The sequence below is a fragment of the Otolemur garnettii genome, unplaced genomic scaffold (genome assembly GCF_000181295.1).
Source record: "Otolemur garnettii isolate 467f Iridium unplaced genomic scaffold, OtoGar3 scaffold00255, whole genome shotgun sequence".
Taxonomy (NCBI): domain Eukaryota; kingdom Metazoa; phylum Chordata; class Mammalia; order Primates; family Galagidae; genus Otolemur; species Otolemur garnettii.
Genome location: NW_003852650.1, coordinates 420,963 through 492,497, shown reverse-complemented (window position 1 = coordinate 492,497; position 71,535 = coordinate 420,963). Strand labels below are relative to the sequence as shown.

The 71,535-nt window shown below is 37.2% G+C and overlaps 1 protein-coding gene and 1 pseudogene across 5 annotated transcripts; both read left to right on the top strand.

Moving 5' to 3' along the window:
• LOC100964333 overlaps positions 1–2,298 on the top strand; it is a 16,862-nt pseudogene extending 14,564 nt beyond the window's left edge.
• Positions 2,299–19,637: 17,339 nt separating this feature from the next.
• Positions 19,638–58,599, top strand: YTHDF3 (YTH N6-methyladenosine RNA binding protein 3). 5 transcript variants are annotated; one of them, XM_023508537.1, is made up of 6 exons: positions 19,965–19,984; positions 20,440–20,464; positions 23,739–23,884; positions 26,947–27,032; positions 36,281–37,879; positions 55,516–58,599. In XM_023508537.1, exons 3-6 carry the CDS (start codon positions 23,827–23,829, stop codon positions 55,537–55,539), a joined length of 1,767 nt encoding a protein of 588 aa, XP_023364305.1. In that variant the 5' UTR covers positions 19,965–19,984; positions 20,440–20,464; positions 23,739–23,826; the 3' UTR covers positions 55,540–58,599. The 5 variants fall into 5 exon arrangements, with proteins under 5 accessions (XP_023364307.1, XP_012668740.1, XP_023364305.1 ...); XM_023508539.1 differs by lacking the exons at positions 19,965–19,984; positions 23,739–23,884 and adding an exon at positions 19,638–19,864; XM_012813286.2 differs by lacking the exon at positions 23,739–23,884 and having other exon boundaries at positions 19,638–19,984.
• The last annotated feature ends 12,936 nt before the right edge of the window (positions 58,600–71,535 follow it).

Below are 71,535 nucleotides of genomic sequence, written 5' to 3'. Positions count from 1 at the left end.
ATATATATATATATATATATGTATATATATACAAAACACAGTGGAAAGTCTTAAGAATTGGCTAATCAGGTGGAAGAAAGCACATCAGAGCTGGAGGATAACACCTTTGAATTAAACAAGTCAATTAAGGGGAAAGAACAGAGAAATATTGGAATGAAAAAAGTCTACAGGATATTTTAGATTATTGAAAGAGACTTAATATAAGATAATTGATGCCTAATAATCATAGGCATCCTTGAGGGTGAAGAAGAAAATACACAATGGCCAGACAGCCTATTTAAGGGAATAGTCAATAAAAATTTGCCAGTTCTTACTAGAAATCTGGGTATTGAGGTGCAAGAAGTGCAACAAACTCCTCAGAGATTCCTCACCAAGAGGCAATCACCATGACATACAGTCATCAGACTGGCCGAAATTAAAATAAAACAGGAACTCCTATGAATTGTAAGGTGAAAGCATCAGGTAACTTACAAAGGAAAAATCCATTAGATCAGACTAACTGCAGACTTCTCAACTGAGACTTTATAAGCCAGAAGGAACTGGGCACCATTCTAAGTCTTCTCAAACAGAATAATGGCCATCCTTGAGTTTTGTATCCTGCAAAAATAAGTTTCTTGCATAGGAAGAAATAAAGATATTCTAAGACAAGCAAACACTGAGAGAATTTGTCAAGACCAGACTTCCCCTGAAGGAAGTACTCAGGTCTGCATTTTACATGGATCAGCACAATAGATAACCACCAATGTAAAGTCATCCAAAAGCTAAAGGTCAGAACCCAGATACCACAATGGCTCAGGAGGTAAAACAAAGGAATAAAGTTCTACTCATCAGTATAAAAAGAAATATACCACCTTTATCAATTCTTTCAATGAATGTGAATGGCTTGACTTCCTCACCAAAAAGATATAGGCTGGCTGAGTGGATAAAAAAGACAAGTTAAGTGTCTGCCATTTTCAGGAAACACATCTAACCCACAAGGACTCGTTCAGACTCAAGATGAAGTGATCAAAAACAATAGTGCATACAAATGGAAAACAAAAGAAAGTTGCTGTAGTCATTTTCAGATAAGCTAACATGACGTCAAATCAATACAATAAAGATAGACAAAAATGGTCCCTATGAAATGGTGAAGGGAATGATTCAACAAGAAGACATAACAATCCTAAATACTTGTGTACTTAATACAGGTGCGCTTGGATTCATAAAGCAGACCCTAGTCATTCTTATCTAAACAAAATGACAAACAGCAGAATCACAATTGGTGAGGATTTCAAAACCCCACTGATAGAACAGGACAGATCCTTCAAGCAAAAAATAAGGAAAGAAATGATGGACTTAAATAGAACTCTAAAAAAATGGGCTTAATGTTTACAGAACATCGTATCTCCAAACCATTGAATAATGTTCCTGGTATTAACTCATGGAACATTCTCTAAGACTTATCACATCCTAGGCCACAAAACTTACCTCAACAAAATTTAAAGAGGAAATTATATCATGTATCCTCTCAGACCTCAAAGAAATAAAATTAGAAATCAATCTTTATGTCAAGATAAATGCTCATCTCTACATAAAGGCATGGAAACTAAGCAACCTACTATTGAATGATATTTGGAACAAAAATGAAATTAAGATCAAAATCAAAATATTTTTTGAATTAAATGACAAAGGGGACATGAGTTATAAAAATTTGTGGTACTCAGCAAAGGCAGTCATAAGAGGAAAACTTATTGCCAGTAAAGGCCTACATCCAAAAGACAGAAAGATCACAAATCAACAATGTAATGAATCATGTCAAGGAATTGGAAAAGAAAGATCAAACCAATCCCAAACTCAGCAGAAGAAAAGAATTTCTAGGGTCAGAGAAGAACTGCATGAAACCGATAACAAAAGAATTATATAAATCTTTCTACCATCTTGGAGCCTGTGGAGGTCTGCTGGGAACAGGACTCAAAAAAGGCAAATGTGTCCGGAAGGCTGTGGTCCAAGACCGTTTTTGCTGACTCCAAGCAGGGTCTCCAGAACCAAAGAGATCACACAGCTCTTCTTAAAACTGACAGTGTTTATGTCCAAGATGAAGCCAAATTCGATTTGAGCAAGAGATGTGTTCATGTATACAAAGCAAAGAACAACACAGTGACTCCTGGTAGCAAAATGAACAAAACCAGAGTAATCTTGGGAAAGGTAATTTGGGCCCACAAAAACAGTGGCATGGTTTCTGCCAAATTCCAAAGCAATCTTCCTGTTAAGGTCATTAGACACAGACTATGTGTGATGTTGTACCTCTCAAGGATTTAAACTATTGAAGAATAAATAAATAAAAGTGGATTTGTGCACTTGTATTTTTACTAAATGGTATTTAAAAAAGAATTATACAGAAGATTAATGAAACAAAAAGTTGATTCTTGGCAAAAATGAACAAAATCAACAGGCCTCTCAACTGTTAAACCAGATTAACCAGAAACAAGAAAGAAAGAATCCTAATAAGGTCAATAAGAAATGAAAAAGGAGAAATCACAATTGAGATCACAGAAATACAAAATGCCATCTCTGAATACTATAAAACTGTGTGTACACATAAACTTGATAATGTGGAAGAAATTCTTGGCAACATGCAAACTTCCTAGGCTCAACCAGGAAGAAATTGAACTTCTGAGCACACCAATATCAAGTAGCAAATTAAAAAACCTTGCCCCCAAGAAAAGTTTCAGACCAGGTGGTTTCACAGACAAATTTTACTGGACCTACAAAAAAGAACTGGTACCTATACTAAAAAAATATATTTCGTAACATTAAGAATGAAGGCATCCTCCTCAATTCATTCTGTGAAGCCAACATTGTCTTGATGTCAAAGCTAGGAAAGGACACAACAGAAAACGAGAACTACAGACAAATATCCTTTATGAATACAGATGCAAAAATTCTCAGTAAAATCCTAGCAAACCAAATTCATTTGTATATTAAAAAAAATCAACATATGAAAATCTAGAAATGTAATACACCACATACACAGAAACAAAACCAGACACTATATGATCTTGTCAACAGATGCAGAAAAAGCATTTGACAAAATTCAGCACCCTTTTATGATAAGAACTCTCAAAAAAATAGTCATAGACAGAACATGCCTCCATATTATAAAAACCATAGATAACATGCCAACATCATACCAAATGGGGAAAAATTAAAGCATTACCACTTAGTACTGGAACTAGACAAGGTTGCCCACTGTTACCACTTCTGTTCACCATATTGCTGGAAGTCCTGACCAGAGCAATCAGCTAATAGAAGGAAACCCAGGGTATCCAAATAAGGGCAGAAGAAGGCAAATTATCACTCTTTGCCGATGATATGATCTTACATCTAGAAAATTCCAAAGACTCTGCCAAGAGGCTTCTGAAATTGATAAATTCATCATAGTCTCAAGTTACAACATCAATATACACAAAAATCAGTAGCATTCCTATACAATAACAACAGTCAAGCTGAGAATCCAATCAAAGACTTAATACATTTCACAATAGCAGCAAAGAAAATAAAATATCTAGGAATATATTTAATCAAGGAAGTGAAAGGCCTCTATAGGGAGAACGACAAAAGACTAAGAAAGGAAATTGTGGAGGATGTAAACAAATGAAAAAATATATCTTGCTCTGGATTGGCAAAATCAACATTGTTAAAATGTCTGCTGGACCCAGTGGCTCACACCTGTAATTACGGCACTCAGGGAGGCCGAAATGAGTGCATTGCCTGACCCCAGAAGTTCAAGACCGACCAGAGCAACAGTGAGACACTGTCTTTACTAAAAATAGAAAAACTGAGTGTTGTGATGGGTGTCTATAATCCCAGCTACTCAGGAGGCTGAGGCAAGAGGATTACTTGAGCCCAAGAATTTGAGGTTGCTGTGAACTATGACACCATGGCACTCTGCCTAGGGCAACAGAGTGAGACTCTGTCTGGAAAAAAAAAAATGTCTTTGCTACCCAAAGTGATTTACAGATTCAATGCAACATCACTTTTTGAAGATGTAGAAAAAATAATTCTACAGTTTGTATGGAACCATAAAAGAGTCCAAACAGCCAAAGCAACCTTAAACAAACAACAGCAACAAAAAGGCAAACCAGGAGGCAGCACATTACCAGACTTCAAGATATTCTACAGCCTATATAGTAACCAAAACAGCATGGTACTGGCACAAGAACAGAGATCAGAATAGAGAACCCAGATATAAAACCATCCCCATAGTGCCATGTGATCTTTGACAAAGCGGAAAAAAACATACAATGGGGGGGATCCCCATTCAATAAATGGTGCTGGGTTGTAGGCTGGCATGGTGGCTCACACCTTTAGTTCTAGCACTCTGGAAGACTGAGGTGGGAATTCAAGACCAGCCTAAGCAAGAATGAGATCCTTTCTCTCCTGAAAAACTAGAAAAATTTAGCCATGTGTTGTGGCAGGCACCTGTAGTCACAGATACTTGTGAGGCTGAGATAAGAGGATTACTTGAACCTAGGAGTTTGAGGTTGCTCTGAACTCATGGCTGACACCATGGCACTCTAGCCTGAATAATAGAGTGAGACTCTGTCTTGGAAAAAAAATGGTGCTGGGAACTATATAACCACATATAGAAGACTGAAACAGGATCCTCACCTCTCACCACTCACAAAAATTAATTCACAATGGATAAGAGACTTAATCCTAAGGTGTGAAACTATAAGCATTCTAGAAAAGAGATTGGAAAAACTGTTATTGATATCCTCCTAGGCAGAGAATTTATGAGAAAGACCCCAAACACAAGCACAGCAACAACAAAAATAAATGGGACCTGATTAAATTAACTAACTGCACAGCTAAGGAAGCAATAAATAGAGTGATAGGTGACCTACAGAATGAGAGAAAAGATTTGCATGCCATGCATCCCATGAAGAGCTAATATGGAGAATCTACAAAAACTCGTGCAAATCAGCAAGAATACAAAAAAAAAAAAAAAACACTTGAAAAATAGGAAAAAACATGAACAGAAGCTTTTCAGCAGAAGATAAACTAATGGCCAACAGACATATGAAAAATGCTTAACATCTCTAATCGCCAGGGAAATGAAAATCAAACCACAATAAAATAGGGCCTAACTCTAGTAAAAATGGCTTTTAAACAAAAGTTCCAACACAGCAGATGCTGGCGTGTGTGGATGCAGACAGACAGAAAGGAGCATTTATATGCTGTTGGTAGGACTGCAAACTAGCATAACCTCTGTGGCAAGTAGTGTGGAGATACCTCGAAAAATTAAAAGCAGACCTACCTTTTGATCCAGTAATCCCACGACTAGGTATTTACCCAAAGAAAAAAAAAACATATTCTATAAAAAAGATACTTGCACTTGAATGTTTATAAACAGCATGATTTACAACTGTAAAGATGTGGAGACAACCCCACTGCTCATCAATACGTGAGTGGATTAACAAATGTGGCATATGTGTACCACTGGAGTATTTCTCAGCTATTAAAAAACGGTGAACTAACACCTTTTGTAACAACCTGAGTAGAACGCCAGGGCCTGTGGTACCTATGACACGGGGTCCTCTACCAAGGTCAACAAAGTGAGACTCTGTCTTTAAATAAATAAATACCCTTAACTTGTTAGATGTCAGTGAGTTCAGGCTTAAATGTTAGCTGCCCATTCTACTTGCTTGGCACCATGTAGTAAAAGTTTTCTTTCTCCCACTGAAAATCTTGGCATCAGTGTCTGGCTTTGCTGCACTGTGTGAGTGGACCCAAGTTTGGTTTAGTAACTAATGGGGAGTGAGATGAAGAAAAAGTCCTGAGTGAGTATCTCATCTGTGGAACATCAGCCTCGGGCCATAGTCCCTCTTGGACCCCATCCAACAGCTACCTGAGACGTTTTTCAGATCCATGCATTTAGCTGATGGCCAAGTGTCACTGACCTGCAGCTCTTCCATCTTACATCATTAGAAAAGCAACTTAGCCCAGACGACATCCCAGGTAAATGCAGATTCATGGACCCAGTATCATCCTTTTGCATCACTGGTTCCTGTTTGGCGGGGTGCAGGGCTCTGCCCCAGCAGAGCATCTGGTTTGGTGGGGGATTCTCTCAAGCTGAAGGGACTATGGCCTTGAGAAACCACATTTGATTTACTTGAAATTTTGTTTCTGGTGTTGAAATTCTGATTTGAGAGTTCTCATGTCTGTCTTTGTCTCGTTACATCTGTGTGGGGAACTCTAAAAGAATCACTAACACATTCAGTGAGCCTGACTCAGGGGTAACTGATCTACTCATTTTGTTTGCTTTGCCAGGTTAAAGCTTGGGTAATGAGCAGAGTAACCAGCATTTGTGTCCACGTTATGTATATACAATTATGTATATATAATTGTGTCTTGGCTGATATAGGAAATGCTAATTCAATTCCTTCTTGCATCCCATTGGGTGTTTTCTGAAGACCTGGACAGCTTTTGCCTCTGAACTCATAAAAAGAAAGAAAATGGTTTTCTTTTATAATCAGTGAGCAGAGGGATCAAAGCTCTGCTCTTCTGGAAGCCGTAGTGGAGGGAATCTAGGAACCTAACAAACCAGCAAAAGAATAAGACATCCTTACAAGGCTCCTGGGCTCTCCCTCCCTGTATATCTCAGTTGAGCCAATGGTAAAAATCACTGTTCCTCTGCAAGGTTCGATTAATAAGAAAAAAGGATTAGTCTTGGGGTAGAGCAACTCTGGTATACTTTTGGTGCTTTGTGATATGAATATTCATATTGTTCTCTTTTATCCTATAAATGATCTTTTCCTTTATCTTTGTCTATCTGTGTTCTGGCATAAAGAGGGGTACAGATTGAGGTTTTTGCCTTTCTAGTTTTATGTCCTTGAAAGCTTGACTTGTGACTAAGTGGGAGTGTTCTACTGGGCTCCCCCACTGGGGGGAGGGGTGTGTGATTCTTGGGTCACATCAGGTGGCCAGTCTAAAAATGTCTGAAAAAAATGTAAAAATATAAAATGTCTGGAAACCTGGGAGTTTTTATTCCAAATGTGTCAGGCTCTCAGGGGTTTGTCATAAGAAGTTCCATTCATAAAAAGGGCTTTGTCATTTTGTCAGGTTGATAGTGAGAAATCTGGCTCTCCCAGTGAGAAAAGGCAAGGGCGGGGACCCCAGGCCACCATCTCACCTGACCTTTGGAGGAGGGAACCCCAGAACATAGCATGCCACCTGCAAAAGGATGTGGAAGTCTCTAGCCCAAGGGCCTAGCAACAGGTGAGTTAGAATCTTAAATGTTATCTGGAAGAGCCTTAAGGCTAATTACCAGTGTGATTAGCCTAAGTATACATACACTGGGCTTTCAGAAAGGCTCATGGAGGTTCACATGCTCCATAAGACACAAGGATTCCAAGGTGACCTCTGAACCAGACAGTATAAAATAGAACTGTTGGCCATAACCCAGGCATCTATGCCTCTCTGCCTTTTTGTCTTGGCAATGGAGGCCCATTCGCTCTCTCTGGCAAACGTATCTTGTTCTGTAAACTTTCTTACTCTGTACACCTACCTTTCTCTTCCTCAATAAACTTAGTTTTGCACTTGCCTTATCTTGGAGTGTCTGGTCATTCTTTGACCAAGAGCACCCCAAGAACTGAGGATGTAGACAACTGCTTAAAATCCTGAATATTAGGGTTCCTGCAGTAGCCTTGAAGCCCAACAGTTTCAACCATTGGCTGGTTAATGCTGCTGCGACAAGTCTGTTGCTGTTTTAGCTAATTTTGGGGAGTGTGCAGGCAGCTTTGGGATTGCTTCCTTTCTGAAAAGGCTATTAAAGTGGGTCACTATCAGTGACTAAAAAATAGATCCTTTAAATTAGACTCCTATATTAAAAAAGTAGATTTTAGAAATCTCTCCTTGTGACCAATTGCCTTATTTGTATTGATTAAAAGAAATTTAAAAAGAGACACATAGGGCCACACCTATGGTTCAGTGGGTAGGGCGCTGGCCACATATACCAAGAGTGGCAGGTTTGAACCCAACCCAGCCAGCTAAAAATCAGCAATGACAACTGCAACAACAACAGAAAAATCTGGGCATTATGGTGGGTGCCTGTAGTCCCAGCTACTCAGAAGGCTGAGGCAAGAGAATCACTCAAGCCCAAAAGTTGGAGGCTGCTGTGAGCTGTGACGTGATGGCACTCTACTGAGGGTGACAAAGTGACACTCTGTCTCAAAAAAAAGAGAGACACATAATAGAATCATAGCTAGTCTTAAAAATTCACTTGACAAAATTAAAAAGCAAAAAATCTGACCTGAAGCAAAGTAAAAATCCTTTGTATACTCAAACCACATCACTCTGCCACTACAGTGCAGTGAAGCCATCATAGCTCACTGTAACCTCAAACTCTTGGGCTCAAGCCATCCTCCTGCCTCAGCCTCCCGAGTACAGGGACTCCTGAGCTCAAGTGATCCTTCCTCAGCCTTCCAAAGTACTAGGATTACAGATGTGAGCCACCAAGCTCTGCTCTGAGGGTGGCATTTAAGACAATTGCTTTTCTTTTGGAAAGAAATTTACTTGGTCAGAGAATAAAACTCTAAAGAGATTATTTCTCTGCTCTTGGGGAGCAGGGGCAAGACATGGTTAGAGAAACCTTGATTTTAAGGCCTTTTGATAGGCCACAGTGCCAGTTTCTGGGGTATCACTTTTGGAGCCCCAACAAAACTGTACAATATACAAACCCTTGAGACTGTCTATTTTTCACTCAGCATAATTTCTTAGAGATTTATTCAGATGGATCCATGTGTTAAAATTTCTTTCCTTGGTGTTACTGAGTAGTATTCCAGGTGTGGCTATAATAGTTTGTTTAACCATTTACCCCTTGAAGGATATCTGGATTGTTTTCGGTTTGGGATTATTGTGGAAAAAATATCTATGAACACTCATGCACAGGTTTTTACTTGAACATGAAAATCCTTAGTTTTATTTATTACTTCTATTACATATTACCAAAAATTTAGTGGCTAAAAACAACACAAATTTATTATCCTACAGTTATGGAGATCACAAGTCTTCTTTCCTTCTAGAGGCTTTTTAAAAAAAAATCCAATCCTTGTCTTTTCTTCCCATAGGTTGCTGACATTCCTTGGCTTGTGGCTGCATTAATCTGGCCACTGTTTCCAATATCACAGTATCTCTGACTCTCGCCCTCCTGCTTTCCTCCCATAAAGATCCTTGGGCCAGCTTGGATTATGCAGTATAATCTCCCCTCTTAATTTAATCACATCTGCAAAAAAGGCCTTATGCCATGGAAAGTAACATATTCCTAAATTTGGATTAGGGAATTAGGGAATTAAGAGTTAGGAATTAAGACATGGACTTCATCATTGGTCTAATATTGAGTTTAGCCCATTGGGCTACAATGAGTTTTCAGTTTTCTGGAATAAATGCCCCAAAGTATAACTACTGGGTCATACAGTGATTGTATGTTTGGTATTATGTGAAGTTGTCAAGCCATTTTCTCATAGTGACTGCACCAGTTTACAATCCCATCAGCACCGTGTGAGTGCTAGAGTTTCTCTGCAACCTCACCAGCATTTGGAGCTGTTACTATTTTACTTTAGCCATCCTCATTGATAAGGAATGATATCTCATCATGGTTTAATTTGTATTTCTCTAATAGTTAAAGATTTTGAACATATTTTCATGTTTTTATTTACTATCTGTATAATCTTTTTGGTGAAATATCTGTTTGTGTCTTCCTATCTGTATTATTTTCAATAGAAGTAAACAGAAGTTCTTCAGAAACACTTTTACCAGGGTAATAACAGAATTGGGAGATTATTTCAGTAGAGTGACCTGTACTTTTGAGAAAATTTTAGTGGGCATCAGAATCACCAGTAGGTCTAGTTTAAACAAATTGTTGATACCCAGCCTGAATTTCTGATTAATAACTATGGGATGATAGAGGTGGGACACAACTATTAAGAAGGACTTGGCTCGATGCCTGTGGCTCAAGTGGCTAAAGCACCAGCCATATATACCTAAGGTGGTGGGTTCGAATTCAGCCTGGGCCCGCCAAACAACAATGATGGCTGTAACCAAAAAAATAGCCGGGCATTGTGGCGGGCACCTGTGGTCCCAGCTACTTGGGAGGTGGAGGCAGGAGACTTGCTTGAGCCCAGAAGTTGGAGGTTGCTGTAAGTGATGTCATAGCACTCTACCCAGGGGATAAGCTTAAGGCTTTGTCTCAAAAAAAAAAAAAAAAAAAAAAAAGAGGGACTTTACCTAACAAATTCAGTATAAACTGGTCCTTTAAAACCTATGGCATAAGGCCCTGTTAGAATCTGCACTTCTAACAGACTTCCTGGTGATGCTGACGTTCCCACCCCAGGATGTGTTCTGCTGCCTTATTCCTGTTGTTGTAAATTTCCCTGCACTAAACGTGACAATGAATGAGAAAGTTGTACTCAAAAGTGAAGTGATGAAAAAGAAAAAAAAAGAATGGGGACATGCCAGAAGATACAACCTGAGCTCCCAAATGCCAAAGGCACAATAATTTGAGCAACAAAATAAATAATGACAGTAATGGATTATAATGCAAAGAATAAAATTAATATCCGTAAGTCCGTAGTGATATATATCAATGCAGAAGAAGGGAAAAATCTCCCTTACATGTGAATTCCAAATAATGCATGTAGGTATTCTCCCATCCAAGAGGTGGAGCTCTGATTCCCTTTCCCTTGAGTATGGGCTGGATTGAATGACTTTCCTCCCAATATGAGGGAGTTTGGAAAGGGAAACATACCAACTTGGCATGGAGAAACCTGCTAGACACCAATTTAACCACATGGACCAAGAAGAACATGGATATGTCTTATTGATGGCATGTATGACACGTGATATAATGAGAAAGGCACCTTGCCTTGTGGCATTGAAGGAAATTAAAAATATATTACCCCCAATATATATTTCTATGACATATTTTGAGATGGTTTCCATGAGTCTCATACATGGAAATAACATTGCAAGGCTGTCTTTTTGGGGGGAGGGAGCATAGATTTGTATCTGTCGAGAATGCAGCCAGGGCTATCCTTTCCTGGTCTAGAAAAGATTGGCTGAGAGTCTGACACCTGTAAAGGTCTGAAAAAAGAAAAGAGCATTTGTCATCTTCTCTCTGTGAGGGCTGCTTCCTGTCAGGTTTCATTTATAGAACACAGCTACCTTTGTTAGCTGGTCTGGCCTCTTCCTCTCTCTCTTCCAAAACCTGTTTTTTCTGTTTTCAAGCCTCCATTCTTCAAAAAAAGTCTGTACTCATTGAAGAGTAGAGTCTTGATTCTGAGGGTTGACATGTATACATAGTCAATGAAAAAGAACCCAAACTCTGTAAAATAACTTAAAGAGGCTTATTCTGAGCCAAGTAAATACAATCGTGGTTTGGAGAACCACACCCATGAAGCCTTGAGCTAGTGCTCTTACTGGGGTTGGGTTACAGTTTGGTTTTATATATTTCAGTGAAACAGGAATTGGGTATAAATTCATAAGTCAATACATGTGTTATAGCCCAGCCAGGTTCATTGCCAGCTGCTCAAGAAGAAGGCAACAGACTGAGACAGCAGGTGCTACAGCAAAGGGTTTACTGTCACAGGTGCTGTGCAAGGAGATGGGAGAAATTTCTCAAATCCATCTTCCTGAAAATTTGGGAGAAAGGGTTTTTAAAGACAGTTTGGTGGGCAAAAGCCTAGCAAATGGGTCTGCTAATTGGCTAGGCTTGGGGTGGAACCACATGGGTGTAGAAATTGTCTTCCTGGGTGAGTCAGTTCTTGGGTGGGGGGATTCACAGGACCAGTTGAATCAGTTCCTGGTAATGGGCTGCTGGTCTGGGTGGGTCAGCTGTTCCAGTGGAATGTGGAACCTGGAAGATATTGCAGAAACTATCAGGTTGGTGTAAAAGTAATTGCAGTTTTTGCATTGTTGAAATTTGCCATTTGATACTGGAACACATTCTTAAATAAATGTGGTTATGTTACACATCATTTTAATGTGCATCTTTCACTTTATGTGTCTGCTAATAACATATTACTTGCTATTTATTTTATATTTATTTTGGCCTATGGAAATGATGTCAGATAAAAGGGGAAATTGAGTGATTTTCTTATTCAAGTTCTAAAAGGGTGGTAAAGCAGTGCAATATCATGTTTGGCCCGAGGACTGCTAACAAACACGCAGTGCAGTGGCAGTTCAAGAAGTTTTGCAAAGGAGATGAGATCCTTGAAGAAGCGGAGTGCAGTGGCAGACACTGAAAGTTGACAATGACCAATGGAGAGCATTCATCAAGGCTGATCCTCGGACAACCACGTGAGAAGTTGCTGAAGAACTCCACATCTACCATTCTATGGTCAATTGGCATTTGGAGCAAATTGGAAAGGTGAAAAAGCTTGATACATGGGTGCCCCATCAGCCAAGCAAAAATCAGAGCAATTGTTGTTTTCAAGTGCCATCTTCTCATTTTATGTAACATGAAAGCTTTTCTTTATTGAATTGTGATGTGGTGAAAAGTGGATTCTATACGACAACTGGTGATGGCAAATTCGGTGGTAGGACTAACAGGAACCTCCAACACAGTTACCAAAGCCAAACTTGCACCAAAAAAAGGTCACGGTCACTGATGGTCTGCTGCTGCTCTGATCCACTACAGTGAAAGCATTACATCCGAGAAGTCTGCTTAGCAAATCCATGAGATGCGCTGAAAACTGCAAGGCCTCCAGTCAGCGTCATCAACAGAAAGGGCCTCATTCTTCTCCCCGAGATTGCCTGGCCACAGGTTGCACAAGCAACATTTCAAAAGTTGAACAAATTAGGCTGTGAAGTTTTACCTCATTCACCATATTCACCTGACCTCTCGCCAACCAATTACTACTTCTTCAGGCATCTCAACAATTTTTGGAGGGAAAACACTTCCACAACCAGCAGGATGCAGAAAATATTCTCCAAGAGTTTGTCAAATGCCAAAGCATGGATTTTCACACTACAGGAAGAAACAAACTTATTTCTCGTTGGCAACAATGTGTTGATTGTAATGGGTCTTATTTTGATTAATAAAGATGTATTTAAGCCTACTTATGATGGTTTAAATTTCATGGTCCCAAACTGTGCTTACGTTTGCACCATCCTAACATGTTTAGGTTTTAAAAAGGTGATGTCATCTAAGGAGAAACTTAAGAACCTTTATGACAGCCGCTAGAGTAGCAGTTGGAGAGGTGCAAACAGTGTGGCGGCCGCTGATTATTATTAAGCAAACAAAGGGACATTGGCTGATTACTGTTGTTATTTTTAGCTGGTCCTGTGCTTTGCAGAGTTTTGAGCCTTGTACCCCTTTATTGATTTGTAAAGGGCAGTTTTAAATGGAACGTGTATATCGATTTGGTCTAAAAAGTCTGGACATCGGAAAGCAGGGCATTACAAGTTATAGGTGGGTTTAAAGATTCTTTGGTTTGTAACAGGTTAAAGAAATGAAGCTTTGTCTAAAGCTCTGAAATGTGTTAAGATAAAGAAATCTATTAATCAAAGAGATGCCATGTACCTGTAGGTGTGATTTAAGCTTTGTCTTGTACCACCTATAGACTTAGGCCTGTAAATGAGCTACAAAGGACAGCTCCAAGCAAGGAGACCGGCAGGTGGAGGCACGTCTCACCTCCCTTCCATGGCCAGCAACTCAGCTTTAGAGTATCGCTTGGATCCCCTTGGCCAAGAGGGAGTCCATTCGCTTAGATTTTATTTTCCTTCACAACATTAAATAAATCTGTGCCTTCTTTCTCCTATTAATCAATGTGCCTCTGCCTCATGACATTGATTTTTCAGTGAACCTTGGCAGCGCAAGAGCCTTTACTCCCTACAGTTATGGCGTTTGCTCACCAAAACCCATAACACCAGTCTAGTTGTGAGAAAACATCCAACAAACTCACAATGAGAGACACTTCGCCAAATATCTGTCCACTATTCTTCACAAGCATAAAGGTCACGCAAGACAAGACCAAGAAACCTTCATAAACTGGAGGGTAGGTAACATGACACTGAAATGTAATATGATATTCTAGAACAGAAAAAAATGTTAGTGAGGAAACTGAGGAAATCTTCATAGTCTATAGCTAATAGTACTGTATTGTTGCCAAAAACATTGCACGTGTACCAATGTCAATGACAGTGTAAGACTGAACTTTAGGGTAAGCTGAGCATAGGCAATATAGAACCTCTCTGAAATATCTTTGCAACATTTCTGCAAACATAAAACTATTTCAAATAAAATAGCTTTAAAAAAATAACATGAACTTTAACCCTAGAGTTTCTGATTCAGTGAATATGAGCTGGGTCCTGAGCATCTTCCCTTGTGGTAAGTTCCTAGTTGCTGCTATTGGTCTCAGGGAAACACTTTGAGAAACATTGTTTTAGGGAAACCTTAAGGTTACTTGATGTTTTCTGCTGCCTTTTTCTTGTCACTATAAATTTCCCTGTAGCAAATATAAGAATGAATGAAAAAGTTCTTGGCTTTTCTGTCTCAAGGAAGGTTTATTTATTTATGAGCTTTTCTTTAGTGTCCTTTTCAGTTATTAGTAGTTTTGCTTTAAGGCAGCGGTTCTCAACCTGTGGATCTTAACCCCTTTGGGGGTCGAATGACCCTTTCACAGGGGTCACCTAAGACCATCCTGCATATCAGATATTTACATTATGATTCATAACAGTAGCAAAATTAGAGTTATGAAGTAACAATGAAAATAATTTTATGGCTGGGGGTCACCACAACACCAGGGACTGTATTAAAGAGTCGTGGCATTAGGAAGGTTGAGAACCGCTGCTCTAAGGATTATCAAATCCAGCCTCTTGGCGGCCTATTGTCCTGATTCTTTGGCTCCTTGCTTGGAAGAATCACAAGCAGAGCCAGGGCAACAGAGTGATTACAGACAGAAAGCAATTCCACACAAACAGCAGAAAAGAAGGAAGCTATATAAAGTAGAAAATACATTCCAGAGAGAGGAACAGGTCAATCCTCAAGTGTGGAGAAAGATGTTCAAACTTTCCTTTTATTGGCCTGGTTCAAGGGAGGGATTATGGGAGGTGTGGGATGTTACTGGATGATTGATATGTATGATTGACAGGTATTCTGTGTTTTTGCTGCATTTCCTTTCCTGGATTGGTCCCTGGCCTCTTCCCCCCCATGAATAGCCCTTCTGGACTTTATCTGTCACCTGCAGATTTGGTTCCTGCCTAACAGCATGATGTTTAAAGATATACCATTTAAAAAATACATTACTCAAGTTGAATTTTTCACATTTGATTCACATACTATGTTATTTATTTCTTTTTTTGAGACTGTGTCTGTTGCCCTGGGAAGAGTGTGGCATCATCATAGCTCACAGCAACCTCAAACTCCTGGGGTCAAGCCATCCTCTTGCCTCAGTCTCCTAAGTAGCTGGGACTACAGGTGCCCACCACAATGCTCAGCTAGAGTTTTTTTTTTCCCCCTACTTTTTAGTAGAGATGAGGTCTCGCTCTTCCTTAAGCTGGTCTTGAACTCCTGAGCCCAAGCAATCTACCTGGTGTGGCCTCCCAGAGTGCTAGGATTATAGGCATGAGCCACCATGGCTGGCCATATAGTATGTTATCTGAAGTTTTGGTTTAAATATTGACAAAACTGAAAGATACTTTTTGTTTGTTTGGTTTTCTTTTTCTTTTCTTTCTTTTTTCTTTTTTTTTTTTGACTCAGGGTCTTTCTCTGTCTTATGGGGTAGTATGCGTCATCATAATTCACTGCAACCTCCAACTCTTGGGCTTAAGTGACCCTCCCACCTCAGCCTGCTGACAAGCTGGGACTACAGGCATGTGCCACTAGGCCCAGTTAATCTGTCTTTTTTTTTTTTGTAGGGACGAAGTCTCCCTGTTACTGTCTCCCTGTCGCTCAGGCTGATCTTGAACTCCTGGCCTCAAATGATCCTCTTGCCTCAGCTTCTCAAAGGGCTAGGATTCTAGGTCTGAGCTACTGTGCCTGGCAGAAAAGATAAGATGTTGCTAGTTAAGAAAGCAAATCCAGGAAATTACTATGTACACACTTTATTACTAAATAGCCACAGCTAATTATCGATTCTTCTCTTCTTCTTTAGCGGTAAACTCCCTGAATTTTTAGCTGAGCATATTGTTAACCTAAAAGGAAGATGCTGAGGTAAATTATTTGAGGACTGAATTCTAACTTTTTTTTTTTTTTTTGCCTACATTCATTAGAGGCCTGGTGAGTCACATCTACAAAGGATAAACTTTCACTAAATAGGTTTTATTTACCGAATATAATGTGGTTAATTACCAATCTGAGTTTGGTATAGCCTCCTATGACGAACAGAAGACCCCCCCTTGTCTTAACTCAAGTATCATAGCAGACCCCGTCTTAGCGAAAGCATTCCTTTCCACTCACTGCAAGTCTTTAGACAAAGCTTAACTCTTAGAGCCCATTGTCAACTAAAGAATCTCTAAAACTCACCTATGATTTGTAAGTCCCCTGCTCCACTTTCCAGCCAAAACAAGTACGCCTTCCATGCATTGGTTTATGACTTTACATGCAATTTCTGTCACCCTAAAGTGAATAAAATCAAACTGCAACCGAACCATGGCACAATTACTTGCTCAAGGCTTTCTGGGTGTGGCTCTGAACCAAGATTGCACATACGCAGCTCAGAATAATATTTTACAGTGTAAATTTTTCTGTCCACCTAAGTAGAAAGTTTATTTGGGCTAATCTGGAGTACTACAACCCAGAAGCATAGATTCTAGTTGCCTTGAATATACACTTGGATTAGCAGCAGTTACAAGTAGATTTTTTTAAAGAACAAAAGAGGCAGTTCTTGAGTTATTTACCAAGAATTTACATTAAAATAACATAAGCTATTGATTGGCTATAAGTATTATTATTTTTCTTTTAGGCAAGCATAAAACAATTGTTTACAAGCAGTATACATTTGCCATAGACAGTGAGTGGGCCTCCACTGCAGGGAAAAGAGGCAAACAGGTCAGTATTATTCTTTGTATCATAAATTCTAGGAATGTGAAAATAATGGGTGAGGCAGCTAAACAGAACAAAATGACTTTAAGCAACTGGTCCAGGCATGGGTGCAGGGGTGGCGCTGTCCCATACTCATTTCTCTGGACCTGCATACCTTGCTTAGCTCAGCCTTCTCTGATTATTTTTCTTTTCTCACCATGACCACCCAGAGTATGTTTTCCAGCTTTTGTTCAACTAAGTATTTTTAAGAAACTACGTTTTTGTTCATAGGTTGGAGGCAGAAGTAGGAAATGCCATTTCTATAAAATGTCCTTAAAAGTCAGAGATGTGCTTTCTTCACCTTGTTTTCTGCTAGTGGAAATGTGATTATGGTGGCTGGAAGCTGAGCAACCATCCTGCACAACTAGAGGTGCCATACCAACCATGGTGGAGCAATAGAACAGAAGCCAGAAGCTTGGATATCTGACAGTAGGGCAGCCCAACCCTGAGACTGGCTACCTACAGACTGCTTTTGTGAAAGAGAAAAACAGACTTCTATTTTCAGCTCCTTTATTGTGAACTTGATGCCCTTTGTAGCTGAATCTAATTTGAACTGTTACAAGTAGTCATACAGAAGTTACAGTTGTGCAGCATGTAAGCACTAAGGTTGGCTGAAGGGCAAATGGAGGTTTAAATCCAGTCTGCCCTCCCCTTTCCAACCTTAGCATTGAACTGTGTTCACCCGGAGGCTGTGACGTACCAGTGTCTCTGAAAAGGATTGCTGTTTTGTCTAGAGTAGAGATTCTAGAACAGTCTCCCAAAATATCCTCTGCATACTTTCTGGAGGTATTGGGAATGTTTTTAGGCAGTTCTCAGATATGCTTTAAAAATCTATTAATATTAAATTGGTTTGTATCTGAGGGTAGCTTATACTCTATTCAACAACTTTAGACCTCATTGCCAGGAAGCAAGGCCCTAGGGAAACAAGGAGTTTGTTGAGAAGCAATGAAAGAGAACAGAAACTCATTAGCACATTATGTCAGTAGACAGTATTATAGGGTGGCTACAGTACAAGCTCTGGAGACAAAACTACCTGTATTCATAGTGGCTGTGTTATTTTCAGCATGTTTCTCAACCTAGTATGTGTTGATTTCTACAGTAACACTTGATGCTTAAGCCTATGGAGGACTGCCTTCCTGCACTGCCCAGAAGTTCCCGTGGGGCCTGGCCATACTAGACGACTCAGCCTCTTCCCCATCTCTCTAATATATAACGTGTACTCAGTAAGTGTAAGTTATTACTATCCAGAAATCATTTAGCAAAGGAATTAGAACAGTCACAATTTGTTGAAAGCTTATTCTGTGCGAAGAATTGTACAAAGAGACCAAATTTTATTCATGAGGAAGACTTAGAAAGTTTATTTGGGCCAAACTTGTGGACTACAACCCAGGTGCATAGATTCAAGTTGCCTTGGTATTCACTTGGATCAGCAGCAGTTAGAAGTATACTTCTTAAAGGAAAAAATCTTGGGACGTTTGGAGGGGGTAAGGGTTAGCCTGTTGTAACGAATGAATGGGAGAGCAGGGGAAGCAGGCTGATCAGATCTTAAAAATGCCTTTTGGTGATTTATATGTGAAGTAGCCTTTCAAGTTAAGATCTAGTTCTTTTATTCAGTGCTTCTAAGATATTGTTGAATTATAAACCACAAAATTAATCCTGTGATTTGGAAATTTATACTTTATGTCCTTACATGAAGTCCATTATCACCATAAGGCAAGGAAACGTTGCTTTTATTGCAAAGACATTTCAACACAAGTTTCAAAATGTTGCAAATTGGGTGCTTTTGGTTTTGCCAGTATGTAGAAAGACAACCTTAAGGGTTTCTACTGAAACCAACGTTCCCTCTCTGTAGGACCGGAAAACTCTGTCAACTATTATGTTTATCTCTCCCAAGCAATTTTATTCATTCATAAAAATTAACTGGCAAAGGGTAACAAAATCAAAACAGAAGTCCACCAATTAGATGGCAAAGTCTGACTCCGGAGATTACCGTTGCATTGAGCTATTCCTATATAAGGTTCCACTTTTTTCAGTGCCAGAGTTCTAACCCAGTCACTTTCCCGGCTTGCGCTGACTTGCTGGGACTACGCAGTAACTCCGACTCCAGGACGGCTGAGTCCGTCAGCCGCCCACGCAGCCTTGGACGGTCTCCGTAGGCTCCAGCGGAGGCCTAGCCACTGCATCCCGCTCTCCTGGGGCCAGCACGGTGGCGGTGCTTCTCCCGGCCTCCGTCCAATCCGCCTCCAAGAGGGCACGCCTTTGGCCAGGCCCTGCGATCCCGGAGAGCCACCGCGTCCCGCTCGGCCCTTCTTCCTGCTCCAAATGCGACGGAATCCAGCCTTTGGCTAGCCTTCCAGCTGCCGCCACTCTCGCGCGTCCCGCCACCTGCCAGCAGGACCCACTGCAGGAGCCCTGGAAGTTGCGGCTTGCAGTAGAGGCTCCCTGCGCGACGCATGCGCCCAGGAGCTGGCCGCGCAGGGCCTGTCTCCGGTGACGTGGCAATGCGGAGGCGGAGCCAAGCTGGTGGCGGGAGGGTGGGAGAGGAAGAGCGAGGTGAGTGCGGACGTCAGAGTGGAGAGCGGAAGGTCAGGGAGGCTCGGAGCGGAAGTGAGACTAGGGAGCCTGTCCGCCATTGTGGACCCGAGAAGCGGAGAGCGAGAGGGGAAGAGGAGCGTGCAAGCGGAAAAGACGGGCCCCTTTCGCCGACTCCGGAGCGCGAGGCCCTCATTTTGGCTTCTTAACGAGCGGCAGCAGCGCCGGTGGCTGGAACAATCACTCGGCCGAGGGCGGCAGCCAACAGCTGTGAGTGCACGGGGAGAGGCCCAGGCGGCAGCGGCGGCGGCGGCGGCGGCGGCGGCGGCAGCGGCAGCGGCGGCTCCTCTCGGGTTGCGGTGAAGAATGTCAGCCACTAGCGTGGATCAGGTGAGGGAGCAGAGGCCCCAGGCTCGGCGAAGGCCGGAGCCCCGGAGCTCCACCCTCGCGTGGGGCTCGGCTCCTCCCCGTCGCCGCCGCTGCTGGCCCCAAAAACGGTGCCCCGGGCGCAAGTTGCTGCGGTCTTGCGGCCGCGGAGCCTGCGGGCGGGCGGGCGCCGCGCCGCGCCGGGTGGGGGGAAGGACCGCTCTCGGGGGCCTTAGGACACCTCTCGAGGGCGGCAGACGAGGGGCTGAGACCTGGGAGACGGATTTCGAGTGGCGGGTGGGAGGTCTAAAGGCTGGGGGTGGTGGGGAAATGGGTGGCAGTGGAGGATACGATCCGTGTGTGGTGGGTTTTACTCCTACGCGGATTGTTTAAAATAACTTATGTTTGGTAATGTCTTTAACACACCCTTTCTCTCTCTTTTTTTCCCTTTTTACCACACCTTTCGTCTTGGTACACAGAGACCTAAAGGGCAAGGAAATAAAGGTGAGTTTTGATATTTTTTCTTTTTTCTGAGTGTCGCCTTGATGTTAACCTTTAAACTGCGTGATGGGTTTTTGTTGTTGTTGTTTTTGCTCCTTTTTTTTTTTTTTTTTGAAATGTAGACTTAGAAGAATGTTCGTTATGGCTAAGGCAGCCAATGCTATCCAAAAGTTAGGTAGTTGCTTACTTTGAAGCCGGTTTTATAGAAACCAGAGTAATATAAGGAACAGTTTTCTTAGTTTTTTTTATCATTTACGTAGATAATACCGTGAATATAGTGTTATTTCTTTAGTTTTCCAGTTTATCTGTGTTATGTAATTCTGCCACAAACACTTTTACATATGTATACAGAAAAGTATGTTCTTAAAAGTGTACTTTTTGTTTGATAGGTCTGAATTGCGTTGGAACTGTAACTCACATTGTATTCCAAGTCACGTTAGTTAAAACTGTACTATTTACCACTGGTTCTATTGAAGTCAGTTGCAATGAGGCAACAACATGAGAAAAAACTGAATAGGCAGGTCATGGTGCTGTGTAGTACTGATTGCAAGATGTAACACCCATCTCCTATTTTATAAAGGGTTGAAGAGGAAATAATTTGTGAGGTTTCTGCCAGGATTATTTGATTTACTCCTCAGAAAAGTACCTTTGAAAATAAAGCTTTTAAAAAATGAGTGTGTTTTGTGTTAATATAAAACAATGCAGTCAGCTGACTGAAATATTATGACATTAGTCATGTGACATTTGTAAGATAGAACAATAACTGCTTTCTTGGGATAGTGCCAATTAAATAACATTATTGTGGATTACATATTTGTAACATTGGTAGTGGTGCTTGAAATACTAAATAGAATTGTGCTTCCTGTTTTTGTTTTTTCAGTAACAGTATTGCTTAGAAAATAAGATCTGTAATTGCCTTATATGTAAGTTCAGTGTCTTCATTGGAACTCTTTAAATTCTTGCTACAGTTTTTATTTGCTATTGCAAATTTGGTTAATGTGAAGACAAGCAGGTTTCCTATACATAGGTTAGTTCCTTTATTTTGCATTGTACTGTTTATATAAGAATTTGTACATATTGAATGTATGCCACTGTATTAGGTAGAAAATGTATTGCTTTGTTTTGATTAAGATTTGTTTTCTTGAAGTATATAAATATTTGGAAATTGTAAGTTTTAGAATTTTATTTTTGTTCGGAATTATTTTCTGTGTTGTAAGCATAAACCTTATGGATTTGAAATTGGATTATTGATTTATTTTAAATGAATTTTAAATTTGTAAATTTAAAGAGAATGATCCATTAATTTCTTTTTTTTGCTAGTCTGCCCATTAGGAAATACGTAGACTTGGTGATTGTGAAATCTGTGGTTATTATTGCCTAGCATAAATTATTTTATCCTAGATCTGTGGGGAGGTGGCACTTTGCAAGGCTATTTGAAATGCTAAGTGTTTTGTGTTACCTGCTTTAAGGTAAGTACACAAGTTCTATAAAGTACTTGCTTGATAAAATAGAACAGCACTGCTACAAGTTTGATTTATAATGGTCATTTCCCTTAGGTGAAACAATTATCCCAGTGTTATCTTTGATATTATGGATATAAATTACCTGTAAACTATGTTATGTATCCACTCTTTTTTAATATTTTTGGCTATTTAAACATTTTAATCCATCAGTATCACTTCTGTTAGATATATTTAGACACGTGCCCTGTGTGTTACTTGGATAGTTACTTATTCCCAAGAACTCTCCCTCCCCTTATGTTCAATAACAATAATTTCATCCAAGGATAGACCCATCAGGACTGGGATTCCTAGGAGTCCTGAGTTCCAGTACTGTTTTTGTCTACTGACTTGCCAAGTGAGCTTGCACACAAACCTTTTCTTCCCCTACATTAGAAGTTCCCCTCCATAAAATAAGAGCAATAAAAACTCTAGCCATAATTCTATTGTAAAAGGATTGTAATTAGAAAATTTGTTGTTTATTATATTTGCCAGATTTCTTTTCATCTCCCTCACTTCATCTGTTTTTAAGGTGCAGACAGACTCTATTGCATGGAGTCATGGCAGGAGGGGAAAAGTGCTACTGGCCTAAAAATATTGGTAATCATTTGTGTTGCTTTAAAATGGCAGATGGTACAAAGTGTACAAGAGAATTATAAGGCAAAGGTAGCACCACCAGTTAAACGGATAACAATAGCTGTGCATGTATTTGAGCAAACTATTCTGCTTAGATGACCTGGTTTTCAAACTAGTAAAATAGTTTTACAGTTGATTAACTTTATGAAGCAGAAAGCAAAGTTATTTTTCTTAAACTGCAGCCTAAATAGTCTTAAGAATATGAATAGTAATTTTGAGATCAGAACTTAGCAAGCTGATGAAAAGTATGTTCTTGAGAAGTTGGTGTGAGTTAAAATTTTGAACGCATAATCCTTTTCAGTTGAGTTGATAGAATTTCAGAGATGCTGAATTTCTTTTCTAAATTATCTTCAGTTGATAGCATTAGCCTATCACTTGGTTTCAGTGTCTTTGATTTTCTGCTAAGTGTTTTTCTGTATGTTCTTAATGACTTAATGCACCAAAGGCACTAAAAGGAATTATACATAAGTCTCTTTGATAAGGGGGAAATGTTTTTGTAGTATAAGTAATCTAGTTTTATATGTTTATAAATTTGAATTATTTTATAATTAATAGATTGTCCCTATATTAAATATAAACTTCACTATTCTTGGCAAGGGTAGTACCAAAGGATAGTAAATTTAACGGTAATTATTGACCATTGGTCCATAGTTTAATACTGATTTCATATTTAAATTATTAACAAGTAGATTTTTTTCTTATTGGAATAAAGGTAGGCTGTGCCTTTACTTGGAAAGCACTACAGACGGAAGTATCAGATGCTGTAGTTGTAATCTTAGGCTTTGCTGCCTGTGCCTCCTGTCCCTAAGTTTACAAATAGGCAAATTTATGGAAAATAATTTGTCATTTTCTTCCTCTCTTCCCCTTTCCCCTTTCCCCTATGCCATAGAGAAATGTGCATCGTTTTATACAATTGCAATTTAAAAGAATTAGGTTGAATTTGGCTAAGTTTTAATGTTTCAGAAAGGTAGCGGAATATGCCTTTTATTTTGGCAATATTTTGTTGTATCTTTTCTCCATACTGCCCAGAAATGATTTCAGAGCACTTTACTGTTGTTATTTTAGGTTTCATTTTGTTACTAATCCTTACAACATTCCTATAAGGAGATAGAGGGTATATGGTATTGTCGCTGTTTTTGTAGGTGGGGAAACATGATGCACAGATCTGTTGACTTTCCTAACTTGATGTAGTCAGGACCAGAGCAAAGAATCACCTGGCTCCTAAGGCCCATGTTCTATCTTGATTTGACTCTGCTTCATAGAGCAGAGGAAACAGGCGAAGAATCATGTAAGTCGTTGTTTTTTTTTCCCCCTGCAGAACTTTACAGACTATGGAATTAGCTTGGATTTCTTTACTATTTAATGACTTTCAGACTCCAAGACATTAGGTGGTCATTAAATAATGTTCAAAAACTAAAGTCTGTAAGACGGTTGAGTGTTTTGAAAAACTCAAGGGCTGGTTGTATGGAATTTAATTTAATGTAAATTGGTTATCACTATATGTGAATTTAAAGTATTTAAACATCTTTTCTGGGGCAGCGCCTATAAGCTCAGTGAGTAGGGTGCCAGCCAGATATACTGAGGGTGTCGGGTTCGAACCCAGCCCCAGCCAAACTGCAATAAAATATAGCTGGGCGTTGTGGTGGGCGCCTGTAGTCCTAGCTACTCAGGAGGCTAAGGCAAGAGAACAGCCTAAGACCAGGGGTTGGAGGTTGCTGTGAGCTGTGATGTTATGGCACTGTACCAAGGGTGCCAAAGTGAGACTCTGTCTCTTAAAAAAAAAAAAAAAAGTTTTCCTTTGGCTGGCCTTGTGGCTCACACCTGTAATCCTATCACTCTGGGAGGGTGAGGTGGAAGGATCCCTTGAGCTTAGGCATCTGACCAGCCTGAATAAGAGTGAGACCCTGTCTCTACTAAAAATAGAAAAATTAGCTGGGCGTTGTGGTAGATGCCTGTGGTCCAGCTACTTTGGAGGCTGAAGCAGGAGGATTGCTTGAGTCCAACTTGAGGTTGCTGTGAGCTAGGTAGATGCCACAGCACCCTAGCCTGGGCAACAAAGTGAGACTCTGTCTCAAGAAAAAAGAAAAACCAAAACCAAAAAGAAAACCCATCTTTTCCTTAGATTACCTTACTGTTTGTATAATATTTTAGGACTTTATAGACATTTATGCATCATTTAAAATTGTAGACTTTACGTAGAATATAAGAATATTGAGTTGTTCTCAGGCTCTGCCTCTTAAAAGAGAAAGTGTATTACAAAAGAAATAAGAAAAGAGTACACAGTAGAACCTCTGTAAGTTGACTTCCCAAGGGCCTATAACTGATCAGATGGAAATGGTCAACATAAGGAACCGGGCCTGCTGTACTGATAGTACATGTGGTCCATGTCTGGTCTATGAAAATTAGGTCAACTGTAGAAGGTAGTCAGTATAGGTGGTCAGCTTTGGAGGTTCTACTGTAATAAATGTTCACATAAATTTTAAGTAGGCATTTTGTGACTGTTAATGTCGACTGGATTCTGAGAACTTGATACAGGAGATAATTGCAATTTTGAAATGGCTCGCTGTTTCAAATATTGTGTAATAATCTAATAGTGAAGAATTTTTTTTTTTCCAAGAAGCAGTAGATCATGCAGTACATCTTTGATAAATGAACAGTGAAGCCAGTAGTAAAGGAGAACAGGTATGTCAGAATCTGAAATAATTAGCCTCGCCTTCTAAGTAACCTAAGGCACCCTTCTCTTTACTTTGGTTCTGGTGGCCATTATGTATTTAAATTCTGTGGAGCACATTTGACTTAACCCTAGTTCTGATGGAGTCCTTATTAGAAACAGTTAAATCACTTCAGTTCTGCCTAGGTTCAAGTTGATCTCCTGGTTACTCTTGTGGCCTCTAAGGGCAGTGGAGTATAAGAGGTCTACTTTGAAGGCTTCACGTAGTAGCATTGTATCTTTGAGTCATTTTTGCTGCTCAGTACATGGCAAGGAACTAAGGAATTTCACATATATCTTTGCTCCCATGCCACTGTTAACCTATAATATTACTTTTTAGGTGATCTAAACTCATGAGAACATGAAGAACAGTAAAAATGTATAGAGAAACACACAACTTAAATCCGTCACTCCAGCCTTAATTTATAGTACTCTGTGATTTATAATACAATGTAGTTTTGAGCATTAAAAGTGCGGCTACTAAGTTCTTTTTGTTCCTTAGTTGACATCTGTCAGAAATTGCCATTTTCTTTGTCTTACACGTTTCAGTAGTATAGGACAGTGTATTTACATGGTGCCAACATATCAATTTTTAGCGTAGGAATGCTTTGCTGTTTAAATGGTTCTAAAGGCATATTTAGTCCTATTTGGATCTTTTAATACCTAATATAATTTCCAAGATGATTGAACATTGTCATTTAATCGTCCGATGAGGTATATACTATTAATAATCTCAAACAGAGCAGTACTTAAAGTCATTAATAAACAATCGCCATGTCAGTGGTGGACTTGAGATTCAAATCTGGGACCTTTTTACTTATAGAGACTGTGCTGGAGAGACAGCATCCAAACAATAAGAACTTTATAGACTGTTTGTGGAAATGACTGCTGAAATGTAACATTCTGAATTACTTCCTGACTCATTTTCTTATGTGTTGCAGGAATAATCATGGTTATCTCCAGTGTTTTTATTTGTACTTTCTTGTTTTCATTGGGGGGGTGGGGTTTAAATTAAGGCCTTATTAGGTTTTTAAGTATATTTATTGTGATACTGTATTAAGTGAATTTTAGTCACTTTATTTGAGACATGTAAGACATTTACTATAACCTCATATCAAAAATAGTTATTTCATCTTATCTTTATTATACCAAATTAATACAGAGATTTAAACAAAGAGAATGTTCAGAAATCTTTTTATTGTTAACATTATTTGAAATAGTTATTTTAGATTTAAATATAGTATTAGGGAACTTTTTCCAGGATTTTTGTGTAATATTTACTCAGTACATTATTGAAATTTGGATATTTACTAAAAGGTTCTGATAAAGGGCAGTATACATATGATGTGTTTATGTAATCTTGGGCTTACACGGTATATCATAGTTAAGTTCTTTGTGGAAAGTAAGATATTTGTATTCAAAATAAAGTTTATTCTTAGAGGTTCCTAAGTGGAAAGAACAAAGAATTCAGGATTACTTTTTCTGAGTTGGCTTGAAAAATACTAAAAGTGTTACTTTGTGCTGTGAGTTGCCTAAAGATAATGACCACACTTCTAAAATATTAAAAACAGTAGTTTTTGTGCTGTGCTTTGTTATCATAAAGATAATTGTAACACTTCTAATACAAGTATATTTTTTAGTTTCAGTACAAAACGGTTCGATTCATCAGAAAGATGCTGTAAATGATGATGATTTTGAGCCATACTTAAGTAGCCAGACAAATCAGGTAAGTCTCCTGACAGTTTAAGATTTTAGAAAACAAAACTAGTCATTAGATATGTTAGTTGAATGAGACTAACCATAACATGAATTAATTTAGTAGGCCTACATAGTAGTGAATAGTAGTTACAGATTTATAGCCTAGAAGAGTTCTTTGAAGATTTGGAAGTAAACATTAATTGTATGTATCATGGTTAGATTTTTTTGAGTGTTGAAAGAATTTAATCTTTTAATGTCACTTCTGTATCTTCATACCCGTGTTTCCCCAAAAGTAAGACCTACCCCCAAAATAAGCCCTAGCAGAATTTCTATGCATTTGTTAAATATAAGCCCTACCCCCATAATGAGACCTAGTGATGGGAGTGGCTGTGCACGCCATGCTTTTTAGCATGGAGGGGTAAGGAAGGCTGGAATACCTTTTATCCAACCATACCTCCTTGCTCCGAGCCATTGGCACTTGTGCAGGTGTGTGTGTGTTAACCATGGTCGCAGGCATCCTATTGTGCACGTGGGAATGGCTAGGGGAAGGGAGTTCACGCATCATTAGTGCCAGCCCCACCGACAAGATTGACTCCCCCTGTTAGGTTCCAGAAGAAGATGACTTAACTATATTTGAATAAATGTAGATTGTGGTATTATACTTAATAAAAATAAGATATCCCCTGAAAATAAGCCCTAGTGTGTCTTCTTGAGAAAAAATAAATATAAGACAGTGTCTTATTTTCAGGGAAACACAGTAGCTTAAGACTATAAGAAGGTTTAGGTAGCTAGAAATTTGTGCTGTGTAGTAGGGGATTTGTTGTCTGAAATTGCCTGCCATTTTTGGTTAAATGTAGTATTTTTTCTTTTTGAATTTATTGATAATTATTGAATGTTTTAATAACTTGACAATGTTAGGGAATAGACCTCATAAAATACTTCTATATGGTGGACATGGAGAATTTCCTAGAATTAAGTAACTGGTAACTTGAGGATTTGTGTATGGGAATAATTCAGATTTAAACGTTGAAAAATGTTGGTATTTGATACTATATACTATTTTGTATCCATTTCTGTTATTAAAAATAGCTTTTCACTGCAAACAAGTTAAAATAAATTTCCCATGTTAACCAGTTTCTTTAGAGAGAACAACCTGAATGAAACGTCTTTTTTTGCTAAAAAAGCAAAAACCTTCAAGTCTTTTTCTTTATAGTTGTTCATAATAATCTGATGCTTAAGTTGATTCTGAATTATTAAAATTAAAAATTCAGGTTTTAATTGGCATTGTTAAAGACCCTCTGTAATTTGTGCATATTACTTTGAAGAATGAATTAGACAACTAAAGTTTGAGCTTGTCTGTTTATATGTATGGGGAAATATGAAAATGTACTCTGAAATTTTAACCTAGAGCTTTAAAATTATGAAAGAGTAAGGAACCAAGTATTACTACAGAACTTAACAGTAGAGGGTAGAGAAAATATGAACTAAATGGTTCCCTTATTGTGGAATGTAAGATTGTTCTCCAAACTGGAGAGTGGTGGTTTGTGTTCAGCCTGACCTACCTCTCGGTCATTTCTTCTTACCACCCCCATCTATCTGCTGTATTCCTAGCAGACATAAAGAGGAATAAATAAAAGAAGGAATAAAAACTGGTTATATAATCTGTGAAAGTTGACTGTTCTTAAAAGAATGAAAAGATTTATATTTATGTAGTTTAATTTTATGATCTCTACAAATTTACTCTTCTACCTAACGTTGTGAAAGTATAAGATCATTTGTTGTGAAATATAATATCAGTTTCATTTATTTATTTACTTATTTCTTTTAAGATAGAGTTTTAGTTTGTTGCCCTAAGTAGAGTGCTATAGCATCATTGCTCACAGCAACCTCAAACTCTTGGGTTCAAGCAATTCTCTTGCCTTAGCCTAAGTAGCTGGGACTACAGGCGCCTGCCACAATGCCCGGAACCTATGAGCTCAGGCAATCCACCTGCCTCGGCCTTCCAGAGTGCTAGGAACAGGCTGCTGTGAGCCACCGAGCCCGGCTGTCAGTTTTAAAAGACACACTCTTTTATTCTATTCTGGCCTGTATAGTAATCTCAGTTGACCCTTATGGCAGTATTCTCCAACTTTTTGTAGGAATTCTAATACTGTGAAGTATATAGCAATATGTTTCTCCATGAAGGTCGCTATGATGAAATAAGTTTGGAGTTTTTTTCTGCTTGATTTCATAGTTTATAAATTATAAACGAATTTTTTAAGATAAAGATATGTTAAGTAATTTTAGTGGACTGTAAAAGGCAGTTTCAAAATTGCTACCTGAAGGAATCGTCTTACTTAGTTTACTTGGTAACAGATACTTTGGAGTTCTTTAGTATTTGCCTGAAAGATGGAGAAGTGTTTCGTTGCAGAAGTTTTTGTCATAAGGGTTTTCGAGGTAGCACAGAGGCACTTGAGGGTCTCCCTAAGGGAGATGAGGGGATCCCATCAATATGGCAGCCAGAATTGTGCTGCTCTTCTTGTCTGTGTTATATATTCAAATTATGCATAAGATTTTACTTGTAAAAAAATTTCAGGAATTATTGGGAAGCCATTATGGTGAACACAAATGAGTTTCAGTTGGATTATTACTCCTTATGTTGGAGCAAAACCATTTATAAAAGGTTTGTTTTAATGTGATAGTAAAATGAAAAGCTTTTAAAATTTTGTATTAATTAGATTATTATGACTTTATAACATTTTAAACAACATACTCAAGTCCTTCTGAAGTTTTAGAGTTTATTTCATTATGGCCTAGTCTACCTCTCCTGGCCAGTACTGAACAGGTGTTTTCTGGTCATCTTTCCAAAGTATATTAATAATGATTATCTGTAGTGCACATATTTACATTTTAAACAGCACTAATGTTGTAGAATATTGAAAATTGGGTTTACTGTAGAGAAAAATTGAAAATTATCTGGAGTCTTAAAGGTAACTTATGAGAATTTAAATTACTTCTAATTAATGACAATATAAAATTTTAAGAAATTAATAAGATCTTTGTATGCTGACCTAAGTGAAGCAGTTGTTTAGTAAAAATAAATACACACTGTGTTTTCAAATTAAATTTTTTTATTTGATTTTAAAACTACAGATAACAAAACAATCTTGATGGGAAAGATGTTTAATATTTTGACTATGATTTAAATTGTTTTGTATTCTTAGATTTAATTCACATCAAATCCAGGGATAATTTAAAATAAGTCATTGACTTTTCTATTTTATAATATTCACCTTCTTAGGGGACAATTTATAGTAATTTTGAAAGCAAATGCCTTCCCTTCAGGTCTTAAAATTAATTCTCTATAGTTCTTAAGAATAATTTGGAAAATTCAGATTTTAGTAGGCATTGTTAAAGATACCATGTAATTGTGGCTATTAGTTTGAAAAGTAAATTGGAAAACTGAAGTTGAGGTTTACTTGCCATGTATGGGGAACTAAATTCCTAGCCATGTTTATCAGAGAAGTATAGAGAATTAAGAATAAAAAATATTTTGAATTTTATTTTCCTCTCCGTGCCTTCATTGCCTTAAGGTTTTCATTATCTCTGCCCATTGGAATGATTTTCTTTTTTTTCTTTTTAATGCAGGGGTTTTGGAATGATTTTCTAATTGGTAATTCTGCACTGCCATTCAGCAATCATCTTAAAATCTGAGTCCGATTGTGTCACTGTCATGTTAAAGAAGTACCACAGTTTCACAGAGTGTGTGTTTATTATATGAATGCTCTTAAAATGTCTCCAGGTCTCTCTCTACCCCATCTTTTGTTACTTTTCTCCTTCTGTTTACAGAAGTAGGACCTAACTATTATTACCTGAAAGTATAAATATTTTCTGACTCTTTCATGATCTCAATTTTTGTATTTATTTGTGTGGTTTATACGCAAACATGTACACACACAGTTTGTGTCGCTTTCTTCATTAAGTCTTTACTGATGTGCTGTTTACTTGCTCCCTTCTTTGAATTTAATTAGTGTTTGGTTTTACATACTTTTTACTTCATTTCTGGTACCTCTTATGCTGTAGGGCAGGCGTCCTCAAACTACGGCCTGCGGGCCGCATGCAGCCAGCCTAGGACATTTATCCGGCCCTCCAGGTGTTTTTGCCGCTGCCTGTCCCGCTTAGCAGCTGACTCGTCCCACGGCCCGCAGTCTGGCCCTCCAACAGTCTGAGGGACAGTGAACTGGCCTCCTGTTTAAAAAGTTTGAGGACCCCTGCTGTAGGGTATATTTGCATGTCTTCCTCACTATACCTGTGAAGTGCTCCAGGTTGGAGACCATGTTCTTCATCTCTTTGTCTTCCTTGACCAGCATACTATCTGGTACATAGTAACCATTTGTTAAAGGTTTATTAGTGAATCAGTGGATTAGGTGATAGAATTATAGAATGCAGAATTACTGTAGATGAAAGATTCAGATTGAATATTACTACATATGTAACATTTTTCTTTTGGCATTGTTTAGATACTCATAGATTATACTTTTTGAAAAGTACAATAATTGAAGAAAATACACAGCATAATATAAGCATTGAAAGTAGACATTTTTTATTAATTCAGAAGGCAGTTTAGGAGTTAAAAGTACCTCAGATTCTTAATGGGAAAAAGTTTTCATTTTTCTCTGTACAGAAGTGTTAACTATTATTGGTGAACAATGCCTTAACCATTTTTACTGAGCTTTTAAGACATTGTCCGTTTTCTTTCTTGGGTGTTTGAATAATTATGAAGTAAAAATGGAAATTAAGTTATTATAATTGAAAGACTCAGTTATAATTGAGTTGTATTAAAATGTCCTTAGGTCAGAACAGTAACCATGAAATTTTTCTTCTTGTTCAAGTTTTCTCTGAATTAATAGAAAAATAATTGACCTACATCACAAGGCTAAGGAATAATGATTATAAATGATTTTGAAATTCTAAGGAAGCACTTTTAAGGTAAAAGACATGATTCATAATACTTTACTTTGATATAACAACACTTTGCAATTAACACAGTAGTTTTTTAAAAATCTTCACAATTGAATAGAACAGTAGGTATTATTCCCGTTTTATCAACAAGGAAACACAGACAAATTGAAATCAGTAGTTCTCAACCTTCCTAATGCCACAAGCCTTTAATACAGTTCCTCATGTTGTGGTGACTCCCAAGCATAAAATTATTTTCGTTGGTACTTTATAACTGTTATGAATCATAATGTAAATATCTGATATGCAGGATGTATTTAGGAGACCCCTGTGAAAGGGTTGTTCAACCCCCAAAGGGGTTGCAGTGCGCAGGTTGAGAACTGCTGAATTAAATGATCTGAATGGATGATTTATCTGAATGATAAATCAAGGATATAGATCCTTGATTCTACTATGACTCCTGTGACTGTGACTTTTGTACTCTTAAGTCTGGATTAGGTTTAAATTATACAGTATGTGGTGATGAATTTACATTTTAAAGAAGCAAGTTCGATTATATTAATATAACTACTGTTTGCTGAACACCTTTTTCCTAAGCACTGTATTTTTATTTCCTTTTATTAGATGAAAATGCAATTTATAATATAAGTAACTTGGACCCTTCTGGATTGGTATTATTAATATCTAGGTACCTCATAGTTTTATTTCAGCCTTATAGTAGATGGCTTCTTCGGATTATGTGTCTGTTTAAACTGTGGATAAAAGGCCTGTAAATTTTTTTCTCATTGTATATTTAATTATATCCAGTGACTGTTATATCTTTTTCTTAATGTGTTATTTTACTTCTTTTAGTTCAGCGATTCTCAACCTGTGGATTGCAAGCCACAGGAACTGTATTAAAGGGCCGTGGCATTAGGAAGAATGAAAACCACTGCATTAGCAGAATGTTTATTAATTTACAGTTAGTACTAAAAGTTATATTTGATGCTTTACTAATTCAGAATTAGTTGATCATTGTGTGTGTGTGTATTGGGGAGTTTCTGGTAAAAAAAAAAAAAACAAAAAAAAAACAAACAAATGAGAAAACCTGCCAGACAGATTCTAAAAGAGCTGTAACAGTTGATAATAATCTTACTTTTCGACTTTGCTGCAACTCTTTTATTAGTGGAACTAAAACCAAAGCCTGGACTTTAGAAAGAAATTTGCATTAGTTACTTTGCTAGAACTAAGGAAAAAAGTCTTGTTGAAAATCTCTACTTAAAGAATTGGGAAATAAATGGTTAGCTTCTTGAATAAATAGGAGAAAGCAGACCATTTATACCGTGTGTTTGAGGTGGTGATTACACTTAGAACATCTCCATAATCAGGTAGGGATTCCTGTGTATCTCTGCTTTATAGCCAAACTGTCTGGAGGCACTTGTGTTTAATGGAGCACATTTTATAGTAAATTAAACTATTAATTCAACAAAATCACTGATTCAGGGGTAAAGTAGTAAAAAATCTTGACCCACACACTTAGAAAGTTTTGCCTTTTATAATCCTAGGTGTGACAGAATTGACAAAAAATTGCTCTCCATGGATGGAATGGTACATGTTTGGGGATTTTCTTCCTTTCAGAGTCTTGAGAGCTGTCATGCAGGCTGGAGTATATTGGCATGGTTATAGCTCACTGTAGCTTTGAACTACTGTTCTCACGTGATCTTCCCCAGCCTCCCCAATAGCTGGGATTATAGGTGTGCAGCACCATGCCAGCTAATTTATTTTATTTTTGAAGAGACAGGGTCTTAACTATGTTGCTCAGGTTGCTCTTGAACATATGGCCTCAAGTGAACCTCCTGCCTCTGTCTCCTAAGTCTTTGGGATTACAGGCACTAACTAATATGCTCAGCATGGAGTTTCCTATTTTTAGAAGTTGGCCCAGATAGGTAAACAGATAAACTTGGATTGGTAAACTGTGGCCCAGCAACTATGACATGTTGTTTTTTGAGAAAACTCTCAAGCTATAAAAATGATTATTTGGGGAGGGGGAGGGAACCCTGAATCTGTGCCAGAGATTGGACATGGCTTTGCAAAACTTAAAAATATACCCTTCAGCCCTATAGTTTAATGACCTTTGGATTATACTATGGATATAGACAAATTAAGAATTTGATGGTAACTTGTGTAGAATGCAGCATTTGTCTTGGTGAAATAAAAGCATTAAATTATGAGCATAATTTTGCTGATTTTTTTTTTTTATTTTAAAAATGTACAAACTTTCGGCTTGGTTTGCTTTTTCACTCTCACATCCATCTAAGATTTACTGAGTCCAGATTTTACTGCCAACATTCAAAATAAAAACTTCAAAATCAGTTATCTCCATATTCAGCCAGCTTTCCTATTCTTTCCCATTCTTTCCCCATGTGGAGTTTATTTGCTTCCTGTGTAATTTGTCTTCTACTTAACTGTAGGTTTTCTTCTAGAATGAGTATCTTCTGTGTTTTTCAAAATATAGGCATTTTGTAAGTAGTCAAAATAAATAGTAAAATTATAAATAAAAGGATATGGTTAAGTAACAGTTTAAAAAGACAATTTTATCTTTTAATCAGTTATAAGATGTTCATTTGTACTGGCTGAATATCTGTTTCTTTTATTATATTTCTATTTATTTATTTTTTGAGATAGTGTCTCCCTATGTCACCCTCAGTAGAGTGCTGTGGTGTCACAGCTCACAGCAACCTCAAACTTTTGGGCTTAAGCCATTCTCTTGCCTCAGCTTCCCAAGCAGCTGAAACTACAGGCGTTTGCCACAGAGCCTGGCTATTTTTTGTTGAAGTTGTCATTGTTGTTTAACAGGCCCAGGCTGGGTTTGAACCTGCCAGCCTGGTTGTATTTGGCCAGTGCCCTACCCACTGGGCTATGGATACACCTCTATATTTCTATTTAGAATTTTATATCACATTTCCTTTTCAGTTTGTGAAGCACTATGAATATTTTTATTTTTAGCAGGTATTTCAGTGATTGAATTTCATGTGTACATCATCTTTATGGCTTCTAAAATTTACTCATTATTAAGTTCTTCATGATTTTTTTCCTTGAAAATCATTGTTGGTGTATTTGAGCTTCTCTCAGGCTCTTTGTAGGTGTATTTAAAATATATAGCAGTCATTACTTCCGATATTAGTTTTTGTAATGATACTATCGTTGTGGTTTCATAAACACTGTTAATTCCTTTCATGTTAATATTGTGAGTATTCTGTGATTATATTTTCAATTATAGGTAATGTCCAGTCTAACTAAAGAATATGTTCAACTGAATTAATAAATTGTACCCCATGAATTTCCTAGTTTCAAATATAACCAGTCCTCTGTGTCTGTGGGATTTATATCTGTGGTTTCAACCACTTGCAGAGCAAGAGAACAGTTGTTTCTCTTATCTATGGGGATTGTTTCCGAGATTCCCCTTGGATACTAAAAGTCTGCAGATGCTCGAGCAGCCCTTATATAAAATGATGTAGTATTTGCCTGTGCACATCTTCCAGTATACTTTAAGTCATCACCAAATGATTTATGCCGAGTACTACCTAATATGACGTTAAGTGCTATGGTGAATAGTTGTTACACTGTATAGTTTAGCAGATAGTGGCCAAAAAACAAGTCTATGCTGTTAATCATTCATTTTCTTTTTTTTTAACCTGCGAACATTATTTTACATTTGATTGAATCCACAGATGTGGTGCCCATGGATATGGAAGGCCAACTATATTTGGGGGAAAAAAAGGTAGCACAACAATAAAAAAAATAAAAACAACAGAAATGTATAATCCTACAAATTCTAAAAATGTATCCAGAACTTTAAAATCACACCCAGGTCAGAGATTGAAAGCCTAGCATCATACAAACAAACTATAATTTAATTCTGCTAACATTTGATGTAGTTTAATCCAGTTTTAATCTTTGTATGTAAATTTTTAATACAACAGTAGATTAAAACACACCTGGCTGTCAATGAAAATTACATGTCTGCAAAGTTTAAAAATTAGTTTTCTGTAAAAATATATGGTATTAAATTGTGCTGGGGAATCTGACTCTTCAAAAATAATTTTTATACTACTGCCCCCACCAACATGAAAAAAAGCCCTGTAAATAATTGTATTACAAGTACTTTCAAATGCAAATACTCATTAATAACTTCTGTTGACAAAATTGGGTTTAAAGTTATAATTTTTGTTTACCTAGAATAGGTTTTTTTTTCTTTATTTAAAACTATTTGATTTTAATCTTTCAGGTGTCTTTTTTTTTTTTAAACCTTTTATTAGGAGGACAATTCACTACTGATTGTGGTATTTTGTTTTGCAGAGTAACAGCTATCCACCAATGTCCGATCCGTATATGCCTAGTTACTATGCTCCATCCATTGGATTTCCTTATTCTCTTGGGGAAGCAGCATGGTCCACAGCTGGAGACCAGCCTATGCCCTATCTGACAACCTATGGACAAATGAGTAATGGAGAACATCATTATATACCAGATGGTGTGTTTAGTCAACCTGGGGCATTAGGAAATACCCCTCCGTTTCTTGGTCAACATGGATTTAACTTTTTTCCTGGTAATGCTGATTTCTCTACATGGGGGACAAGTGGATCTCAGGGACAATCAACACAAAGTTCTGCTTATAGTAGCAGTTATGGCTATCCACCTAGTTCTCTTGGGAGAGCTATTACTGATGGACAGGCTGGATTTGGCAATGATACTTTGAGTAAGGTACCTGGCATTAGCAGTATTGAGCAAGGCATGACTGGACTGAAAATTGGTGGTGACCTGACAGCCGCAGTGACAAAAACTGTAGGTACAGCTTTGAGCAGCAGTGGTATGACTAGCATTGCAACCAACAGTGTGCCCCCAGTCAGCAGTGCAGCCCCTAAACCAACTTCCTGGGCTGCCATTGCCAGAAAGCCTGCCAAACCTCAACCGAAACTTAAACCCAAGGGCAATGTGGGAATTGGGGGTTCTGCTGTTCCACCACCTCCTATAAAACACAACATGAATATTGGAACATGGGATGAAAAGGGGTCAGTGGTGAAGGCTCCACCAACCCAACCAGTTCTGCCTCCTCAAACTATAATCCAGCAGCCTCAGCCATTAATTCAGCCACCACCATTGGTGCAAAGCCAACTGCCTCAACAGCAGCCTCAGCCACCACAACCACAGCAGCAACAAGGACCTCAGCCACAGGCCCAGCCTCACCAGGTGCAGCCTCAACAGCAGCAGCTGCAGAATCGCTGGGTAGCTCCTCGGAACAGGGGGGCAGGCTTCAACCAGAACAATGGAGCAGGCAGTGAAAACTTTGGTTTAGGTGTAGTACCTGTCAGTGCTTCACCTTCTAGCATAGAAGTGCATCCAGTGCTGGAAAAGCTAAAGGCCATAAACAACTATAATCCCAAAGACTTTGATTGGAACCTGAAGAACGGACGTGTGTTTATAATTAAAAGCTATTCTGAGGATGACATACATCGTTCCATTAAGTACTCTATCTGGTGTAGTACTGAGCATGGTAATAAGCGTTTGGATGCAGCTTATCGTTCCCTGAATGGGAAAGGCCCACTCTATTTACTCTTCAGTGTGAATGGCAGTGGACATTTCTGTGGAGTGGCTGAAATGAAGTCTGTTGTGGACTATAATGCATATGCTGGTGTATGGTCTCAGGATAAGTGGAAGGGCAAATTTGAAGTTAAATGGATCTTTGTCAAAGATGTTCCCAATAACCAGTTACGGCATATTCGCTTAGAAAATAATGACAACAAACCAGTTACCAATTCAAGGGACACTCAAGAGGTACCCCTAGAAAAAGCTAAGCAAGTGCTTAAAATAATTGCTACTTTCAAGCATACCACCTCAATCTTTGATGACTTTGCACATTATGAAAAGCGTCAAGAAGAGGAGGAAGCCATGCGTAGGGTAAGAATATAGTAATTTGTGTATATGGAGTCTTTGTATTTCTGATGGGGTGTATGATGAATATTCTTTAATGCCTCTTAATATTACATTTCCGAGTTTAAGAACTTCAATCTGAAAGAAACCAACCACTTAGCTTGAGAAACTGAACTCTACAAACATCTTGGAAGGGGTCTGTGTGTATCCCATGTGAATTGTTTCTTTTTTTCTTCCCAAGGGTAACCCTTACACTGAATTTGCATCTTGCCAATTCTTTATACCCTTCAGGTGATAAAAGGTCGTTGAGTCTCTGCTGATCAAAGCTGAGTGAATTTGGCATTTATAATTAAACAGACTTTATGGACTGGCCAGGGGCTCTAATCACTGATCTTACTAGTCACATTAATTTTATGAGAAAATGTGTTCAGAGTTTGAAACAACTTTTAAATAAATGTTTGACTATTTTGTGTTTATGAAAAGTAAAATAGATTTTCTTAAACATAAAACTGAGGAAGTATTTTCATAATTTCTATATTTAAAGCATTCGTACAAAAATACAGTGACTATATGGTTTTTAGAAGGCAACTAAGAGGCATAAGGCTTTAGAATTAGGCTATGGGGTTTGGTTTCTAGTTCTGTTATTTATCTCTGTGAGGCTGAGGGAGACTTCCCCGAAATTACATGCTCTGTTTATGCTGGTATCACATTGACCAGAATTTGGTAACAGGCTAAAGTAGATGGGAGTGTTTTCTTTTTAAAGGATATTATTAAAATTTGCTTTAAATATTTCTTTGGGGAAGGGGACACCACACTTTCACTTAATGAAGAGAAACATTTTTACAGTAGCCTTTTAATTTTTTGTACCTATTATGCTGTGAATTCATAGGGAATAGGTTCCAGCAGGTCAGGGGAATGTTTTCTGTTCCAAACTACAACATAAACTCAGAATCCTATTTTAATGGAGAGAGAATAGATGACTTTTTCATCAAAAAGAAGCAGGGATAAGGTTAGAAGTTCCTCTAGTAAGTAATGTTTGTTACTATGGAAAGGTCTATGTAGAAATTAAGATAAAGTGGGAGCTTAATTTAACTCTGTATGTAAAATATCATAATTGGTTGCTGTGTGTGAAGTTAAATTACCTTGTGGTTTCTACATTATGTGCAGGAGGGGAAACTGGTACAGGTAATATTCCTCAGTGGAGAACATTGGTTGTTGAAGTAATAATACAGCAGTACTTTCCAAACCTTAGGGCATGTTCTTATCAGTTGGAGCATTTCTTGAAATTGCAGATTCCTAAGATCCACCCTCTGGTGTATTTGGTAAGGGACTTGCTGGTATACATTTTTTGCTTTATTTTGTTCGATTTACGTTTTTTTTATTTTTTTAAATTTCAAGACAATGCAGGGCTATGATGTTTTGGTTACATGAATTGCTTTTTGTGAGTTACGTGAGTTAAAGTTCAAAATGTGCCCCTCATCTGAGTAGGGTACCTTGTACCTTTGAGGGTGAATTTGTTTTGTCCTGTGGTTTTTTTTTTTTTTTTTGGGATAGTCTAGTCTCTATCATCCCAGCCATAGTACAGTGGTGTCATCATAGTTCTCTGCAGACTCAAACTCCTGGGCTCAAGTGATTCTCTTGCCTCAGCAACACCCCACCCCCCAGCTGAGACTACAGACGCACACCACCACTTCCAGCTAATTTTTTACTTTTGTATGGTCTCATCTTTGTTCAGGGTGGTTCAAAGTGCTTGGATTAGAGGAGTGACCCACTGTGCTCTTTCCTAGTTTACATTTTTAACAAACACTCCAGGTGATTTTGGTGCTATTGATTATTGTGCTGAATTGTTAGAAACTTTAGAGTAATACACACGATTTAAGGCTCCATGAACCTTCTAAGTGGATTGCTGAATGTAATTGTACTTTCTCTAGCTTAGGATGCCAGTAAATACTTCATTTTGGGATGTGCTGATTGCAAAGTACCTTTGAGCAATTAGATGTGGGAATCAAAGATTGAGGGACTTCCTGTTTTTGAACACTTGATTCCATGGAGGTGGGTTGGGATGCCCCCAGAGAAAGATGCGAGGAACACTTGTCAGCGTTTCCCACCGCTGAGACAGTCAGTCACCTTTGTATGTCTTCTCACTTTTATACCCAGTCCAAAAGTTCAGTCCTAGTTGTTTTGTTTTTGTTTTCTTCTGCCTCCTGCCCTCTGGTTTTATTATTTAAGTATTTCACAGTTAGAGAAATTTTTCTGTGGTAGTTGTAGATTGTAGCCACATTCTGACCTATTGTAGCCATGTGCACAGTGTTGATTTAAACTTTTTTGCATTTGTATTTGTTTCATTATTTGCTGCTAGTCTTTTTAATGTTTAGCCCACCTTTATCAGCTTTATTTTGATTTTTTTTTTTTTTTTTTTTGAGACAGAGCCTCAAGCTATCCCCCTGGGTAGAGTGCCATGGCATCACGCTCACAGCAACCTCCAACTCCTGGGCTCAAGTGAGTCTCCTGCCTCAGCCTCCCAAGTAGCTGGGACCACAGGCGCCCGCCACAACGCCCGGCCCTTTTTTGGTTGCAGCCATCATTGTTGTTTGGCGAGCCCGGGCTGGGGATTTGAACCTGCCACCTTAGGTGTATGTGGCTGGCGCCTTAGCCGCTTGGGCCACAGGCGCCGAGCCCTTTATTTTGATTTTTACTTAACTTTTAAAAATCTTTTTTAGATTGTAAGCTCCAGATTCATAAAATGTTCTTCTTTGGCCAGGATGTGTGAACAGCAAGTTAGTGGAGTCTAGAATTCTTGGGTCCCAGTTTTTAACTTAGTGCTATAGGCTTTCTTTATGGTTTTATATTATGGAAAAATCTTAGGCCAGCCTAAATTTTCTGTTTGTAAATAGCTGTTTTTGTGTACACAAAAGGTTTTTCTTTATTCTTGCAATATGAATGTATATGTGAAATGTGTACAAGATGAGTTTCCTTTTTTGAATACTCCTTAGGCTACAGATCGTTTTCTTCTCTTGTATATTAATGTCTGTAAATATGTTGAATCTTTGTCCCTGAGTACCATTTGTTCTTCATTTTTCTCTTCATTTGGAGGATTTGGATTTTTACATCCATTTCATTGCTTTGTGTTGATGCTGTGATTTATGAAGCGTTCTTCAACGGTCTGGTCAGCATTAGTATTAGTTGGCTGGTCAGTTATTAGTATTAGTTGCCTTACATTATCACATTCAGTTTTCTTTTGCCTCTATTTTCTTACTTGAATCTCTTGAGCCAGAGTTCATCTTGTTTTACCTCTTTACCTCTGTCTACTTTCTATAATTATCTCTTTAGAAACCTTTTATATTTTTCTTTCCTTTTTTTTTTTCTTTTTGAGACAGAGTAAGACTATTGCTTGGGTAAGGTGCTTGTGGCATCATAGCTCACAACAACTTCAAACTCTTGGACTCCAGAGATCTTCTTGCCTCAGCCTCCAGAGTAGCTGGGACTATAGGTGCCCACCACAACGCCCAGCTAGTGTTTCTGTTTCTCATAGACATTGGGTCTTGCTCTTGCTCAGGCTAGAACTTGAACTCCTGAGCTCAGGCAGTGCACTTGCATTGGCCTTCCAAAGTGCTAGGATTACATGCATGAGCCATCGTGCCTGGTCCTTAAAAGATTTTTTAAAATAATCATACAATAAAATTTTACTTTTGGGGTGGTTGTGTTTAGCTCTGTGAGTTTTAACGTGTAGATTTGTGTTACCACCACTTCAGCTAGGTTATAGAACACTTTCATAATCCCCAAACTCTTCTGTATTCACATTCTTCCCCTGTGTCTAACCCCTGGCAGCCCCCTGATTTTGGCCTTAAGGTTTTGATGTTATCCCTCTTGTCAGAGAAGGGAGAAAGCTTCTAGGCTCTGGCCTTTTCTTGTTCTCTTCACTGAATGAGGGAGAGGATCCTCCAGCTCAGGAATTTGCTTCATAATAGGTACTCCTCATGCCCACCCGCTATTTAATTCCTGGTGTTAGTTGCATATACTTTTCCTATTGCAAATGTGGAGATGGGTGAATGATGCTGTAATCTGACTTTACCAGTTGAATGAGTCATCAGCATGTGGACATTTAGAAGGGAAAGTCAATATAATGGATACTGCTAGGTATTTGACTTTCCCTTAAGTTGATTTACTGTGTCAGGAACCAGTGTCACTTGCTTATTAACTGGTGTTAGCATATGGGTTACCATGTGTTTTGCCTTGTATTTTTTCTGGTGCTGTTAGCCCTGCCCAGGAATATTTGTGGATGTTTATAGATGTGCTGTTCGATATATTTGATATAAAGGTAACAGTTGTTTAATGATGCATTTGGGCATCTCAGCATAACTGCTTTCAAATACTTGGCATCTCAGTGATGAAGGATATACTACCTGGCTATTCTCAGTCTTCAGTGGTTCCATCAAAAAGGATACAAGTTATTAGGAGTGTTTTGTAGGCATTTTCTTTACTTCTTATATCTTTTTTTTTTTAATAAAAGTAGTGGCAAGTGGTTATTAATGTTATCTTATAATATGAACTCATCCATCTTGTTTTTAGCTGAAATATCTGCAAATTTCTGTTATGTGATTGTCATACTTTCCCAGGTGAACATCTTATCTTGTAGACTTTGGGTAAAAGTTGAATTTCTTATTAGACAAGATACAAGTAGCACTAATTGTGAAATAAAAATTGATAAATTTGACTAGACTAAAATCTGTTCATCAAAAGATACCTTAAGGAAAGTTTAAGAAGACATATTTTTGAAAAGACTGGAAGAAATTTGAACATGACTGACTAAAGATTAGTATCAAGGTTATATAAAGAACTCTTACTTAAGAAAAGGATAACCCAATAGAAAAATAAGCAAAAGATATTGATAGGCATTTAATGAGACAAGAAACACTAAAGCTAATAAGTATATAAATCCTTATTAAAAATCAGGGAAATATTTTTCTTCATCTGTTGATTTTAAAAATTAGGGAAACAGAAGTCAGGACTATAATGAGAATATTTTATGCCTGTCTGTTTGGCAAAATAAAGTTTGGCAGTCTGAGTATTGGGAAGAATATAGGTGAACAAGGGCTTACTTACACAATTAAACATGGGAGTATAAATTAATACAGCTGCTTTGGGAAGAAGCAGCTTTGCATTTTCTTGCAAAGATTAACATTCTTATACTTTATAATTTAGCATTTTCTTCTTGCATACATACCTAATAAAAGTTTCAAATTACCCCCCCTAAAAAATGTATAGAAATGCTGTTAACACAATTGATAATAGTAAAATAAGGCAACAATTCAAATGTTCATCAGTAGGAAAATGGCCAAGTGCTCATGTGCTACAGTAGAATGAATGATAGTTAATGCAACGTATGGTGATCTTTTTTCTTCTTTTTTTTTGGGGGGGGGGGCAATCATTTTAAACATACATAACACCTTTTATCCAGATTTATCTGTTACAAACTTTTTTTTTGTATTTGTTTTATGGTTCTTTTAGAAACACTTGAGAATAATTTCCACATATCATGACTCTTCCCCCCCCCCCCAACTTGTAGTGTACAAGGTCAGACAATTAAGTTCACAAATCTCATCCTAGAAAAAGTGCTCCTTAGCTCATTGGATATCAATATGGTTATCAGATGGCCAAGGAGAGTAAGTACTTTGAAGGATGTTTGTGAACTTTATTGTCTCACCCAGTATATTTCCTAATAAGATTATTCTTATAAAACCATAGTTCTATCAGTTGATCAACAGAGTCCTCTATTTCTTTCTTAATTTCTTCTAGTAGAGGATTTCTTCTAGGATCAGGTAAAGGATCTTGATAAGTCAAAACAATTTTGATAAGAAGAACAAGTTTAGAAGATTTATGCTAACCTGACATCAAATTTTTGCCTTCCCCAGGTTTGGGGGAATTTTTCTATTTCTTTCTCGAAGTTTCATAGTTATAAATTTTATATTTGTCTGTGATTAACATAGCTTTCATTTCTTCTCTTAGTTCATGTTTTTCTTAAAAATCTTAAGCCTGTTTATGATAGACAAGGACTTTAAAAAGCTAACTCCATCTCTTGTCATTGCTGATTATTTTTTACTCACTTTTTTTCTCCTGATTATTTTGGCAATGGGAGTTCCCCAGCTTGTCTGGCCAGTCAACAGAACTCTTCCTGTTGGGAAGCCAACCTAACATATCCTGTCTGCTTATATAAAGCTTGGAATGCCAGCTCTTCTGTTTTTAGAGTGAAGGATATTAGTGAAGCTTCAAACTGTAGGAGAAATCCATGCCAGTTAGTACTTGTGTAGTTCTTAGATCTGAAGACATAGTTTTGATACATGTGTTTGAGTGAAATTGAATCAAGCTTAGATGAAAAAACAACCAAGACAAACCCATTAAAAGCGATAAATAATCAAGGAGACAAAAGATATTTCAAAATATAAAACAAAATTGTTATTTTTTATTGTTAAGAAGGATTCCTGCATACAAAGAACATCAAACCAGAACATGTTTTTGGAAATCAGAGACATGATTGTCAAAACACAAAATCTGTGAGTAAGTAGATGAGTAAAATGCTTGTTTTAGATTTAGTCAATGATACAGGATTTCAAATTAGGGAAAATTTACAAATGTGGAGCAACAGAGATGAAAATATAAAAGGTAAAAGATGTAGTGGAAAGGAAGGTGGTCCAGTATCTCCACAGGAAAGAGCTGTCAAAGGGAAGAATGATTAAAGGAAAAATTTCAGAGCCAAAAGATACATGTTAGATGGAATGGGTATTTACTGAGTGACTAACAGGATAGTTTAAAACTTAAAAGGTTAAGGAGAAAATCTTAAAAGCTTCCTAAGCAAAAAACAAATTACCTACAAAGGAAGGAGGAGATCCATCAGAATTTTCTCATCTACAACCTGTATAGTAAATGTAAAATTTTATTTCCGGTTGGAGGGGAGTTGGGTATAGAATTACACCTATAAACATGAATATATAACTACATCAGTAAATTGGGGTGGTGGGTGGGGAGAACAGAATAAAGAAATTTAGGTTTACAAGAACTTGGTCACAATATCCTTCATGAAAAAGTTACTTGACATGTTTCAGCAGAATGAAAAAGGAATTTAAGAAAGATAACACCACATGGTCACACCAGGTTGTGTTAGAACAAATGTCTCTCAACAGAAACTATGCATTTCGAGTCAGGTCTTCATTGTCTACAGTGCGTATCAGGACTTTTGGCATATCACCCTGTCTGCTGACCGGCGTTGGGATCCTTCAAGCCTGACAAATGAAATGAGTCCTTATTTGGGAGCTGCTGGCTTTGGAGAAATGAAGTTAAAGAGAAAATTGATAGCTTGGTGACATAACTTCTGAAAAAGCAGGACTGGCTTTGGTCTCTGTTGAATCCATAGCACCTAAAAAAATGCCTGGCACATAGTAGGCTTGAAGTAGACATTTGTTAAATGAGTAAATGCCTTGAAGAATTTTACTTACTTTTGCGAAGCTTGAATGCCATTCAAGTCACATAACAAATGCTGTCTGTTGGTTTTTCCTTTTGTAGAAATGGACAATAGGATATAAAAGATTAATTGTATTTAGAACAGAATGTTAACAAGATGGAATAGGAAGGAAGGTTGCAGGAAGGGTAAATCACTTCTTTCTTATCTTTTTAAAAGGTAACAGTTGTTTAAAGATGATGTTAAAGAATAGTGCCTTAAGGGTAATATTTATAGTCATAAGCGTACAGTAATTAAAAGTAAATAGTATGGCTTCCAGTATGAGACCAAAGAAGAGAGGTGGTATATGTGATCAAGGAGATAAAAGATAATTAAGATTATAAAACAAAATTGGGATATTGACCATTATAAATTATTTATCATATACAATGGGAATTGTTAGTGTCTAAATTGATAAGAAATTTATGTTAGTATGTTATTTAAATTTAAAATACTAGCCTACTAGAGCAACTTAAAATAGAGTTAGAGGATAATAGACAATTCTGTTACCTTAAGTTACCCTCAAAAGAAATTATTTGTATTCGTTAGTTCTGTGTTAAAGCTAGTTTAATTGGAAAATAATAGAGAAAAAGGAATTACCAAGATTTTGAGTATATTTGTCCAGTATAAATTCTAGTAAGCTGCATAGCAGTAAAATCTACTTTTGACTGTAGATATTTCTTGTTTTGAAATTTTTTTGTTGTTGTACTGAATATGAGCCACTTAAATTCTGTTTTTCTCAGTTCTTGTTAAAATCTCATTGATCGGGAAATAATCTGAGGTAAGATTTTTAGTTCAGTAGCTCTGTCAAGTCCACATAGGAATGAATAATTAGTGTTTTCACTTGCCTATAACTTTGAAAACATGACATGTATCTTTTTCCCTAGACAGAGGTGGAGTCCTTAAGCTTGTGCAGAAATAAGCAAGGTAGAATTGTAATAAAATTCCTTTTAAACAGTTTTACTTTTCTAGAATCTTCTATGTGTATTAGTGATGTGTGCTGTTATACAGTTGGGTATTTCTAAAGACTTAAGTTTAGTGCCTGATACAACTTTTTTTCACATTTGGATTGAATTTGATTTTAAAATGAGGTAATGTTAGGTCTGTCTGAGAGTACCCAAGTTTGTGTTAACATACATGATTTTGCTTCAGCCATAATTATGACAGCAGCAAGTGTTTCTCTGGCAATTGCATACTTATTTTTAATAATACTGTAATTGTGAATAGTCATCATTAAATTGAACAGAATTGCACTTGTTCCTTAGTGTATCTGGGGGATTCCAGGACTACTCTGTACTATAACAAAGTCTGCACATACCAAAGTCCTGCAGTTAGCCTCTGTATTACGTGGGTTTCAACATGCCTTGAATACTATAGTTTTGGTCCCAGTTTGGTTGAAAAAAGTCTGCATGTAAGAGGACTCTCACAGTTCAAACCTGTGCTATGAAAGTGGCAACTTATTTTTATTTATCTTTTTCTTTAATATATGACTAAAGGAACATACATATTATATTTAGCTATTATGTGGATATAGAATATTTTAAGTTTCAGAAGTAAATATTGAAATATTTCTGTTAATAGTTTTATTTTAAACATGATATGCAGTTTCTTAATTTAGAATACATATGTTCAAGCAGAGAAAATATTTTTTCATGAAAAGAGCTGTAGCTGTTAAATGTAAGGTTTATTCTTCAGTAAATGTAGATCAAGGTGCTTGACTGACTTTACCTGTTCTTTGGAATGACTTAAACACTTTTCATCTGTATGGATCTCTTGTATATTTTACCCTTCTCATATAGTGAATATTGTTGAAGACAAGGAAAGATGCCATAGTTCCTTCCCTGAGAGTCCAAGATTTATGTTGTACTTTAGGGGTTAGAGCTTATTAAGAAAATTTGTCTTTAGGAATCTAAAGTTATGGGGGGGTGGCGGCGGAGAGGTAGAATCTCACTCTGTTGCCACAGCTAAAGTGTAGTGGTATTATCACTACTCAATACAATCTTAACTCCTGGGCTCAGAGAAGACTACAGGTGCCCAGCACCACTCCCAGATAGTTTTTCTATTTTTAGTGGAGGCAGAGATCTCACTCTTCCTCATGCTGGTCTCAAACTCCTAAACTCAAGAAGTACTTCTGCCTTGGCCTCCCAGAGTGTTAGAATAACAGACTTAAGCCACCACACCCAGCATTTAAATACTTTTAAGCAGGGAAGTTATATACAAATGAAAGTTTTGTTGAAGTGTTAATTTAGAAATATCTAAGCTATTGTATGTTTATGTAGAGATATAAAGATATGTATTGTTTTCAGTTACATGGGATATTACGTGAATGAAAGTAAAACCTTTATAACTGTTTTTTCCCGTTTTGTTAGTGCATGTAATGTTGGTATGTGTAAAACTCTGCTTATCATGTGGTCTCTAGCTAGGTAGATGTGTCATTTATTAGATGTTGAGTTAATCTCTTCATCGTAGACAGTTCCCACCAGACTTTGTTGTGTTGCACTCTTAATTTCTGAGTGAAATTGATTATACTGTCTCTTGGCAGAAAACTTTGAATTTATTCAGAGATGTTTCAGTTCTACCATCTTACACATTTGACATACTCAATATTGATAGGATTTCTTTTGCATTTGAAATAGCATGAGGGAATGGGCAAAAGCATTATAGAGTCCTAGGCTTAAAAAAAGCTGCTAGTAATTCTACTTATGAAAGACAGTCTATGATACAGTGATTTTTTTTTTTTTTATGTTGTCATAAATAGTCTAAATCTGACATCCAAAATAAAATTGTACATGGATTTCTTTACTTGGCTTCAAAAGCCGCTGTTACCAGGTCTTTTTTTCTTGTGAGTTCTATTAGCAGTCCACCTCTGTCACTATGCATTTGGATCCGCAGGTTCTTTTTTTAACTGTTTTCCCTCACTCATTTGGTAGATATACAGTTTGTTAAAGTTACCAGTAAGCTGCCAAAGATAAATAATTCTTACTCTGTAGAGATTAGTCTGCTTGGAGAGACAACCATTATATTTCCTCTCAGGAGAATTGTGTAGTTTTTAGTGTTGATGACTTGTATATATTTTGTTAAATTTATTTCTAAGTATTTTATATTCTTGGATGTTTTTGTAAATAAAATTGCATTTTCAGTTTTTAATTTCTAATTGCTGCTGGCTGGTAGACATAGAATTAATTTTTTAATGTATCATTGTATCCAGTGATATTGTTAAATTTACTTATTAGTTCTAGTAGTTTTAGGAATACATCTTTATGATTTTCTACCTAATAATCATATAGTCCAGAAATTGAGACTATACTATATCTCAACTGTATATACTATACAAAAGCTTTTTGATCTTTATGCTTTTATTTCCATTTTATTTTAATAATACTTAAATACGATTTAGTTAGTATTAATATGAAATTAAGTAAAAACTATAGAAACAAAGTAAGACTACACATCAACAAAAAATTGTATTGATGAATGATGTTGTTTTGCCAAATTAAATAACATCTTAAAACGTGAATTTAGTTCTAGGTCTTAAAGCCATGTTCTTAGTCTCATTGAACCATTAAACATGTTATGACTGCTCTAGGTACAGGAACCTTTCAGAGTAGTTTTGTATTATAGTGTGATCATGCCAAGATGATCAAGAATGTTAGAACCTCATTGAATTGGAAATGTAAGTTAAAAAAAATGGAACTGATTTCCGAAAACAGAACTTCTCCATTCCCAAAGCTTAATCATTGTCCTTCTCCCTGATGACTGCATGATTTTGAATTTGTTTTACAGTACAAAATTGTTTTGTTTCCTTTACATTTTTTGGCCTTTGCTTTTTTAATGCAAAGGAAACCATCTTGTCTCTAGGTATATTTTAGCACTTTGAAGACTCTGAATCCATGCAGAGATTTTTGAGCAACTGGGGTTTTATCTGTTAACTCCCCATGTTCTGCTCGTTGGCATGAATTATTCTAGACTAATCAGCAACCTATGTAGATTTCATTCCTGGTAAATCATTCATTTTTATGAAAAATTGTCTATTAGACCTGTAAACCTTTTCTTCTTTTTTGAAACATGCATACTGTCTTTTTCATAATTTAAAAATACAGTCTTGGTATATTCCTTGTTTTTAACTTTTGGGTAAGATTTAATACTTAACCTTCATAAACTAGAGAAGCAGGGCAGCCATTAACATAACACTACCTTATGAAATACATTCATTTGGGTATTTCTGCCGTATAATATTTGACATTTGGCAGTTGTATGCAGGTTATATTTCTAAATTTAGTGGTGATTTTTAGAAACTTCATTTTGAAATAATTTTATATTTATGGAAATTTTTTCAAGTAATACAGGGAATTTCCATATACCCTTTATTCATTTCCCCCAGTATTAACATGTAGATAGTCATAGTACCTTATCTAAATTAAGAAATGAACATTGGTACAATGTTGTTAAGTAAATTACAGAGTTTTCCAAATTTCCCTAATTTTCTCACTAATATCCTTTTCTGTTTTAAGATCCAGTTTGGATACTGATATTACATTCAGCTGTCAAGTCTCTTTTTAAGTGTCCTTCAAGCTCTTAGAGTTTTTGCAGCTTTTGTTTTTCATTACATTTTAAAGTGTTCTCTGTTCAGGTATTTTGTAAGTTTGTCTCCAGGTTCAGTTTGCCTGATGTTTTCTCATGATTAGCTTGAGGTTATGAATTTGGGAGCAGAATACCACTAGAAGTGATAATGTCCTTTGCTTTTCATCATGTGTAACTTTTTACCAGTGATGTATAGAGTACTTAAGTGGTATCTGCTAGGTTTCTTTAGTAAGTGTCCTGTTTTCCCCTTTGCGTGCTCTATTCCTAAAAGCAAGTCACTGTGCAGCCCACACTCAGGAGGAGGAGGAGGGAAATGACTCCCCACCTCCACCATTCCCCCTTCCCCTGCAGGAAGAGTATCAAGGAATTTGTGAAATTTTGTTGTTTGTCACTCTTCCATTTGTTGTTTTTCTTCTAGAATATTCATTTTGTCTTGGATCTGTACTCTAGTTATTTTACTTTTGTATGTGTGCTTCCCGTTTCATTTTTCTTGCTCCGTGATGTATTTCATGGATTTAATATTCACTGTAAAAGAGTAACCATTTCCCTCTTTATCTACTGAAGTTTTCAATTTAAAAATCAGGTTTCTCAACCACAAAAAGTGCTTTTTTGTGTGTTTGTTGCATTTGGATTTCACGTGTTTGCTGGCTTTTTCTTTGTTTTCCCCTAGGGGTTCCCTGCCTCCTTCACTATTTTACCTGTGTTCTCTGTGTTTATTCTCATTTTCCTTCTAAATGCTATGGCTTCTTAGATACACAATTACTGTTTCCCTTGTGGCTCATTTGGGCTCTGGTCTGGTTACTGAAATATTCCTAATGGTGATAAACCTACAGATGATTAGAGGGAAAATACGTCATTTATCTGTGATGTTAAGGGCAGCTATTGGCCCCTTGTTGGTCATTGACGAGTCTTTGTATTCTAGCTTTTCCCTAGTTTGGAGACTAGGGAAATTTTAGCTCATTTGTTAACTTCTCTCAAGAAAGACAGAGAAGTTGGCCATACATTTCCTCCTGGGTTCATCCCTATAGGCCAAGTCCTGGTCTTTACCTTAGGATCCTCTCTTTGGTGTCTGTTGTTACTTGCTCAGTTCAGGGTGGGCAAGAAGCCCTACACTTTACAGTATCTTCCTCAGAGACTCATTAGCTTTCAAGTCTCAGAGAATCTGCATGATCAAGGCTTAATGCTGTAAATGGAAAATGGTTGAGAGGAGGGTGAGGGAGGGATCCCTCTCCAAGTCATTTTTTGAGGTATCCCTAATAAAAGGAAAAATTAAGTTCTGTGAATCACTTTGGAAAGTGATTGGAGAGTATATATGTTTAAACAAAGTGACATTCTCTGAACTAGTTCTAGGGGCTGTTTATTCATGTAATTCAGGTGTTTCCTTTCCAACAATACATGCACACCAGTACCTATAATTATGAATTAGCTGTGTAATACAGATCTCACTTTATTATAATACAGAACAGTTAATGATATCACTTTAAGCTCATCATAATTTTTAGTCTCATATTTCTAGTGTTCTGTAGCTGATAGCACGCCCATAAATATCGAAATACTTTGTTACATTAAAATATGTGCTTAATAGCAACACTATGTGGAACAGTCCATCTTGGTAATATAAATGTGAAGTTTTGGGTCTTAAAGCAGAGGTTCTTGAAAAATAGATCATAGGCTTCTGGAGGACTTGAGTTGATTGATATTTATCGTGCACTTAGGACTTCCAAATTTGTATTCCCTTTCTGGACCTTTCTTGTTCTTTCTAGCTCAAATATCCAGCTATCTGTTCAACATCTTCAGTTTGTTGTTTCATAAGCATCTTAAATTTAATATAACTGATGTTTCTTTGCCAAATCATCTCCATCTTGCAGAGAGATAATACCAAAAATTCTGGACTCATCCTTGATGGTTCTTCTTCTAATTCCTTATCTAATCACTAGGTCCTGTTAATAGTGCTTTCAAATATTTACTGAATCCAAGTACTTCTTACTAGCTCTACTTGTTTTAAAGTTAATTTTGTCTTACTCTTTCAGATTTGTTAGCATATTGGCATTTGTTAGATTTTTGTGCTAATAAGTCTTCATGACATTTATACTTCTTCTTTTTTTTTTTTAGTCTTGTTTTGTTGCCCTTGGTAGAGGTGCCCTGGCACCGTATTTCACAGCAATCTCAAACTCTTGGGCTCAAGCAATCCTCTTGTCTCACTTTCCAAATACCTAGGACTACAGGTGCCCACTATAATGCCTGCGCATTTTTAGAGATGGGCTCACTCTTGCTCAGACTGATCTTGAGCTACTGAGCTCAAGCATCCACCCACCTCAGCCTCCCCGAGTTCTAGGATTACAGGCATGAGCCACTAATGTGTGGCCCTTTATTTCTTTTTTAAATCCATTATTCCGAAGATTTTTCTGTTGCTTTTTTCCACTCTCCCCCTCCCCGCCCCATAAAACAAAACAAAACCAGCTTTTATTATTTTTTTCATTTTATTATTCTTTTCTGATTTCCATTATGATTTCTGTTTAGAGAGTCTTAAAACTGTATTTTAGAATTTCCAAATGTGAATAAAGTTTTTCTTGTTTTCTGTTTGCTAAAATCGATGTCAGAAAATATATATGACACTGGTTCTTTGGCATTTATTGAGATTGGCTTTCTGGTTTGGTGTTGAGTTACTTTTTGTGGTTCATTGTATACCTGGGTAGAATGTGTACCTTGCACTTACTTGTAAGTTTTCTGAATTCTGTATTTTTTTTTTAAAGGGATAGTCTCACTTTATTACCCTTGGTAGAGTGCTATGCTGTCACAGCTCACAGCAACCTTCAAGTCCTAGGCTTAGACAATTCTCTTGCTTCAGCCTCCCAAGTAGCTGGGACTACAGGCACCTGTGACGATGCCGGGCTATTTTTTTGTTGTAGTTTGTCTGGGGCCAGGTTTGAACCCGCTACTCTTGGTATATGGGGCCGGTGCCCTACACACTGAGCCACAGGCACTGCCCTGAATTCTGTATTTTTAATCTATATTTTTATTAACATGTCTGTTTTACCAGTTACTAAGAGAAATGTGTTAAATTCTCCTGCTAGCATCATTAATTTGTCAGCTTCTTGTGATTCTGACTTTTAAGATTTTAAATGGTCTTTTTAGTTTATTATTTTAATGGTTTTTCAAAACTATTTCTTATTCAGTATATAGTGACTTTTTTTTTGCCTTTGGTTTTTGCCTTTAACTCCATTTTGTCTGATATTAATATAATTGCGTGAGTCATTTGGCTTGAGTTGTCATGTCTCCATAATTTTAACTTTTCTCCTCACATTTCCAGTTTATTTCTTGTACTTTGTATATAATGGAATCTTTTACAATTTGAGCTGATACTGTGGTTTCATTGATGAATCTCCATTCATTATGACTCCTGATACATGTTATAAATGTTTATTTTTACCTTCTGACTTTGTGGGTTTTTTTTTTTTTTTTTTTTGCAGTTTTTGGCTGGGGCTGGGTTTGAACCTGCCACCTCTGGTATATGGGGCCGGCGCCCTACTCCTTTGAGACAGAGGTGATGCCCTTTTTTTTCTTTTTTGAGACAGAGTCTCACTTTGTTGCCCCAGGTACAGTGCTCCTGGCGTCATAAGCTCATATCACCCTCAGACTCTTGGGCTCAAGTGATTCTCTTTCCTCAGCCTCCCCACCTGCCACAGTGCCCAGCTTATTTTAGAGGTAGGGCCTTGCTCTAGCTCAGGCAGGTCTGGAACTTGTGAGGTCAGGCTATCCAGATGGACCTGCCTCAGCCTCCCAGGTTCTGGGATGATAGGCGTAAACTACCACGCCCCTTTGGGTATTTTCTAATTAATCTAGGTCTTTCAAGTTCTCTCTCCCTTTTCTGTCCTTTTGGATTAAGAGTTCTTTATTTTCCACTTTTCCTGTTCATTGAGAAGTCATGTATTATGTATTATAGTATATGTGGTCTCTCTGTTTTAGTGATTCAGTTAAAGTATATAGTTGATTACAGTTCAAACTGAAATAGTATTTTCACTTTCCATTTAAATAATGTGTATATCTGTATTATAAATTATCATCCTTGTATTAAACTTCTCTTTGTCTATATTATCTTATATGGAGTTGCATTTTTTTCCCTTGTACTTTCTGGGACTCCTTGTGGAGTTTTTCTTTATTTTGATTAGTGATTTTCTGGGGAGGTCTGAAGAATATGCTCTAAGCTCTTTTTGCTTTATATGTATTTTATTTCTAGGTAACAGTTTCAGAATTTTCATATTCAGAGCATTCTTCCAAATTTGTCATCCAAACTGTTTGACTCCTTCAGCTGAGAACTAAACTTTATGTTTCAGCTGGTTCATAAAAAGTTTTAGGGCCTTTGTAAAATTAGGCTACAGCTTTATGGTACCAAAGCTGTTTTGTTTATTATTTTGAAACATAAATTAGTTGTTTGTTACTTTTGTTTTAGTTTTTCATTTCTCTATATCTCATTGATATTTGTTAGTATGTGAAATCAAAGGATTTTACTAGCAAGGAAGTTGGGTTCTCTGAAATTTAAAATACAGTTTTCTGGTGGTGTCTGAGAAGATGGGAAATAATGACCACTTGCAGAGTATGTTTTGCATTTACTCTAGAATGTACATTACTCATGCAAATATGCACTGGGAGTAGCAAAAGCAAAATGAGAGAGTCGCACAATGTGTTATAAACACCGGTGGTTTTCAAAGTGCTATCCCTGGATGAGTAGTCCAGGATTACCTGTGAACTTGATAGAAATGAAAATTCACGATTCCATTTCAGACCTCTTGAGTCCCAACAGTCAGATCCAGGTGATACTGTTATTTGTTAAAGCTAGAGAACCCCTGATGGTGCACACTACTTGATTTGTTACATTTGTAGGTATATACAGTGCTAGTCATTTTTTTTAGACAAAAGTGTTATAGATAAATATACATGGTGGCCATAAAGTTTGAACTTTATGTATTTGATTAATCATAAGTTTGTGAAAACATGACTCAGTTTAACTTTTGTTCAAGCGATTTTTGCTTTCTTATATAGAAGGAATTATTTTTCTCTCAATTATGTCATGAATTAACATTCAACTGAATCTGCCTAACATTCATCATACTTCTTGATGAGAAAAGTTATGATCAACGTGAGAGTAAGATAGGGAAGAAGTTAGTGATTCAAAATACTAATACTGAAATCTTAATTGAATGTAACTTTAATAAAATTAATGCAACTCTTTACCTTTCCTCCTACCCTCACTTCAGCCATATCTTTCAAATTTCTATAAAGGCCTTTTTAAGTCTGTTTAATACCTCACCATCAAAAAGTCATCAAAAAGACTCAAAATACATTATAATATTCTTAAGTTAAACAAAATCGTGTGGGAAAATGGGGCTGTAGAGAGGACCTGTATGTGTTTAGCAGTTCTTGAAATTCATTACATTATGGTATGTAGAAGTCATTGTATATTGTTTTGAACTAACTTGATTTAGTATTTGAATAACTTTCTGTGGAGATCATTTGTATTATATGTGCATATAGTTTAAAGTCTTTAAATAATGATAGTATTTTGTTATAATTCTTTATGTTTTTCTTTCAGGAGAGAAATAGAAACAAACAATAACCATATGGAGATGTCCTGTTAAAATTACAACACTAATGATGTAGACTCTGGAAATGCCTAATAAGTCAAAGAAGACATTATTAAAGCTTTTTTTCTGCTTAAGGTGACATCTTTGAACACTTTAACACAAAATTGACTCTTCTTGTTATGGTTTTCATCAGCGCATCTGCCCTTATACTCTCACCAAACACACTTGAGAACTGTAACTTCGTCAAGCACTTTCTGTCCTGAAGCTTTTACCAGTATCTGCTGTCTTTTGTAATTATGCATCCTAGCTAAGGCACAGAAGACTGAATGAATGCAAGGATTCATTAACTCTTTGAATTTGTTAAATACTAACAGTTAACCATTAGAAGTGGTTCAATGATGTAAGAGTCACACTGCTTCAACTTTTCTTTGTTGTAGTTTTTAAATTGTCAATTTTTAGCTATTTGACAGATTACAAGCAAAATAATCATGCCATATTTAGTCCTGGAGTTCAAGTCTAAATGTTTATGTGAAAAATTATTGTAGTAAACTTTTAATATGGCAAAGCAACCTTAAGCTCTATTTTAGCCAAATAAAACATAATCTGAAATTATATTAGAACATTTCCCTTGTCTTCAAATGTTTGGTGTAACAGAATATTGATATGCAGCGTGGTGGATTTCACCAGTTAATGCACATTCTTCTCCCCTCCTTCCCTCAATAATATGTATATTGAAAAATGTGCATTTGTCTGAGGAATTATTTTGTTTGCTACCACTTAATGAATCTCAAAATTTTGAGTAAATGTACCTCAGTCTAATCAGACTTTTTATGACCTTTATAATTACATTTAAAACCCTTAATTCCTATTTCTGGGTGTTTGCGAGCCTGATTGCTATCATGAAGTAAAAATTTATTACTCTAGGTATCACTAGCTGAATAAACATAGTTCTTGTTTAGCAAGCATATACTGTTCCTCAGCTCTTTTCTCCAGCTTTTGCAGTGTCCTGGCATCCTTAAAATACTTTGAAAATATGGCCTTGATCCATGGATTAAATCAGTATCTAAGTGAATGTGTTGATGTTTTATTGATCAGATCTATATAAGTGGGAATACATATATCTGGGTATTCTTATAGTTATCTTTTTAACATCTTATTTTTTTCATTAATTACATATCAACATTAATTTTGTATCTTGAAGCAAATTGATTTTGTATAATTAAATGTCAAGCATCTGTATTGATTTGATGGCATAAGGTTATGAAAATAATGTACTGCCCCTTATGTTACTGTTTCAAGAGGAGAAAGCTATGTAGAAAGATATGCTAAGGGTGAAAATAGCAATGCAGTAGATTTGAAGACCTTGATGTTTTGCATTACTCCATTATGTTTACATCATGTTTAGAAACGTTTTCATTTACTATGGTCTTTGGTCACTTCAATTCAAAAATCTGGTGTCAGATTATTTTTTTAGGCTTTCATTTGTGATTTTTTTGTACAGTGTTTTCTTAAAATATACAAATACTGTATTTAAGTGAAAAAATACAGTATTCGTAGAGAACCATAGCTTCTACACAGTTTTGGTAGTCCCAGTGTAGTTACATCAGTGTTTACTGAAGGGAACATTAAAATTTTAATGGTATATTATAAAATAAAAACTTTCTTAAAGGAAAATTGCACCTATTTTACCTTTTTAAGAGTAAGCCATGAAATCTTATGTCTCATTACTATTTATAATGAAAATTGGCATTTGGGTATAGTCTTCACAGTAATATTCTCCATCTCTTAAGACTATATAGTTGGGACATGTCAAAGATGACTGTTGTCATTCTGGAGGTCCTACTAGAGAAAACTTTAAAAGGGTGACCTTGTAGGAAGGATCTGAGTCCTCCCCCTGAGGTTCTCTTTTTCTTGGTGCTTTATTAGCAACTCTGGATATTTTTTATAAAACTAGTTACATTATAAATGGATTGAAACTTGTTTAATTTACATTAGGTTTTTATGTAAGATTGTCATGGAAGCACCCAGCAAGCAGGCTTGATTGCAGTAGACTCAGACATGTTAAGTAAATGTCTGTGAGAGTCTATTCATGGTACATCCCAGTGCCTTTAACCTGGATTTCTAATCTGAAGGGAAATGGGTGCAGCATTCCTTTGGAAAAAAGCCCTTTTTCTTTTTCAGTTGATAATTTTGTGTATTTCTCATTTTCTCCAGAGCACCCACCTTCTCTTCCTTCTTGGTCTGTCATTGTATTGCAAAATGTTTTTCCTCTAAATGAAATTATTACCGGTTGTCTCAAGAACAACAAATAGAATGTTTCTTAACCATGGGGACCAAAAGGGAGAGAGCTTGGAGTCACCTGGGGTCTACAAGAGGAAACACAGTCAAATGTTTGAATAATCACAAATTAAGATGACATTGGCCCAGTAAATTTTCTTGCTTAATGTTTTTCCAAGTTCTGGTTTGAATGTTTCTTACTAAAGTTATCTTATGTGGGTATTTTATTTTGAAAGGTATTATAGTTTGTATATTTAACAGTAAGGAGGAAAATGTAACCAAAATTAGTATTTCTTCTCTATACATATTGGTACTTGAAGATTCCTTTCAAAAGAAACCCAGCCTTTTCCTAATTTTAGTACTTAATTCCTCTTTTTAACTTAAGTGATCTTTCTAATTCAAAAGCTGTGTTCTTTTTGAATACCATGCATGGGGGTTAAGCTGATGTTTAAAACAGTTTGCAATAAAAAAAAGAATCAGCTTAAGTCATTTAATCATTTCAAGTGCATTCTGCATCTTTTAAAAATACGTTTGAGAAATTTAAGAGAATTGTGTTTTCATTAAGTTTTGCGTATCTTTTGTTATGCCATGTAAATTCCCTTTTACGTATGATTAAAGGAAGGTTATGATAAAATGATTAGTTCATTTACATTCACTTGTAGCAATTACATGAAAATTTGAATTTTGTCGTGTTTGGGTTTGTTCATTCCTGTGAATGATGGTACAGTTAGGTGAGGTTTTCTGTTATGGTACCCAAACTCACCATTTGGTCCTCTTTAATCTTTGAGGGTTTCAATAAAAATTGTTCACTCATACCTGTGTTCTTTCCATTTTATCTTTATTAATATGTATTGCCTTCCTGAAAACATTAACATTTTCGCCTTCTCTCTCATGGATTCCCTGATAGATGTATCTTCCAAGTATACGCACCTTCTAGTTGGTCATTGAAGTAGATAAATTAAAGGGAGGATAGCAGTTTATCCTCATCTTTACCCATCCCAAAGAGCTTACTGAATTACATGCTTGCTCTTCATACTAAACTCACAGCAAAAGAGAAAGAGAAGGCCTGTTTATTTTTTTTCTAGTAGGAGGCAGTAGTGGCAGCAGTTGCTAATAATCTTAATACCCTACTCTTGGTACCAAGGCATTTTTTGACATTGTACACTAGCCTTTTGGGATTGATGGAGTTTGTATGGTAACTCTGGATGGTGCACGTTATTGCTGGGTTGTCTAAGGTATTGTACTCCTAAAACTAGCAGGACTGTTACAACACTGCTGGCCTGTGACCAGGTCGTAAAGAATCACCCCACACTGTGTCATCATTAGAGTTCTCCTTCCTACTCGTCGTCTAAAGGGAGGGTTTTCGTCTCATCAGTGCACTTAGAGTTGCGGCTAGTCATTTGTATTTGGGACTTAATTTGTTTAGTGTTACTAGATTTAGTAATTCTAGTCTATGAAGCAAAATATTCTAGTCATAAGTTAACAATTTAAGGCTATCTGTACCTTTGTATCATAGTACTTGCCAATGTGTAATTTTAATATATTCTTTCCTCATTTCTCTTGGTGCAATAGTTAGAACTTCTGTATATTACCCACACATAGTAATGGAAGTTTATTTAAGAATAGTATACTAAATTCAGAATTTATCACCTCTATAATTTTAGTTATGTGTACAACATTGGTCTAAATGTAAATTAAAAATTGTTTTTGTAGTTTTGTAGTATGCAGTGAAGGTATAAGTACAGAATTAGTAAGAGGTAAATTCCTTAACCCCTTCCTGCTACCCCACTTGCCCCTTCACAGAACACACTTAAAGATTTAGATATTAGAATGTCTTTTTGTGGGGGGGGGGCACCGTCTTTGTTGCCTTTGGTACAGTGCTGTGGCCTCATTCCTCACAGCACCCTCAAACTCTTGGGTTTAAGTGATCCTCTTGCCTCCGCCTCCTGAGTAGCTGGGACTGCAGTTGCCCACCACAGTGCCCAGCTAATTTTAGAGATGGAGTCTCACTCTTGCTCAGGCTGGTCTCAGAAACATTATTGCAGTGGCAACTGTATTAAAGGGCCACAGCATTATTGGATATGTCTAAGAGACACCTATAACAAGAATGGAATTATCATCTAAGGAAAATTTTACAATTAGTAGTTGAAAGATCAGACTTAGTTATTTCTAACTGGTAGGAATGACTGAGCAAGTCATTTCTGTTAATGGTGCCACTTATCATGAGTTTGGACGAGACTGCATCTAAGGTTCTTTGCAGTTCTGAGATTTTATAATTCGTTATTTAAATAACTAGTTTTGTAGGCTCTGCCTTATTCTAGCAATAGTGAACGTTTGTTTTTGGAGATAAGTTTGGAAATCAATATGATTTTTTCTTTTTTTTAAAGTGACAAGGTCTTTGTTGCTGAGGTTGGAGACCAGTTACGTCATCTTCACTTACTGTAGGCTTAAACTCCTGGGCTCTAGCAGTCCACCTGCCTCAGCCTCCTAAAGGAGCTGGCATTACAGGTGTACTTCACCGTGACGGGCTAATTTTCCTTTTTTTGTAGAGATTGGTTCTTGCTTTGTGTCCAGGCTGGTGACCTCAAGCAGTTCTCCTACCTCAGCCTCCCAAAGTTCTGGGATTATAGGTGTAACCCACTGTTCCTGTCACCGATGGGATTTTTAATAGTTATCCGTTAATACGGAGTGTATGTAATGAGTAACCCAAAGTGTTTTGTTGGTTGAATCTGACCAAATATGACCACTAGTTTCAGTGAATTTTGAAGTCTAATGGTACAAAATCCCCATTTTTGCACAATATTAGTAGATGAGGAAGAGATGGATGTCCCAAAGAAATCCAAGGGTGGTTTTCCCCGTTTTGCTGCCATTTCATATTCTTTTTTTAAATTATTTTTTATTTTTTTAATTTTTACATATACGTGTGTTTACTAGGTTTCCACTTTTTGCCTTCACAAAATCAAAAGTGCTTAAAATTTAACAATAACAATGCTTAAGATAAGGACTAGAAACAAAAACCTTGTAAAGAATGAATGAAGATAAATACATTCATAAAAGAAATTTGAGGATTGCTGCAACGAAATATTAAGCAATAATAATGCAAAGTAACATTTGCATTGTCAAATAAGAGTATGTCTATTATAGAATTCTTTGACTCTGAGGTTCAGTATGGAGTCATCAATTTACTATTTTTCTCCTAAAGTCTTAAAAAATAGACAACTAATATTTATAAATAAAAGTAAAAGAATTTCAAAAAACAGATCATGCCAAATCTTACAGACAATAGAAAGAGAAGAAATACTTCAAAATCATTCTGCTTAATCTGGATACACCTGACTTTTAAATGAGGATGCAGTCAGTATCCTGTATCCTAAACAACATATGAATAAGTTGAAGTAAAAATTAGTGTTTAAGTAATATACTTTAGTCAAAATGGAATCCAATTTATGTGAGAATTAGTCACCATTTTTTTTCTTGTCCTTACCCTCACCCCATCCCTCCTCTGTCTGCTCTCCCCATTCCCCATGCCCCACCATGCCATTAATTGTCCTCATATCAAAGTTGAATACATAGGATTCATACTTCTTCATTCCTGTGATGCTTCACTAAGGATAATGTGTTCCACCTCCATGCAGGTTAGTACAAATGCTGCAAAATCTCCATCTTTTTTAAGCCGAATAATATTCCATGTATACACATACCACAGCTTGCCAGTCCATTCCTGGGTTGAAGGGTATTTAGGCTGTTTCCACATTTTAGTGATTGTAAATTGGGCTGCAATAAACAGCCTAGTACAAGTATCTTTATAGTAAAAGTTTGGGTTTTTTTTCCTTCTGGATAGATGCTCAGTAATGGGATTGCAGAATCAAATGGGAGGTCTAGGTTGAGTTTTTAGAGGTTTCTCATAAAACCCCATTTCATATTCTTTGTATTTATTTAAAAATTATATTATTTTTAGAAGTTTTACCAAATACTTGGAAAGACCTTTAGAGAGTTTCCATATACTCTATCTAGTTTTCTCTGTTATTAGCGTCTTACAGATGAACTAATATTGATAATAACAAAAATACTTTTTTTTTTCCCAGATTTCCTTAGTTTTTCCTTTTTTTAACCTGGGATCTTTTTTCTAGTGGGGATCCCACTAGAAAGGATATATTACTTTTAGTTGTCATGTGTCTTTGGATTCTGCTGTGATGATTTCTTGGACCTGGTTTAGATGACCTCTATAGTATTGAAGAGTACTAGTCAGATATTTTGTAAAATGCTCCTTTGGAAGTTGGCCAGTGTTTTTTTGCTTAGCCTGGAGTATGAGCTTCAAGAGGAAGTGCCGTTTTTATCACATCGTATCATGCCACCACCATTTTATGACTCGTGATGTTGACCACTGGCTGAGGTAGTGTGTGTGAGGTTTTTTTTTATTTCATGTTACTCTTTCTTTTTCCTTCTTTCTTGACAGTACTTGTTGGAAAGAAGTCACAGCCCACACTTGAATGAGAAACTGCTCTTTTTACATTCTTGTATTTTCAAAGAGGAAGACAAGAATCTCTTTTATTATTATTTATTCTTATCCCAGTAGGCTTGTGTGCCAGTACATTTTTGGTTGTGTCCTTTTAGAACTCCCTCTCGTTTTCTCAGAGGGGATTGGATATTAGAGGAATTCTAACGTAGACTCATACTTACCTACCTGAATTTAACTCTAATTGTGTGTGTAGAGGAACCATGATTCTAATAAAGGACTGAAGACGTAGTAGATTTAGATGATGGCGAAAAACCTTGTTCTTTTATGTATAGGTAGGAACTGATACTCTGATTTGGCTGGGTGGCAAAACTTGAGGTAGGTGTATGGTTAGAATAGTTTATTTCTTTGAATCACTCTAAAGTGACAGTGTCTGGTTTTGATCTAATTATTTTGAAACACTTGAGGCTGCTGTGAAATGGTCAAGGTCATGGACTTTGAAGCCTGATCTACCCTGGAATCCTGGGTCCTCTATGCAACTGAGAATCAATTTTCTGGTTAAACAAAGGTTACAAAAATGATAATAGAAGCTATTTCAGAAGGATTAAATGAAGTAGTACTTATCAAGTGTTTAGCACAATCCCTGGGCCCGTGGCAAACTCTCAAAAGTTAACTATTCTCTTTTGTTTATGATGGAGAATTTAGAGTTTATTAATGCCTTGCAAGATTTCTTATGGTAATATTTGCTGCTTGGACACAGCAGTTGTAGTCAAAGTTGATTACTTTCAACTCATATAGTTAGAACATTGTTATCCTCAGAATAGCCACTGTGTGAATAAAGCTCTGTTAAAATACAATTTATTGTTGCTTTTGGTTTCTAGTGTTCTCAGGGCCTGTCCGCCATGCCTTTTCCAAGTAAGCAAAGTGTTAACAATACAGAGTTCATTCTGCTGGAGCAGATGGCAGGACCAAAGGTGAATTTGGGGAAGGCAAACATGGGAGACTAATGATAAGAAAACCTATGAACATAGAAAATTAAGGAAGCCAAGGTGAAAATTAGATAAGAAGTCTTTTTTTTTTTTTTTAGACAGAGCCTCAAGCTGTTGCCCTGGGTAGGGTGCCATGGCATCATGACTCACAGCAACTTCCAACTCCTGGGCTTAAACGATTCTCTTGCCTCAGCCTCCCAAATAGCTGAGACTATAGGCACCTGCCACAACACCTGGCTATTTTTTGGTTGTAGTTGTCATTTTTGTTTGGCAGGCCTGGGCTGGTTTTGAACCTGCCAGTTCCGGTGTATGTGGCTGGCGCCTTAGCCACTTGAGCTACAGGTACCAAGCCATAGATAAGAAGTCTTTAGATTTCCTTTTGCCCCTTGATATAAAGCATCATTTAAGTATGTAAGTATATTAGGAACACTTCATTATGATAACTTAGTAACATTTCAAAATGGAAACATCAAGGGGAATGTGTTAGCTCCATGTTTTTTTCATCAGTGAAACTACAACTTCAGAAGGAAGAGGTACATGGTATGCTCAAAATGGGATGGTAGTTCTAACTATCCTAGTATATATTCAAATGAAAGAGTATACGTTGAAATAAAAAGTTCACAAATATAATAGCAAAATAATACTATCGCATGCTCATATTAAAGCTTCTGTTCTCAACAGATACATTAAATTTACTGTTTCTACTTGGACTTGCTGGATTAACTGTTTTCCCTGGAAAACACCCAGTGCTGATCACAATTAGCACTTGTGCCTCAGAGCTGTTTTCTAGTTTGCCTGTTTGGAGTGCCTATCAAGAGTCTTTTGTGCTTCTTTCTGAACTTGTTTATTCCAGTTGTACTTTATTATGAGATTTAAACATGTGAATTGATAAAAGGACTGAAGAAGAGTTGTTTCTAAGAAAGCTAAACTGACTGCTTTGGAAACTCCTGAAATAGGCGAGTTGTCTGGTTTGAAAACTAAAAGCTTGAGAACAAAATCATAAAACTACAGAAGTTAGTATTGAGTTTGCAGGGGTATTCTTAGTTCCTCCTCCACTAGGAAATCGCAGATGATAAATTACAGGTGTAGTTTATTAAAGAACGTTAGGGAATTCAAATCAATGGATTTCTCATTCAAAGAAAATGTCTTGGATGTATTAAGTAATTAAAGTCTATATTTTAAATAAAAATGTTTAAGGTAGGTTTGTATCACTTTGTGATCCATTTCATAACTAACATCTCATTATTTAACACTGTTTATTTTTAAAATTTTAACCTAGATTACACGTTTTAAAGTTCAAAAAACACTTTATTCCTCTGGATTAAAAAAGATGACCATTTTCTGCCTGTGGCCACATGTGAACATGTGTAATGATACACTGTTAATATCTCTTCAAATAAATGCAATAAAGAGAAGTATTAATGCCAGTTAGAAAATATATGTTAGCACTTACATATATAAATATCTAAATTGTGAGAAATATTTCCAGTATGAAATGCTAGAGAAAAGAAATGTATCCAGCAACAATTCCTAATACCTACATTTAAAGCCACTAACCATGTCAAATCTTGGGAATTGCAGTGAGTGACTCATTCCTTTTTTAGGTGGGCACGTGTTTTGGTTCTCGGATCTTGTATAAGCTGTTCCCCCACCCCTCATGCTCCCTTTTAAATGGAAAAAAAATGTGTAAGGAAGAGGAAATTAGTCATGAAATATCTGTCTTGAAATTATGTAGCCTAGGTTTTCCAGCTAGGCTTGTTTTGTTTTAATTTCCTGTTTCTTTCCAGGCAGTATTTGAAAGGTCAAACATTTAAAAAAAAAAAAAAAGAATGGAATGCATATCAATAGCATCTATATGTAGAAATAAACCACTTATTTAGATCAGTGTTGATTTTCATGGGCAACCGATTACAACAAAACAAAAAAGGTTTCACAGGAGACATTTTGAATAGCTTTCCAGGGAAGGTTCACATTTGAAAGGCTTTAATACAGCGGCTCTCTACCTGTGGGTTGCGACCCACAGGAACTGTATTAAAGGGTCATGGCATTAGGTAGGTAGAGAACAACGGCTTTAATAACATAGCCACTCTTTCCCTTTTTCGTTCATTCTCACAGTTTGGTGAAGATAGGAGTCACAACTTCTGTTATTTTCAAGGGAAACCCCAAATCTTTCATCATTATGGAGCTCTTCTTGTACACAATTCAGGAACGTTGCACAGGCCCCCCGGAGACAGAGATTACAGTATCTTCTATCTTAGGTGGTTCTAGAGCAGTGGCCTCAACCTTTCCAATGCTGCGGCCCTCAACCACAGGTTGAGAGACGCTGTTATGGAGTTTTGATATTTGGATCTACTTCCCAGGTATCTGGTCTTAATGGACTCTCATGATTTATTAACAGTAAAATTATCAAAAATGTCAAATTTATAAACATACATCTTTATTAGCAGGGTGGGCAACAGTTAAACTTAGTAGTTTCTGGGCCCCTTTCTGCACAAATTACTGAGGAACCCCCAACTGCCTTTTGTTTATGTGGATTATAGCTACTGATACAATTACCATATTAGAAATCAAAACTGAAAAAAGTTCCAGCATTTTTTGTTTTATTTAATAGAAAGTGCTGGATTTTCATTCTGCTTCTGCTTTCGATTGTTGCACTGTCACATGTCCCAGGAGTCTCCTGGAAAACACTGCCCATGTGTGAGAGAATGCAAATGCGAATGTCTTAGTGTTCGCTATGAACGTAAAGTTGGCTTTGCAAATTCCCTTTGAGAATCACTCTTCTGTGGTGCCAGGGGTGATGGATCGTTCACGCTTCTCTGAAAATGGAGGGTCTCAAGAAGTTCAGTTGGAACACTTCTGGAGCAACTCTTTCTACAGATGCTTCACGTCAGTGTAGATCCATTACGAGGCATCTGCATTGCATCATAACTTTTAATTATCACTGAATTGTTTTCATTAACTGTATCATTTTCTTTAACTTTGTATCATTATCTCTCTATATCTCACGCTTCAATGCCTGTAAAAATAAAGGTGAGTAGTAGTGGTTTAACTATAAAAATTGGTTTGTTTTGTTCTGAGACAGAGTCTCCCCCTTGCCACGAGAGAGTGTCCTGGCATCAGCCTATCTCATGGCAACCTCAAACTCCTGGGCTCAGTGGATCCTCATGTCTCAGCTTCCTGAGTAGGTGGGACTACAGGTGCCCATCATGATGTCTGGATAATTTTTTTCTATTTTTAGTTCAGATGAGGTCTCCCTCTTGGCTCAGGCTGGTCTAGAATGGGTGAGCTCAAGTCATTGTCCTGCCTGGGCCTCCCAGAGAACTAGGATTACAGGGATGAACCACTGGCCCTGGCCTGTAGAAATTAGTTTTGATTTATGTTTGATTTGTGCCACACAATTAGTTTTGGTTTTGTTTTTAAAGGGATTTTTGTAAGGATACTTTGAAGAGAAGTATCCATTTTTAACCTTGGTGTTTCCTATCTGTCCTAATCCCAGCTCTCCCAAGCCAGCATGCTCTTGCGTTCTTTCAGTACCACTAATGGATTGATTGATAAAGCTTCAAGCCAAGGTAGAGGTAAACTATTGATTATTCTTCTCTACTTGCCTTTGCTGTGTTTCTCTCTTTCATCCAGATCCTCACTCTTCACTCCCTTTGTTAACCCAGGCTCACACCTTTTGCCTTGTCACTGGGCGCCAGCCACACTGGCTGTCTTGTGTTCCCGCCAGCTGTAAGGTGTGTTTCCATGGCAGGGTTTATCTGTCCTCTGCTGGTGTCAGCTGTGTCCTCCCTTCTGCAGGGCTCTATCAGAGAGCGTGTTCCTGATCACTCCCTCTGAAATAGTTACTCTGCCCTCTATTCTCTTATCATCTTTTTACTTCATGAAACTTTTCTAAAATCTGTGTATGTCCGTGTCTTTATTCTGTAAACTGTGATATTCGTGAGGAAAAGGACTTTGTTTTCTTTGATTTCTTTTCCTACCCGGCACATGGGTCCTCCATAGCTGCTGGGTCAGCGAGAGTCCTGACTATCCTCCAAACCCATTTTTAAATTGTGATGAATGGACTCGTTAACTGTTGATGTAGCAGTGGTGTTGCCAGGAGTCAGTCTATGAACTGTGATGCATAGAATAGGAAAAAAGTGGTGCTCTTAGTTAACAAAGAAAGCCAGGTTCCTTTCCAGCACCCTATGACCTCAGGGTAAATCATACTGTATTTCCTTTTTTTACGTGACCCAGATAAAAGACGTTAATCTTGTCTTCCAGTTTATAGATGAAGAAGCAGGCTATTTCCAAGGTTCCTGTAAGTGAGAGAATTAGGGTTTTAAACCCAGATTTTCTAGTCTCCACATCAAAGTCAAACATGTCTACATATCTGTGCCCTCAACCAACAACAGATTGAACACCACTGATCCTAAAGTCTAGAATCTGAAATACCCCAACATTGGAAACGTTCTGACTACCTGTATGACACCTAGAGGGAATGCTCCTTAGTATTTCAGATCGTTGGATTAGGGCTGCTCCAACCAGTAAATACAATGGAAATCCTACAAAATCTGAAATCTGAAATGCTTCCTGTCCCAAGCTTGAATAAGGGTTGCTCAAACCATACATAAAAGCAACAATTAAATGCCCTTGTTTTCTTATTTGCAAAAATGAGTAACATCTTTGTTCAGAATTAAATGAAAACGCATGTTGCATGGGAGCGTGAAGTCTTCAGTGAGCATCACCTTTGGCTCCTCCTCTCTAGCAGTCCTGGCTTCCTTCATTTGGAAGAGTTTGCTATTCTCTTAATTTAGTGCTTTTTCCTTTCTCAAAGCCATTGACTTTTCAAATTTCACATGACAAAATTAAACAAGTGAAAATTTAAAAGCTTTATTTTAAAGAATTAGACTACATTTTAGAGATTGATATTTCCTTGTTATTGAAGCATATATAACATTTTCTGAAATCTAACCCTCCAAATTCCTCTGTCTCTTCCATACAGAAGAAATGCTTGACCAGAAAATGCTCATTATTTATGATGTAGGAGTGATGCTTCCAGTTAAGGAAAGTGATAAGGATTTCATAAAGTACACTTTTACGTGAAAGTTTTGAGACAGACTGTTATTCTGGTACGCCATTTCACCTGTAAGAAATATAGTCAACATCATCCTTTCTGGTTCACCTGTAGAAGTTTCAACTTGCTTGGCTTATTAATGTTGCTGGAAGGGCTTCATGTTTTTGTCCATGCATATTTTAAATTTTTGTGTATCTCAAAACTTTTGTAATGACCCACTCATGCAATTCAGGGTGGCTCCTATTTGAATAATTACAAAGATAAATAAAATGAAACAATTACGCAAAAGGACAGCAGAGGGAGCTATTGGAATTTGATTACATTTTCTGTTGCGTTTAACTTTTGTTTTTCTTTAATGTTTTGACTTTGGCTTTCTGATCTCATCAATATGCAGAAAAGTTTTGTCATATTGAGGGATATATATTGAGTTTGGGGGATTGCAAAGTATGAGGCTTTATTTTTCTTCTGTCTGCCCTAATTTAATTTCATTATCACCCCCACCGCTCCTATAAAGGTAGCTGGTATAAGAATAATAATGATAATTTTCAAAATGAGTTTATGTCATGAGTGTAAATCCAGGCTATTAATGTTAGCCGCTCTACAGGCAATTGTGTCTAATCGTGTTTGGTTGGGCCTCCTGGAGACCTGCTGGGCTGTACAAGTCTAACAAGGATCACTTGCTTGTACTCTGCCCTCCCCTCCCCGCTTCACAGGTGGATCATGAGCCCTGAAAGGGTGAAGATTACAGCTTCTTATGAGGTGCACTCATTAAAAGGGGTGAGGTTGTACCTGGAACATATCTAATGCGTGTGCTTGTGCGTGTGTGTGTATTGTGTACAAGTGGGTGGTGGTTAGGGGGAGGAAGTTCAAAAAACTTATTTCAGGCTTTTCTCCATAATCTTTATGCCACATTCATGTGCATGACCCATTTCTACTCTTTTTTTTTTTTTGAGACAGAGTCTCATTATGTTGCCCTCAGCAGAGTGCTGTCACATCACAGGTCACAGCAACCTCAAGTTCATTCTCTTGGCTCAGCCTCCCAGTAGCTGGGACTACAGGCGCCCCCCGCCCCCTGCCCCACACCCAGCTATTTTTTTGTTGTTATTGTTGTCATTGTTTTGCCGGCCCCAGTGTATGTGGCCAGTGCCCTAACCACTGCTCAGCGCCAAGCGCCTTTTATACTCTTAATATTCTCATGTGTAGTCTCCATGGTGCCTCAGAGGGACCTTTCACCCCAAGTCTATCCACACTTCAGCTGTAGTCATCATTTTTTAAACATGAATCTGAATTCCTCTTCTTGGAATTTCTCCTTTTGTGTATAAGTGCATAGAGATGTGTGGATACCCGAGGATGTTACATGCAGTGTTGTTTGTAATAGCAAATTAAAAATGGGAGCTATTTTGTTCATCTAAAAAATAAATTGTGGCACCTCCATACAATGAAATCCTATATAGCCATTAATGCTAATATGGGAGGATGTTAATGTATTTTCTTAAATTAAAAAACTCACGTAGGCCAGGTGTGGTGGCTCATGCCTATAATCATAGCACTTTGGGAGGCCAAAGAGGGAAGATTGCTTGAGCCTAGGAGTTTGAGACCAGCCTAAGAGTGAGACCCCAACGCTGCAAAAAATAGAAGAAGATTAGCTGTTCATGATGGCACATGTCTGTAGTCCCATCCACTCAGGAGGGTGAGACAGGAGGATCATTTGTGCCCAGGAGTCTGAGGTTACGGTGAGCTATGATGACACAGTAGCTGGGATGACAGCGTGAGACTCTGTCTCAGAAACAGTAGGCACATAATGATCTGTACTGTGTTGTTTAAAATTTAATACACATTTGAAATTTAAGATATACATTTAATTTTAATACATAATTTGAACTTCAATTTTGAAAGGATTTTATAGGTAGAATGTCTTGAAAGATGTGCAAGGCATTCCTAACAGTGGTCACCTCTGAAGTACATTGCCAGCCTTGCGGGCTGTGGGGGAGGATAGAGAAGAGATTTTGCTTTTTCCCTTACATTTGGTTTTGAACAGTCTCACCAAGAACTTATAATTTTATAAACAAATTTAAATTGAAATGGGTAAATCTGTTCTCAGGTTTGGGTCCAGCATCACTGTCCCCCTGGAGCCTGTTCATGCTCCCTGGGTCTGATGTACATGATGCTCCTTTGTGCTCACGGACTGAGAATCCTCCTTTCTGTTTGAGGTGGCTTCATGCAACAGAACCCATACAGATTCTAAAGTCTGGCATACGTGGGTTAAAGTGTGACTCAGACTTCACCTGCTGTGTGATAGGAGGCAAGAAGCTTAACCTCCTTCGGCCTCAGTTTCTTTACCTTGAGAGTGGGAATAATGATGCTCCTGAAACATTGCTGGGAGGAGCAGAGTGGATTAATGCTGAGTTCCATCACAGTAACAGGCAGAGGCAGGTGTTCAATACGAGAGAACCCATGTCATTATTGAGAATGGAGATTGTTTTCTTCAGTATGGAGAATGATGAGTATTCCTGCAATGCCTTATTGAGTAAATATAGCACTGCTTTTTATGCTGAGTTGTTCTTGTGGTATGACATCATTCTGTAGACTTCCGTATCACATCGTCCCTGTACCATGTCTCATTCACTTTAAGCCAGCTCTCAGCTAGTTGTTTGGATGAACCATCTTGATGGCTTGATACTAAAGGCTGCTGACATGTTTCCAGGAGCCTCCTAATGGCTTACTTAAAAGGTGAATCTAATTGTGGCATCCAGCCACCTATTAGGAAGAGCACGGTTACAGAAAATTCAGAGTGAAGATGTGGCAGTTTCAAACCAACTGTACAGAGTGGCTATAAATTTTGTGTGCAATTTTGAATTGCACATGAATTTTGTGGCTACCCTGCCTAAGTAATTTCTATCTTCCCTGGTGTGAGTTTTATCTGTCTAATGTGAAGCAGAATATATCACCTGCCTGCAGCATAGATTGTGTCTGGTCTTATCATTTGCCAGTATCACCCCTCTTATGAATTACCTCTTTTTAAAGGCCCTTCTCCTATAATGCCTTTTATTATGCCTTTATTTTGAAATTGTAAGTAGCATTTGCCCTCTATCAGTCTTGTCAACACAAATTTTTGAGTGAATGCGTGAATGAATCAATCCGTGGCTTTTGCCCAAGTCTGAGAATACTTCTGAACATCTAATTGTATATCATCTATTTAATAAGGATGTCATCAAACTGTTTCTTCTACTTCTTAAGAAGCATTTATGTG

What these genes read in the sequence shown, in the direction of transcription:
- YTHDF3 (XM_023508537.1), top strand. Translation starts at nt 23,827, where the DNA reads ATGTTCTATCTTGATTTGACTCTGCTTCATAGAGCAGAGGAAACAGGC. An exon ending in GGAAACAGGCGAAGAATCAT is followed by an intron (nt 23,885 to 26,946) that starts GTAAGTCGTTGT and finishes TATATTTTTTAG; the next exon opens with TTTCAGTACAAAACGGTTCG. An exon ending in AGGAGGAAGCCATGCGTAGG is followed by an intron (nt 37,880 to 55,515) that starts GTAAGAATATAG and finishes TTTTTCTTTCAG; the next exon opens with GAGAGAAATAGAAACAAACA.